Source organism: Manis javanica, chromosome 12 (assembly GCF_040802235.1).
Source record: "Manis javanica isolate MJ-LG chromosome 12, MJ_LKY, whole genome shotgun sequence".
Classification (NCBI taxonomy): Eukaryota; Metazoa; Chordata; class Mammalia; order Pholidota; family Manidae; genus Manis; species Manis javanica.
Window position 1 is genome coordinate 31,969 of NC_133167.1, and position 63,342 is coordinate 95,310.

General features: G+C 46.2%; 1 long non-coding RNA gene across 9 annotated transcripts; it reads right to left on the minus strand.

Moving 5' to 3' along the window:
• Positions 1-35,893: 35,893 nt before the first annotated feature.
• Positions 35,894-60,661, minus strand: LOC118970798 (uncharacterized). Of its 9 annotated transcripts, none has more exons than XR_012123339.1 (9): positions 60,176-60,659; positions 59,577-59,690; positions 58,695-58,790; positions 58,044-58,263; positions 56,668-57,454; positions 55,761-55,869; positions 48,297-48,370; positions 47,197-47,315; positions 35,894-36,432 (listed from the first exon to the last, which is right to left on the minus strand). It is a non-coding gene; the product is annotated as an uncharacterized lncRNA (long non-coding RNA). The 9 variants fall into 9 exon arrangements; XR_012123337.1 differs by having other exon boundaries at positions 56,668-56,762; positions 56,948-57,454; positions 58,044-58,790; XR_012123336.1 differs by having other exon boundaries at positions 56,668-56,849; positions 56,948-57,454; positions 58,044-58,790.
• Positions 60,662-63,342: the final 2,681 nt, after the last annotated feature.

Below are 63,342 nucleotides of genomic sequence, written 5' to 3' on the forward strand. Positions count from 1 at the left end.
CGGAGATTTAATGGAAAAGTGAGCTGAGATGCAAATGGCAGCATCAGACCCGGCAGCTATCAGACAAATGGAAAACCCAGCTTTCCTCCCCAGCCCTGAGCCCATCCTGATTTGGGTTGCAGATTTTTTATGCTCTTTTCTCTCTTTCTCTCTGCTGTTTTCTTTATCAACTTTCTCCATCCTAAAACTTTCACAACCCAATCTCCATGTTGCTGCCTCCTAACTCATTTCTAACATTTGGTAGGTGTACTTGCAGAAATAACTGTGCCTTTCCTTGAACTGATGTGCTGGGTGTGGAGCGGAGAAGTATCTGTTTATAGCACTTCAAGGGCAATAGGCAGACTCACGTCAATCAAGTGACTCAGTATGAACTGACATGTAAGATACCCCTTGGGAGTGATTTTTTGCTTTTTTGATCAGTTGAAGTGCTTGTCATTTCCTTAAATTTCATATTTCTTCAGATGCAATGGAGGTATTGTAGTGAATGTAAAATGCACAAGTAAAACATTTATTTGAAAAGCAACAGCCTTGAAACAGTATAGCATTCACAAGTCAGATACAGTTTCTTATTCCATGGTAAGCATTTGCTAATGTGAAGCTTTATTGTGTAAACCCACCTGCATATGCAATGGTACACAATTCCCTGACAACATTGGTTGAGTCATGAAATAGTCTTAAAGCTGAAAAATGAGTTACATTTTCTGGTAAAACCTAGGGTCTTCTGTGAGACCTCAGGGGTTTGATTTCCCGTGAACCTCTTTAGATTACCTTGTGGTTCCCAAGCCTGTTTTGGTTCTTTATCATTTTCTCTTTCTTTCTCCCAGAAAAATTCAGAAAGTCATCATTACTGAACATGTGTTCACTGTTTCCCACCATACTCTCCATGTGGCTTTGCATCCCAGAAGGGGGCAGCTAGGCAGTGGGAGTGGCAGTCTGGGGGGCTGACCAGCTGAGCAGGCTGATAGAACCAGTCTGTCACCCTCATCTCCCCTTCTCCTCACTTCCACACTCTGCCTTCCCACCTCCTCCCACTGTCCCCAGCACTTTAGACAAAGGCAATACAACATGAGCTTTGGGGTCAGGCACACCTGTCTTTGAATCCTCCCTCCTCCCAAGCTGTGTGACCTGATAAGCTGCCTGCTCCACCACGTCAGTGTTTCTTCACTTGACATGTGGCCAGGGTCACCATTTGCCCTGCTTTTTCTGGGCCAGTCTAGGTGTATGCTTTGTGTCCTGACATACTCATTAATATTGTCCCTGTTCAATGTCTCAAGTAGCCTGAATAGACTGTAAAAATGAGGCATTTTAGATGTCTACTATAGTGCCTAGTACATAGTTCCTTGAGATGGTAACTTCTACTGTTATTCATAATGATTTGAAGTGATCCTCCCACCAGATCTCAGTGGATTACTTGATGTGGTGAGCTGGATGTGAGCTTAGAAAAGTCCATTTTGTTTTTGAACTTTGTTTTAGAAACAATAAATGCCCACCTAATTTTTTTATGATCTCAACTGAATGTAGGGCTCACTGGAATAAAGTAACCAAAGCAAGAAGCGGTAATGACCAGTTCAGGCTGGAAAGGAGAAGGGAAGTTGGGCACAATTTCATTGTGAACAGGAAAAGTGACATTTAAAGCAAAAACAAAACAAATAAAGCATTTCAGAGCAGGGTAGAATAAATCTCAGGCATAGATGGCTTTTCCAAAAGTAGTTCTCCTCAGTGAGCTCTGTGGGTAGAGCCTGAGCGGAGCAGCCTGCCCACACAGGGCCCTGGGAAGACGGGTGAGGTGTCTCAGCAGAGAGGAGGGGGCCCCACTGATGCTCAAGGTAAAGCATCATCTATAGTGGAAATAGCAGACGAATCCACAGGAAAACCTCTGTTAGGGAGAAAACCAAGAATTGGCCTTGTCTTAGTTTTTCTGAGTCATAAACCCACTGCCGAACTGATTAACTGCTCAAAGTTATGTGCCAGACCCTGAACTACACCCTGGTCATGTGGGATGTGACACACAATCCATGCCCCAAGTAGCTCAGACTACAGACAAGGAGAGACACATGGCAGTGACAGCACTCTGTACTGTGGAAAGGCATGCTGTGTAAGTTGGGAAGGGTAACCTCAGTAACAAAGGGCCCCAAGCCCTGTCGCTAGCCACAATAGATGGCATTTCCCACTGGTATTGCAGAACAGTGGAGGAGTTTGCAAGATAGTCCTCATGTGGCTCTAACTATTCCCATGGCCTTAGAGTTCTCTTTTGGATACTTCACAGCCAGTCAACAGGTAGAAGAAAGAGGAAACTAGAGGGTGTCACAGGAATATTTTTTGGGCTAGGTTTGGAAGTGGTGCCCACAAGCCATTTGTCAGAGTTAGTCACATTGGCCCAACATAATGCAGTACCTTGGCAGCCACTCCCTGGTAACAATTCTACAGGACGAAGGGGGAGAATTAGTCTTTTCTGAACAGCCAGCTGTTCATGGGACTTATACATGGAGGAGTATGTGAGGGAAGCTCAGAAGAGGGAGAGAACCCAAATGTGTGTGCGTGCATGTGTGTGTGTGTGTGTGTGTGTGTGTGTGTGTGTGTGTGTGTGTGTATTTCTGGAGTGAGGGATAGATCCTAGGAATCGCTCCATGGAATAATTGATATTTTAACCAAGTTTTACAAGAGAAATAGTATTTAACTCATGAAGGGCATTAAGAGAAGACAGTTTAAATAGAAGGAACAGCATGTGTAAAGGTACTGGAGAATTCATTCCATCATTTATACAACAAATCCTATAAAAGTTTCTTTGAAGTGCCAGAAATCATTAAAAATGCTGGGAATGCTGCTGTACACAGAGCAGACAATGGGTCCGCTCTCCTAACCCAATATTCTAGTGGAAGGAGACAAACCACACAGAAGCAACTAAGTACACAACTCCAAACATCAAGGAGCATGTTGGGTGGAAGAACCACATAGCTGTAAGCAGGGCTGGAGCAAAGGGTTAATGTTGAAAGTGCAGAAAAAGGAAGTGAGAAATGATGAGACTGGAGAAGATGGAAAAGGCCAGCCAGGAAGTAGCCTTCGTGCATTAACAGGTACCAGCAAGAGGAGATGGCAGAGCTGTGAATTATGGAAGGTCCCTGGCTTGTGACGGAAAGACTCCAGGTGTGGCTGCAGGGAGACTGATTATAAGGCTGTCTGAATAGCCTCGGTGTAAAGTAGGAGCCATGGCTGGAGGGGTGGAAATGTGAGCGGGTGCAGTGCACACAGGGGGCTTGCCCCTCCTTCCAGGTTTCAGGCAGAAAATGGGCAGAATGTGTTTCCCTAACCCAGTCCAGTCCTTCTGGTTTGTGTAAATTTTTACTTTTCAAATTTTGTATATATACCCTCACAGAAAAATCTAAAACTTAAAATGTTACCCTGTGTCATTAGACAGTGCCGGGTACAGAGGAATACATGTACATGTCTGTGTGTACAAAGACACATATATATTTATGTCTATGTGCATAGATATATTTTGTAAACTCTGCTCCACCTGTGTGTACACAAGCTCCCCCACTGTCTCTGCCCCTTTCCCCACTGCAGATGCTCTCCTCTCCCCACCTGTACTCCGATACTTGCATCAGGTGGAATCACTGTGTGGAAGCCCGCACCTTGCTGGGGCTCTGAGGTAGCCCCCCCCTTGGAATTCCCTCCATGCCCTGCTCAGGCTCTGACTACCCATCCCATGCCATGCTACCATCTCCTGAGGCTGCCCTCTTTACCCTGCCTGGGCTCTGGGCCCTGCCTCAGTCACCACAGCATTCCTGCACTCTGCCACAGCCACCTACCTCACTCAGACCTCTTGAGGAGCTCTACAACAACACCATTCCAGATGAGAAGGAGGGAAAGAACAAGGGCAAGACAAAAAGTTGAAACTCACAAATTTTTTTTGAATCACAAAATGGAGTTGACAGACATGGAAGCAAAACTTGTGTGTTTTTATTTAATGTTGATTTTTTGACCAAGTAAATCCTTAAATATTTAAAACAAGAGTTCCTAAAATTGAAAGTAAGTATACTTACATCCCTAATTGGTAACAAATACATCAAGAAATTGATTGTTGCAATGCTTTAGGGCAAATATTTTTACATGCTTAGAGGGATGTGTTCTCAGGATGAAAGAGATCTAAAGTTTAACTCAGGAGTTAAAAGCAATAATACTGATACTGTTATTTTAGAATATATGTATTAAAAGATACAGAAATAAATATGTTAATATTAACAACTGTTTTCAGTGTAAGAGAAAAGCAATATAAATATAAAAACTTTTTAAGTTAAAGTAAAACTTCAGTATTGTTAAATTTGAATAGAAAATTTCATTATGAACAAAGAATTTAAAAATACATACATGCATGTTTTCCCCTACTTTTGCCCACTGAAGGACCTAGAAGCATTGATGACCCAGTGGCAGTGAGCACCCTCAACAGCCAGAGTTCTGTCTCTAACTAGCTCCCCCATGAAAGGAACCAGGGCTTTTTAGAGAAGTGGCTGGTTTTGGGTCTGGGAGAGGGGGTGCACTTGGTGAGCCAGGGACACCTTTTTGTGCCAGGAAAAGAGGCAGTTTGAAGGGGCTCTTACTGGCCAAAGATGGGAAATTGCAGCTTCAAAATGAATGAAATACACTGACTATATGCAAACCTGTAAATCAATAAAATGATATTCAAAAAAGAGAAAAACAAAGATAAAACAGGCAAAACACATTTGAGGTCTACTCCTTACTATTAAAGGGACAATTCAAATACATAACTATATACCTTGCCTTTCCAGAAGAAGCAGTTGATGAGCTAAATCTCTCCCACACTCCTTCTCTCCAACAAAGACTGCCAACTAATAAACATAAAAGGAATGATGAAAATAGAGAAATCAACATTTTACAACCCCTGGTGAAGTCACTTCTGGAGGCAAGAATCATCAATGGATGATTAAGCCATTAGGTGATACACTGACGGAGAGCTGGATCCCCTAGTACTGCTCAAGTCTGACTCCACAGATGATCTGATGGTTCAAAAAGAGAAATAGAACTTTATGAGGGAGAGATGAGGCTGTTTGCTACTGATAAAGAGTCAGTTCGATGTACCTCATGAGGTAATGTGAAATCATACAGCATCAATGATGTCTTGCCTGAAATGTTTGACCTGAATGTAATCCAGCCTCTGTATCCACACTCCAGGTTACAGAGAATTCATGGGTAAGTGAAATAATGTAAATGCCACCAATAATTCAGAAGCTGGACAAACTCAGAAACTAGGCCATTCTGTGGGACAGCTGGCCTAGTCACTTCACCAAGTTAATGTCATTCCAGAGAAAGGGGCAGGGGAGCACCATTATAGATCATAAGTGACTTAAGACATGTAACAACCAAACACAGAGAGGAGTGGATCCTGGTATGACTAAAATAGGGGTAACATACGTTTTTTTGGAGCGATTGGCAAATTTTGAGTATGGATCAGGTATTAGATGATGATAATAGAAAAGTATCATTAATTATGTTAGCTATAGAATGGTATTGATTTTAAGAAGAAAAAAGTTCTGATTTTCATGGTGTTCATTTAATTTAAAATATTTTGGCTAAAAAATTGATGATGTAAACATGGCAAAACTGTTGATAACTATTCATCTAGGTAATGAATATATAGGCAATCACTATACTCTATTTTCCTGTGTGTTTGAAAATATTTATGATAAAAAGTTAGAAGTAATTCTGATTCCTAGGCCCAAAACCAGACCTACCGAATGAACCTAAAGCCTTGCTGGCATCTGTATTTTATCAAATATCCCATCTTGATGAAGGAATGAGTGAATGAATGACTTTTTCATCCATTGTAATCTTTTTCAACAACTATTTATCAGGCCCCTACTACAGGCCAAGAACTTTTCTAGGTGCTGAAGATTCAACTCTGAACAAAACATACACAAAGGATCATAAACCTGTGGAGCTTGGCACCCGGCCTTGTCCACAGTAGGCCTCTTTTTAAGTTAAAGTAAAACTTCAGTATTGTTAAATTTGAATAGAAAATTTCAATATGAACTCACCCTCACCTGGACAGGAGGCACCTCTTTAAAGCAAACCAACTTTTTAAAACTGTTAAATATAACACAAACCCAGAAAACTGCCTAAAACAGATGGACAGATTAATGAATTGTTAGGCAGTAACACCCCCACCTCCCACAGAACCCAGAACCCTGCCAATCAGCGGGGAGTCTCTCAGGCCCACACTCACCACTTCACCCTCCCAAGAGCAGGGCCTCAGATGCCACTGTGAGGAGCAGAGGCAGAGTTCAGAACCCAGCCCCCAACATTCTTCTGAGCATTACCTTGCCCCACAAAAGGAAGATCCTACATTTTCTTTCCCTTTGGTTCAAAAGGACCTATTTACAAACTTTTACAGAACAGCACAACTCAGACATGTGTATTACACACGTGACTTTCACTTTATAATATCAAGTAAATGCAGCAGCTCCAGGCAAGCTTATACCTGATTCACAGCTAATTTCAAGAACATGAAGTCATAAAAGGTACAGACGCATAATTCTATCATGGTGAGGTGAAGAAACTAAAGTATTATTTAGAATAACCTCAGTGTCAGCCTCAAATGGTAACATCGGGGAGGCTGTCTGCAGTCATGTGGAGTGATGTTAAGAGGTGACCTGAGGTGTTGCTTGTTACCTAGGCTAGTTGAATCAAATGAGAAATAAGCTTTTCTCCATTTTTTCTTTTTTAAAAAAACAGAGAACTTTAATCTTCTCTGCATTTTTTTTTTGAGAGGGCATCTCTCATATTTATTGATCAAATGGTTGTTAACAACAATAAAATTCTGTATACGGGGGTCAATGTTCAATACACAATCATTAATCCATCTCAAGCCTAATTCTCATCAGTCTCCAATCTTCTGAAGTACAACGAACAAGTTTTTACATGGTGAACGAATTCTTACAGAGTGAATAAATTCTTACATGGTGAACAGTACAAGGGCATTCATCACAGAAACTTTCGGTTTTGATCACGCATTATGAACTATAAACAATCAGGTCAAATATGAATATTCATTTGATTTTTATACTTGATTTATATGTTGATCCCACATTTCTCCCTTTATTATTTTTTTTTTATTTTCAATAAAATGCTGAAGTGGTAGGTAGATGCAAGATAAAGGTAGAAAACATAGTTTAGTGCTGTAAGAGGGCAAATGTAGATGATCAGGTGTGTGCCTATGGACTAAGTATTAATCCAAGCTAGACAAGGGCAACAAAACATCCACAGATGCAGAAGATTTCTCTCAAAGCAAGGGGGGGGTGAGGTTCTGAGCCTCACCTCTGTTGATCCCCAAACTCTCACCTGATGGCCCCCCTGCGACTGTGCCTGTCTTAGGTTGTTCCTCCCTTGAGGAATCTTACCCGTCTCTGGCTAACCAGTCATCTTCCGGGGCCATACAGGGAAATGTAAAGTTGGTAAGTGAGAGAGAAGCCATATTGTTTGAAAAGGTTAGCTTTTTACTTCTTTGCAGATTTATGCCCTGTGGCTTCTATGCCCAGCACTTGTCTCGAGGTATCTTTACCACCTGGAGGAATTATGATACTTGGTAAATTCGATATGAGGCAAGAATTCTATTTAAGGGTTGTAATTAGGAAGGAAGAAGAAAAGCTATAGAGGTAGCATATGGAAGAAAACATGGGAGGATTGATTATTTCTTTGACATATCTTCTTGTAGAGTACCTTAAGTATGTATAGGTTTTAAACTACTAACTAATTTGCACACACATATTAACATAATAGGAATACGGTGACATAAACAAAGCAAATCTATAATTACCATCCATCTCCAGTGAAGCCAAGAAAACCATTTAGGCACCCTAGGCATTTGTGAAAATTTATCTATGATATGATGGATATTGTCCAACTGTACTTGAACAGTCTGAGAGAAATCAGACAAATTAAAGCGGCCCATTTCTGGGATCTGTTCACATCCCATATGTTCTTTTAACCATAGATAGTCTATAGTCATAAGATTTTGGAGTGCTACAACTTGCACCCCTCCCAACTCCTGGTTGAGTTCCAAATATTCTCTGCATTTTATATGACTTTTTTTTCCTCCTCTAATCTAGGTCTTTCAGACCCAGAGCTGAAATACTGTGAAAATGGACAATGTGTCCCCTGCCTGACTGTTCTCAAAATGCCCAAACCTTGGAAACGATGCAAGGATGGAAAAGTAAAGAGACTGCATTTCATGCGGCAGTCTCAAAGCTCTGACACTAGATGACTGTAAATGCACAGTGACACACCACGTAGGCAGGCTGCCATGAGCATTAAGTAAATAATAGGCACACAGTGCAGCTTGGGGCATATCCCAGGAGAGGGAGAGTTCAGGGGCAGCTGATGAGAGTGGGCAGGTCTCCCCTTCCAGCAACTCCATTTCCTGCCGATGCGGCCTAAGGCCCATGCGGAGCAGAAGCCTCAGCCCCTTGTGAGCGAATGGGGAAGATGCCGATGCCTCCCAGGGATGCCGTGAGGACTGATGGCAACTCCCATCCACCTGGCGCCCCCAGGGCCACTCTGCTTCCATCCACTACCTTGCACCTCCTCGAGGTTTCTACCCCCTTGCTACTCAGGAGCAACTAGAAAATGTAGGAAATGCATGTCTTTTTAAAGGGGGCGCTTTTGCCATTTCCACCGTCACCTGGACAGGAGGCACCGTGATTGCGTCCTGAGACATCTTTCAATGGTTGTAATCACTTTCAAGCTATGTAATCCCTCTAAATCTCAATGTCCTCACGTACAAAATGGGGATGGAGAGGTCCTTACAAGGGGTCTGAGTGAAGAGTAAATGAGATAGGGAATTTTTGTTTCTGTTAGTGGTGAGTCTGCGATGTTTCCCCAGGTCCCCTGCGCAGACAGGACCCACATCATCCCTCCTGGCATGAACGCGGCCGAGACCGCGGGCCTTGAGATGCAGCAGCGGGGGCTGCAGGGTGACAGACGTGGCCTCGGGGACATGATGCGAACTCCTGCCGCAGCCCGGGATCCCCACAGCCAGACCTGGAAAATGTCAGAGAGAGAGACGGTCAGGGGCGGTCGCTCTCCGCTTCTCTCCGCCTCTCCCTGCCTTTCCTGGGCAGTGAGTCTTCCGCTACGGCCTCAGCATCTTCCTTGGGGTTTAGACCTTGGCACTCTAAGTTTTAACGAAGAATAATAGCCACATTTGGCTCTTTTTTTTTTCTCTTGTTCAAAGCCTTATATTTGTTTGCTCTCCAGATGAAAAATAGAAAGGCATTATGTCAGTCTTGGGCTGGACATTAAATGAAAACTCAGACAGAATGGAGTGTCAGCAGTGGAGCAATGGGATTTATCCTTGGCTCTGGGCTTCAGGGTATAAGCTTCCTGGCCCCTGAGTCACTGGGGGGTGGGGTCTCTCCTGGCCCCTGAGTCACTGAGGGGTGGGGTCCCACCAGGAGCCAAAGGCAGAAGCCATTTCTTTCTGGAAGCTTCTTAAAGGGCCTGTTGTATCACAAGGCTGCTGGGCTGTGTTCTCAAGCAGCCCTATGTTTTCTCTCTCCTCATGTGCTCATGTAAACACAGGGTGCAGGCCAGGACCAGAGGGAGTCAGGCTGCTCCTGGAGCACCAGAAGACCCGTGCATGCCTGAAGACCTTCTTTGCCCCTGGCCTGAAGCTCTGTCCCTAGCCATTGCCTCCAATAGGCCATTGCTGAAATGCCACCATCAAGAAGCTCTCACAGGCCATGAGGCCTGAGGCCCGGGCCCCCTGCTGCAGGGCTTCTCCACAGGCAGCACAGAGGTGAGAGGTGGGTGTGTGCCGGCAGGCCAGCTCCACCGGTCAGCTTGTGCCACACATGGGCAACACATCCTGCTTTACTGTCCTGCCAGGAAATACAGAACCAAACAAGACTCGAGTGTAGCCATAGCCTCATCCTTCTGGCTTGTCCCTTACATAAGTCCCTAACCCTGGGTGTTCACCTCCTATCAGGCTTTTTGTCCTAGCCCTGATTCTTTGTTCTTACTACAGTATGTTAGCATTTTTGTGTATGCTTTCTTGTAGCAAGCTGTGTGGAACACGGCACAGAACGTAAATACCTCAAATATATCAAGTGACACTCCCTGCTTCCCGTGTCAGTACTGGCTTCCTCTCTAGGGAGGGTATGAGTCTGCATCTTATGAAGGACAGCACCAAGACAGGGCTCGGCGGCAGACCTCTTATTACATCGTCTATCTGCTTCAGGACATTTCATGAGCTGCTGTATGAATTCTACACAGAGACCACCTCATCTATTACTCAAGACACCCCATGAAAAGGGCAGGTGAGAAAGTGTGGTGGGTGAGCCAGAGGGTGCTCCAGCCTAGTCTTGAGAGACTGTGTCCTCTCTACCTGTCTCCCTCTCAGCCTCCCTCCTTTTTCTCCCTGCTCACTCATAGACTATGTTATAAACCAAATCGAACTAGCTCTATTTGGTTTTCCACCTTAATACATAGCCTTAAAATGAAACACCGCATTGTCATCTAGAGGTCATGAGACACTCAGAGCAATTTCCTGATGCTTTTTAACTCTGGGATGTCCTTAGGGAATGCTCTGAGGGGGGTCTCCCTCCCACCCCCTCGGCTGGATGCTTCACTTCTGACTGTTGTGGTTTAAAATGACAACCTACAGCTTGATTTCTTAGACTATGCTTATTCACATGCTCTGTAAAATCTCATAACAACATAGTAAGAAAGGTCACTTAACAATGAGACACTTAACATATCTCCTCCCCAAGAATGAATTTTGGTGTAAAAAGAAGCAAAAATAGTGCCAGAAACAAATTACTGGCTTATAAACATGTTTATGAAATGCATCATACTTGGAGAAGCAGATGTGAGAATGACAAAGGATAAATGCCAACAGCAGGCTGCGCGGTAGACTCCTTGGCTTGCTGCTGAGAATGAGAGGCTGCACGTGGTGGGAGCTGCCAGGGGGTTACAGGCTCCTGCGGTGCTGCTGCTCAGGGAGCCGTGATCAGCCCCAGGAATTGTTTGGAGAAGTTTCCCTTTGGTGTTAATAGAACAGATAACTCCCTTTAACAGAAAACTTTTATAAGTTCCAATACTTTTGTGAATTCACAATTTCCTTATGTCTTCAATTCCAGTTGTTTGTGACACTTCAATAAATAAGTAAAATTGATTAATAAATCTATCAAATGTAATTCAGGATTACCCCAATTCCTGCCTTTCCTCAATCCTTGCAAATAAAGGACTGTCGGTTTGAGATGGTTTAGAATAAGCAGAAAGGACACAATAAAACGATGATAACTGTTTTTGGCATTTTTAAGTCATATTTCTGCTGCAGAAATTGGCATATCTTGCAATAAAGCTGTTGATGTGATTAGGAAAACTACAAATTCCACACTAAAGAGACACAGACTCCTCCTCATGCACAATTTCCTATTCACAGATCTGGCGTTCTTCTCATTTCCTGTTTAGAACAGTATTCTCTGGCCCTGTTGACAAGAATAAGTCATTGGAAGCTCTGGCAAACAATGCTGTGTGGGGTGTCCACTGGAGTCAGCGGCTCCCCTTTGAAAACTGCCATTGCTGTTGGAAGCTCCCAATTTTGCAGTCAGGAGGTCATATAGAATCAATTAAGTCAGAAGATCTCTGGGGAATCTCCTCTGAGGGCTGTTGCCCAACTGTGATTATTTGCCAACATGACAGCTGACTCCCCAACTCCTGTGAAACTCGGGCTGAGAGTCGACCTCCACCTTCTGGCAGCCTCCACCTCCTGGCAGCCTCCACCTCCCAGCAGCCTTCACTTCACCTCCTGGCAGCTCAGCTTTTTCCCTTGGCCACCCATGCTGGTCCAGCTCAAGCTGCGTCTCCCTGAGTCTGACCCCAGCTACACTCTGAGATGCCAGGAGAATGCCCTGCTGTGTGAAGAGGTTGTGGCTCTCAGTTCCTCCTCACCAGCAGGAAAGAAGCTGGAAGAAGTACCACAAATGGCTGCTGTTGCTATGGCAACGAGCTGCTGCTCAGAAGAAAGTGGAGGAAAGTGCCTTTCATCTTTTGATTACCTTTCTGCACCTTCCCCTTCCTTTACCCATTATTAGGCCCCATAGCAATCATCTCTCCTAACATCCATACATCTCCCCTAAGGCTTAAACATCTGAAGAACCTTCATCCATTAATAAGCACCAATTCTTGAACCAAAAGAAGAAAATATCATATTATAATATCTACTATAATTGTATGCACCGTTCAGCTGGGTGGAGAAAGTATTTTTATGTACAGGGCAGGAAATCATTCATTCATTCAGGCAATTAATAAATACTCACCAGTAACTACAATGCAAAATGCTGAGCCCTGGGGATTCAGAGATGATAAAACACCGTTTCTACCTTACCGTCTGGTGGAGATGCAGATATGACAATAAATGCCCATGATAAGGAATTTCTGGTGTCTGATAAAAGTCCACCTGGGCCTGTGGGGCTGTGAGCTGCTGGGGGCTCGGAGGGGCTGGGAAACGCTCACCAAGGAGGTGAGCTGTGAGGCAGACACAGACAGGCATGAGCACACATCACCCTGGAGGCCTCTTCAAGGCTCCCCCCAAGCTCATTGCTTGGTCTAACTTATTGGGTGGTGGGTCAATACCCAGGAAGCTCCAAGAGCCTTTATGAGATACAGTGTACATGATTCAGAGGAAGCCAGTGGTGTTTCATGTGAGTTTTGGAAGGTGGGGATCAGTGTGAAGGAAAAAGGGGAGGTGGATGCTGCAGATGGGGAGACAACTAGAGACCAGAGTGTTACCAGAGACGGGTCCTTGGCCTCCTGTGAGGAAGAACTCAAGAACAGACACAAAAGGCAGCTGAGCACAAGGAGTTTAGAGAAAGGAGAACATACAGACCTGTGAGGTGGTGAGGGCGGATCAGAGGAAGTAGCACTGAGGAAACAATAAGGGCGTTTGTTATGTAAAGGGAGATGAACATTCACTAAGTGGGCTCAGGTTTCAGAGGGAACAGGTGAGGTCTTTTTTGGGTTTGGACTTGCTCTACCCTCACATCCAGGGGAGTTTTGGTTATATTTGGTTCATACTGGGACTGTCATGGTACAGGTAGGTGCAATTTTTACCGTTAATGAGGGCATGATTTTGGGGTGAGGTTTAGGTCAACTTCTCCATGTTGGAACCAGCCATTTTCAGCTGGTCTGTTATCTATACCCTCACTGCCCTCATCCCACAAGAACAGCTCGAACGGAAATGAGCAGAATGTAAGCACTGGACAGACATCCCCTCCCCCTGCCTGCTTACGTGTGCTGTCTACCTACTCTAACGGGAGGAGTAGTGGGTGTAAGGTAATAAACCCCCTGGGAATGTGAAAGCCTGAAATTGGGTGGGACAATGATAGGAAAAGACCCATCTGACTGTGATTATAGGCAACACATCTGATTAGTCTAGACTCTGCCCCCACTATCTGGAGGCAGAGGATGAGTCGCAATCTTTTGAGGCCTATTTTCTCAGGTGTAAAATGGGAAATACAGATCTTCCATTGGTTGACTTCCATGGTCCTCTCTCAAAATTCCCATGTTGAAGTCCTAACCCTCAAATCCATAGAGTTAGGATTTCCAGAATGTGACCATATTTGGAGATAGGATCTCTAAAGAGATGATTAACTTTATGTAAGCTCATTAGGATGGGCCTTAGGTAATGGGACTGGTGTCTCATACGAGGGAAATGTGGACACAGGCATGGACAGAGGAAGCTGGTACGAACACACAGGGGAAAGACGGCATCTACAAGCCAAGGAAAGGGGCCTGGCGTGGCGCCTCCCTCACAGTCCTCAGGAAGAGCCAACCATCACTGTCAACACCTTGATCTGGGCATTCGACCCCAGAACTGTGAAAGAATAAGCCTGCTGCTCGAGCTGCCCAGTCTGTGGTACTTGGTTATGGCAGCCCTAGGGAACTGGCCCACAGTGTCATTGTGAGGACTGAATAGTTTACACAATGACCAAAGCATGTGATAATATTTACTGTGTGGTGGCTCATGTGGTCAGTAACAATACAATTGGCTTTACTTTAAATAAAAACAAACCCCAACTTATTTGCATAATTTGATTTTAAGGCTATCAAGACTGATTTCTCTAGTTAACTCAATGCCAGAGGACCCTTTGTTTCCATTCTGATGCTGAAATCTTTTAAACATGACTTATCCATTCTTATACTATTAAAAATGAACATTTTTTGATTTACAGGCCCAAGTGCCTCTTTAATTCTAAGAGATTAAAACTGAATGTGTACTGCTTCAAAAAAGAAGTTTTGTTTGGGTTTTAATAAGTCAGTTGTCAATGTTTTCTAATGATTTCCTTTTTTTTCCACAATGAAGTGTTGACAACTCCAGCTAACTTCAGGGTTCTAGACAATTGAACAAATCTAATGTGTCAACATTCTTTACTTTCCATGAACACATTAAGCAAAATAGAGTGTTACATAACTGCCCTACATTGTAAGGACTCAAACTTGTTACTGTAACTTTAATTACAATAAAAAAATACAAATTACTATCATTTTCTCCATTTATTTTGGACCAACTGCCTCTGAACAATTAACAAACAGATCATGTAAAAGTAATTAGTTACAAGAAATACCAGGCTCCAAACAGAAAACAGAATAAATTGAATTCTGTTTACAATCATCCAGACTATGCTTCTCAGTTGTGTTTATGAGAGCTGGCACCAAACAGTAAACTGTGCTTTATCATTGCCCTGATATGACATTTCTAATTAACTTCTGAGTGAAATTTATTTAGCTTCTTTCTCTCCCTTGGGAAGAAGATTATAAAACACAGAACAAATGAACTATCTCCATTGGTAGAGGACCCTTACTGGTGTGTGGATTAAAATGCCATTCCTCCCGAAATAATAGAACAGATCATGGAAATACACAGAACTCCCCACAGAAAGGACACAAGGAGGACAATACCAAGACAGATAATAATTAAAATGGCAAAGATCAAAGACAAGGAAAGAGTTTTAAAGGCAGCTAGAGAGAAAAAGGTCACCTATAAAGGAAAACCCATCAGGCTATCATCAGACTTCTCGACAGAAACCTTACAGGCCAGAAGAGAATGGCATGATATATTTAATGCAATGAAACAGAAGGGCCTTGAACCAAGGATACTGTATCCAGCATGATTATCATTTAAATATGATGGAGGGATTAAACAATTCCCAGACAAGCAAAAGCTGAGGGAATTTGCCTCCCACAAACCACCTCTACAGGGCATCTTACAGGGACTGCTCTAGATGGGAGCACTCCTAAAAAGAATACAGAACAAAATACCCAACATATGAAGAATGGAGGAGGAGGAATAAGAAGGGAGAGAAGAAAAGAATCTCCAGACAGTGTATATAACAGCTCAATAAGCGAGCTAAGTTAGGCAGTAAGATACTAAACAGGCTAACCTTGAACCTTTGGTAACCACGAATCTAAAGCCTGCAATGGCAATAAGTACATATCTTTCGATAGTCACCCTAAATGTAAATGGACTTAATGCACCAATCAAAAGACACAGAGTAATAGAATGGATAAAAAAGCAAGACCCATCTATATTCTGCTTACAAGAAACTCACCTCAAAACCAAAGACATGCATAGACTAAAAGTCAAGAGATGGAAAAACATATTTCAGGCAAACAACAGAGAGAAGAAAGCAGGGATTGCAGTACTAATATCGGACAAAATAGACTTCAAAACAAAGAAAGTAACAAGAGATAAAGAAGGACACTATATAACGATAAAGGGCTCAGTCCAACAAGAGGATATGACCATTCTAAATATATATGCACCCAACACAGCAGCACCAGCATATGTGAAACAAATACTAACAGAACTAAAGGGGGAAATAGACTGCAATGCATTCATTTTAGGAGACTTCAACATGCCACTCACCCCAAAGGATAGATCCACCGGGCAGAAAATAAGTAAGGACACGGAAGCACTGAACAACACCCTAGAACAGATGGACCTAATAGACATCTATAGAACTCTACATCCAAAAGCAACAGAATATACATTCTTCTCAAGTGCACATGGAACCTTCTCCAGAATAGACCACATACTAGCCCACAAAAAGAGCCTCAGTAAATTCCAAAATATTGAAATTCTACCAACCAACTTTTCAGACCACAAAGGAATAAAACTAGAAATAAATTCTACAAAGAAAACAAAAGGGCTCATAAACACATATAGGCTTAACAACATGCTCCTAAATAATCAATGGATCAACGAACAAATTAAAATAGAGATCAAGGAATATATGGAAACAAATGACAACAACAACACAAAGCCCTAACTTCTGTGGGACGCAGCGAAAGCAGTCTTAAGAAAAAAGTATATAGCGATCCAGGCACACTTGAAGAAGCAAGAAAAATCCCAAATGAATAGTCTAACATCACAATTATCAAAACTGGAAAAAGAAGAACAAATGAGGCCTAAAGTCAGCAGAAGGAGGGACATAATAAAGATCAGAGAAGAAATAACCAAAATTGAGAAGAATAAAACAATAGCAAAAATCAATGAAACCAAGAGCTGGTTCTTTGAAAAAATAAACAAAATAGATAAGCCTCTAGCCAAACTTATTGAGAGAAAAAGAGAATCAACACAAATCAACAGAATCAGAAATGAGAACGGAAAAATCATGACAGACTCCACAGAAATACAAAGAATTATTAAAGACTACTATGAAAACCGATATGCCAACAAGCTGGAAAACCTTGAAGAAATGGACAACTTCCTAGAAAAATACAACCTTCCAAGACTGACCAAGGAAGAAACACAAAAGTTAAACAAACCAATTACGAACAAAGAAATTGAAATGGTAATCAAAAAACTACCCAAGAACAAAACCCCCGGGCCGGACAGATTTACCTCGGAATTTTATCAGACGCACAGAGAAGATATAATATCCATTCTCCTTAAAGTTTTCCAAAAAATAGAAAAGGAGGGAATAATCCCAAACTCATTCTATGAAGCCAACATCACCCTAATACCAAAACCAGGCAAAGAACCCACCAAAAAAGAAAATTACAGACCAATATCCCTGATGAATGTAGATGCAAAAATACTCACTAAAATATTACCAAATCAAATTCAAAAGTATATCAAAAGGATCATACACCATGAACAAGTGGGATTCATCCCAGGGATGCAAGGACGGTACAACATTCAAAAATCCATCAACATCATCCACCAGATCAACAAAAAGAAAGACAAAAACCACATGATCATCTCCATAGATGCTGAAAAAGCATTTGACAAAATTCAACATCCATTCATGATAAAAACTCTGCAAAATCGGAATAGAGGGCAAGTTCCTCAACATAATAAAGGCCATATATGATAAACCCACAGCCAACATTATACTGAACAGCGAGAAGCTGAAAGCTTTTCCTCTGAGATTGGGAACAAGACAGGGATGCCCACTCTCCCCACTGTTATTTAACATAGTACTGGAGGTCCTAGCCATGGCAATCAGACAAAACAAAGAGATATAAGGAATCCAGATTGGTAAAGAAGAAGTTAAACTGTCACTATTTGCAAATGACATGATATTAAACATAAAAAACCCTAAAGACTCCACTCCAAAACTACTAGAACTGACATCAGAATACAGCAAAGTTGCAGGATACAAAATTAACACACAGAAATCTGTAGCTTTCCTATACACTAACAATGAACCAATAGAAAGAGAAATCAGGAAAACAACTCCATTCACACTTGCATCAAAAAGAATAAAATACCTAGGAATAAACCTAACCAAAGAAGTGAAAGACCTATACCCTGAAAACTACAAGTCACTCTTAAGAGAAATTAAAGGGGACACTAACAAATGGAAACTCATCCCATGCTCGTGGCTAGGAAGAATTAATATCGTCAAAATGGCCATCCTGCCCAAAGCAATATACAGATTTGATGCAATCCCTATCAAATTACCCGCAACATTCTTCAACGAACTCAAACAAATAGTTCAAAAATTCATATGAAAACACCAAAGACCCCGAATAGCCAAAGCAATCCTGAGAAAGAAGAATAAAGTAGGGGGGATCTCACTCCCCAACTTCAAGCTCTACTACAAAGCCATAGTAATCAAGACAATTTGGTACTGGCACAAGAACACAGCCACAGACCAGTGGAACAGATTAGAGACTCCAGACATTAACCCAAACATATATGGTCAATTAATATTTGATAAAGGAGCCATGGACATACAATGGCGAAACAACACATGGTGCTGGCAAAACTGGACACCTACATGTAGGAGAATGAAACTGGACCATTGTCTAACCCCATACACTAAAGTAAATTCAAAATGGATCAAAGACCTGAATGTAAGTCATGAAACCATAGAACTCTTAGAAAAAAACATAGGCAAAAACCTCTTAGACATAAACATGAGTGACCTCTTCTTGAACATATCTCCCCGGGCAAAGAAAACAACAGCAAAAATGAACAAGTGGGACTATATAAAGTTGAAAAGCTTCTGTACATCAAAAGACACCATCAATAGAACAAAAAGGTACCCTACAGTATGGGAGAATATATTTGTAAATGACAGATCCAATAAAGGCTTGATGTCCAAAATATATAAAGAGCTTACCCACCTCAACAGACAAAAAACAAATAATCCAATTAATAAACGGGCAGAGGAACTGAACAGACAGTTCTCCAAATAAGAAATACAGATGGCCAACAGACACAATGAAAGATGCTCCACATCGGTACTTATCAGAGAAATGCAAATTAAAACCACAATGAGGTATCATCTCACACCAGTAAGGATGACTACCATCCAAAAGACAAACAACAACAAATGTTGGCGAGGTTGTGGAGAAAGGGGAACCCTCCTACACTGCTGGTGGGAATGTAAATTAGTTCAGCCATTGTGGAAAGCAGTATGGAGGTTCCTCAAAACGCTCAAAATAGACTTAGCATTCGACCCAGGAATTCCACTCCTAGGAATTACCCTAAGAATGCAGCACTCCAGTTTGAAAAAGACAGATGCACCTCTATGTTTATCACAGCACTATTTACAATAGCCAAGAATTGGAAACAACCTAAGTGTCCATCAGTAGATGAATGGATAAAGAAGATGTGGTACATATACACAATGGAATATTATTTGACCATAAAAAGAAAACAAATCCTACCATTTGCAACAACATGGATGGAGCTAGAGGGTATTATGCTCAGTGAAATAAGCCAAGCGGAGAAAAAGAAATACCAAATGATTTCACTCATCTGTGGAGTATAAGAACAAAAGGAAAACTGAAGGAACAAAACAGCAGCAGAATCACAGAACCCAAGAATGGACTAACAGGTACCAAAGACAAAGGGACTGGGGAGGATGGGTGGGTAAGGAGGGATAAGCGGGGGGAGAAGAAAGGGGATATTATGATTAGCATGCATAATGGGGGGGTGGGAGAAAGGGGAGGGCTGTACAACACAGAGAAGACAAGTAGTGATTCTACAACATTTTGCTATGCTGATGGACAGTGACTGTAAGGGGGTTTGTGGGGGGACCTGGTATAGGGGAGAGCCTAGTAAACATAATGTTCTTCATGTAATTGTAGATTAATGATAAAAAAAAGAAAGAAAAGGGGGATTACTCCCTGATAGGATAAAACTAACTGCAAATCACTGATTAATGCATGCTTTAAATATCCTTGATTATGATCACTTAAAGGGTGTCAGATGATCAGCTATGGAAGTACATTTTTCTGATAATATTCCTTTTTCTAAAAAAAAAGAAAAAAAGGCAGTTCCTGTGCGGTGATCTCCAATAGGTTCTTCACAATGGTATAAAGGGCATATCAAAGTGTGGGCAAAGGGTTTGTTTGTGTTTATACAAAGGATCAAAGCCTAAATGAATTAAGATACGATATGAAGAAGAATTTCCAACATCAACATCCTCTGGAAGAGTCATTCCAGAAGATGAACATCAAAAAACTTCAACAAAGATCCTGGCGCTGCTGCAGTTGTAGCTGCAGTCATCCCACCGGTTCCTGGACTTGCCATTGGAATGAAGAAGGAGATATCTAAGCTGGCCTGTGCATACAGTAAAACAACAAATTTGACTGGATCTATACTGTTGGAACTCAACCAAGAATTAGGAGAAGTGCAAGTTGCAGTGCTCCAAAATCTTGCGACTATAGACTATCTACTGTTAAAAGAACACATGGGACGTGAACAGTTCCCAGGAATGTGTTGTTTAAATTTGTCTGACTTTTCTCAAACTATTCAAATTCAGTTAGACAATATCCACCATATCATTGATAAGTTTTCACAAATGCTTAGGGTACCTAACTGGTTTTCTTGGTTTCACTGGATATGGCTGGTAATTGTAGGTCTGCTTTTGTTATGTAGCTGTATTCCTATTATGTTAATGTGTGTATGCAATTTAATTAGTAGTTTAATACCTATACATGCTTATGTTACTCTACAAGAAGATATGTCAAAGAAATAATCAATCTTCCCATGTTTTCTTCTGTCTGCTACTTCTATAGCTTTTCTTCTTCCTTTCTAATTACAACCCTTTAGTAGAATTCATGCCTCATATTGAAAATTACTGAGTATCATAATTCTTCCAAGTGGTAAAGATACCTCAACACAAATGCTGGGCATAGAAGCCACAGAGCATAAATCTGCAAAGAAATTAAAAGCTAACCTTTTCAAACAATATTGCTTCTCTCTCACTTACCAACTTTACATTTCCCTGTATGGCCCCAGAAGATGACAGGTTAGCCAGAGACGGGTAAGATTCCTCAAGGGAGGAACAACCTAAGACAGGCACAGTCGCAGGGGGGCCATCAGGTGAGAAATTGGGGATCAACAGAGGTGAGGCTTAGAACCTCACCCGCCCCATTTTGAGAGAAATCTTCTGCATCCGTGGATGTTTTGTTGTCCTTGTCTAGCTTGGATTAATACTTAGTCCATAGGCACACACCTGATCATCTACATTTGCCCTCTTACAGCACTAAATTATGTTTTCTACCTTTATCTTGCATCTACCTACCACTTCAGCATTTTATTAATAATATTAATAATAATAATAATAATAAGGGAGAAATGTGGGATTCACATTTAAATCAAGTATAAAAATCAAACGAATAATCATATTTGACCTGATTGTTTATAGTTCATGATGCGTGATCAAAAATGAAAGTTTCTGTGGTACGACTGCCCTTGTACTGTTCACCATGTAAGAACTTATTCACTATGTCAGAACTTGTTCACCATGTAAGAACTTGTCCATTATGCTTCAGAAGATTGGAGACTGTTGAGAATTAGGCTTGGGGTTGATTAATGATTGTGCATTGAGTCCCCTATACAGAATTTTATTGTTGTTAACAACCATTTGATCAATAAATATGAGAGATGCCCCCTCAAAAAATATATAAATAATAAATAAAATAAAATAAAATAATATTTTACGATTTAAAAAAAAGTCTCACCTTAACATCCAAGAATTACATCACCAGTATTTAGACAACTGCTTTGAAAACCTATGCCCCAAAAAAAGCCATCATGCAATTTTACACAATAGCTCTATTCATAAAGGCTAAAAACTTAAAGAAATCAGGATGTGTTTCAGCAGATGAATGCTTTGGCAAATTGAAGTACATCCATTACATTTCACTACAACTTGTACAGTGAAATGTACAGTGATTTGGCCAGTGAAGCTGGTGCCTTGATCGCTGGAGGTTACAGGTCTACCCCACATGAGAAATGGTTTCCAACAGCTTCTTTGGGATTATGAAGGCATCGGCCTTCAGCCAGCAGAAGGCTTCATTCTTCCCTGTGGTGTTGGAACGCATCGCCTTCCCAGTACACAACATGGATGGGTTCGCCACCCTGGAAGCTCTCCAAAATCCATATTTTGAGACACTGGTATGATGTATTACTAACTCCATTTTGATCCCCTCCCCTTTCTCTGGAGAATGGAGGGTTGAGGCTGACAATCTCAAGCTTCTAATCATGGCTTGGGCCTTCTGCCTATCAGACACCCAGCAGAACCCACACAGAACCACCTACTTAGAACAAAAGATACCTCTATTACTCAGGAAATCCCCAGAGCTTTAGGAGCCCAGTGTCAGGATTGAGGCACAGACCAACATACATGTGTTCTACTGTACTTCCATGTTCACGGTAGCACATCCCAGGGAGAGGGTTGGCAAGTCGTGCTTCCACTATCCCAGGAGAAGGAGGATTCAAAACAGAAACTAAATTGAGTTATACAAAAAATATAATGTATAATGTGTGACCCCAAGATGTACAGACTGAGATTCCAAATAAATGACCAATTTAGCTACAGTGACAAGTACCAGCTTCCACGGCTATTTGAGGGTCTGACAGGCTGTGTCTCTAACTGTCCATTTGCAGCTCTGGGTGGGGAGTGAAGGCCCCTCCCCCAGGGTGATGGAAAGAGCCTTGTGCTCAGAGGAGAAGCCTGTCTTTTTTAAAATTCCACATTAAATAATGTGAACATTAATAAAATACTAAGAATAGACTTGGGTGCAAATCTTGTGCATTGAAAATTATAAAACATTGATAATTTAAAAACTAAGAAAGATTGAATACATGTAAAGTCTACTCATGTTGATGGAAAGACTTAAACACTGTTAAGGTGACAATGACACAAATGCAACCTATAGAGTCAACGTGATTTCTTTGAAAATTCACAGGCTTTAATGTACCAGCTGATCCTGACACGTGGAATTTCAAGGGAACCCAAAGAGCCCTTGAAAACAATCTTGACAAAGAAAATCAAGCTGAAGGCGCATAGCCCCCAATTTCTAATCTTAGTACAAAGTAACAGTAAATAAAACACTGTGACACTGGCATAAACATACACAGTTGGCCCATGGACAGCAGGGGTGTGAACTGCCCAGGTCCACTTGAGGGGATTATTTTCCACAAATATATAGAAAAAATGTTTAAAGGCTTAAGATGATTTGAAACATTTGCTTTTTTCTAGCTTACCTTACTGTTAGAATACAGCACAAAACATGTATAATGTACAAAATATGCATTAATTGACTTTATATTATTGGTAAGTCTTTCAGTCAAAATAGGCAATCAGATTTAGGATAATACTTAAGTTTGGGGGAGTGAGATATTTTATGTGGATTCTGACTCTGTGGGATGTCAGCTACACAAACCCCCGTGTTGCTCAAAGGTCAACTGTATGTATACATCGACAAAACTGAGTGGAAAGCCCAGAAGTGACCCCAACCATCTAGAGTCAATTGCTTTCTAACAATAGTGGACAACATTAAATTAGGGAAAGAATGGTCTTTTCAGCAAATGGTGCTGGGCAAATGACTGTCCATGTATGGAGGAATGAAACTGAACCCTTAGCTCATATCACATACAAAAATTAACTCAAAACAGACAAAGGGCTTACATAATAGGTAAAATTATAGACTCTAGAAGAAAACATGAGGAGAAACATTCATGACCTTGGATTTAGCCATGGTTTCTCAGATCTGACACCAAAGGACAAGCAACAGAAGAAAGCATAAATCATGATTCCCCCAAATTAAAAACTTTTCTGCATCAAAAGTCACCAACCAGGAAGTGAAAAACAGCCACAGAATGGAAGAAAATATCTCCAGATTGTACATCTGACAAGAGCCTGTAACCCAGAAAACACCATAAACTTGTACAAGGCAACAAGACAACACCCAAATGTTTAAAGCGGATGAAAGATTCCAAGCAAGACATACAAATGTTCAACAAGCACATGAACACAGCATTACTTGCTATGGAAATGCAAATTAAACCACAGTGACCACCCCCTGCAAGCACACAGCAGTGGCCACACTCAGGAAAATTCAAAATCACGTGTTGCCAAGGATGTAGAGGAATTGGAGCCCCTAACCTTTGCTTGTGGAAATATAAAACATGCAGCTTGTGTACAACAGCTTGGCATTTCCTGATAATATATAATACAATTACCTAATTGTGGGTAAACACCCACTCCTAGATACATATACCAAAGAAATGAAAAAGCTGTTCAAACAGAAACTGGCCCATGAGTTCTTGGCAGCACTGCTCATCACAGCAAAAAGGTAGAAACAACTCAAATGCCCTTCAAGGGGTGAATGGATGAACAAAACAGGGTTGATCCATAAACTGCATTATTTCACCAAATATAGACATAAAGAAAAATGGTCCAAGGCTGTTTTGAAAAACAGTGTGTGGGTACCATTTGCAACAACATGGATGGAGCTGGAGGACATTATGCTCAGTGAAATAAGTCAGTCTGAGAAAGACAAATGCCAAATGATTTCCCTCATTTATGGAGTATAACAATGAAGCAAAACTGAAGGGACAAAATAGCAGCAGTCTCAGAGACTCCAAGAACAAACTACTGTTTACCAAAGGGGAGGGGTGTGGGAGGGTGGGTGGGGAGGGAGGGAGAACGGGGTTGAGGGGTATTATGTTTAGTACACATGGTGTGGGGATCACGGGGAGAACAATGTAGCACAGAGAAGGCACATAGTGGATCTGTGGCGTCTTACTACACTGATGGACAGTGACTGCATTGGGGTGTGGGTGGGGACTTGATAATATGGGTAAATGTAGTTAGTAACCACATTGGTTTTTCATGCCTTCATAAGAGTGTATATCAATCATGCCTTAATAAAAATTAATTAGTTAATTAAAACAGTGGTGGGGGGGCATCCCCAGAAACTAGAGCACAGAATTAGCATATGATTAGCAATTCCATTTCTGGGCATTTGCTCAAATAACATGAAAGCAGGGACTTAGATATTTGCACACCCATGTTCACAGCTGCATGATTCACAACAGCCAAAAGGTGGAGACGACCTGGGTGTCCAGAGACACATGAAAAAAATGTGGTCTCTACACAACAAAGTAAACAAGGAGTCCTAGGACATGCTACACAGATGGACCCTAAAACCATTATGCTCAGTGAAATGCACCCCTCAAAGAAGAACAAATATTATGTGATCCCACTTATGTGAGGTCCTGGAAAGCCCAACTGAGGTAAAGTCTCGGGAACAGTTCCAGAAAAAGGAAACTGCCTCAGGATAGAAAGACGTGTGCACACAGCTGGGGCGCGTGGTGACAGCTGAGGTGGGTCTGTGCACTGGATTATCATGTGGAGACCCTAAGACTTCCCTCACTTGGGGTCAGGTGGTGGTTCCCTGGGAATGTGTCCCTGTTTGGGGTAGGCGCTCCAGCATTTTGTGTGAAGTGGCAACTGTGGTAAAGTGAGGCGCTGGGGAATTCAGTATAAAGAGAATTTGTACTGACACTGCAAGTTTTCTGTATGCTTGAAATTGCTGGAAATTAATTTACTTTGCAAAACAACCATGAGAAAAGCATCACACCGCGTCACCAGGGGACAAGCCCTCCCCATTCAGTTCGCCCGAAGGGGGCGCTACTCACCTTACAGGGGTCCAGGAGTCATTAGAGGATCCCCTGTAGCCACTGGGCCTTAGGCATTGGGATGACCTGCTGTACAAACAGTGGGATTTTAGAATTCCAGTTTCCCACACCACTCCACCAAAGACCTTATTAGAACTAAAAATGAATTCAATAAACTTCTAAGATACGAAACCAACATAAAAAAAGTCAGTTGCTTGTATTCACTAATAACCAACCATCAGAGAGATTAAAACTGCATCATAAAGTATAAAGTGTTGTGGGTAAAATTGCAGTATTTCCAGAATCTCTTGCCTGGCCTCAGTGCATCTCCTTATCAGTAGGTGTTTCCAAGGGGTGGAGAGAACTAGTCCATCTCTATATCAACAGGTAATTACAAGGGTGAGGGAGGGCACATCTGCACTGGAGAAGTTGGGTGGGGCCCCTTCTTTTGCAGCCAGGTTGTGAGAGACACTGGCGAGCAGAAGTGTATGGCTGCTAGTAAGTAATGAACTGGTTTCTCCCACTTTATTTCTCCCTTTTACTGATTTCGGTACAAAGGTACTTTGTCCCCGAAATTTCCCCTGGAGTTACAAGTACCTAAGAAGAAACTTAACCAAGGACGCGGGAGGCCTGAGCTCTGGAAACTGTGGACGCTGCGGACGTGGACGGGAAGAGTTAGATTATGACAAGTCTCCTCTGCCCACAGCAACGTGCAGAATCCGTGCCACCCCCACCGAAATTCCATCACACTTCTCACAGAGGCAGACACCTTACAGGCTGGATGGAACCCCACAGGACCCCAATCCCAAAACCGTTCTTGGAAAGAAGAGCTGGGGTGTCGCGCCCAGACTTCCCAGTACACTGCGGTGCTGCAGCACCTGAGACCCCGCGTGGCGCCGAAGCAGACGTGGGTGTGGAAACAGGCACCGGGTGCCCTAACCTGCTCTTCCTGAGGAGCCGACCACGAAGCCCCGGTCCCAGGCCGTGGGTAGGGGCCGCCCTTGGGGAGCCGGGCTGGGTCAGCGCCTCAATGCGCCCCGGGGGACTCCCAGGCGCCCCCCTCCCCGGGGGCCCTTCCCAGGAAACCGCCTGGTGTGCTCGGCACACAGCAAGAGCTGCGCCCCCGGTAAGCGGGCCGCCTCAGCAGCCAAGTTCCCTGCCCCCACTCCCGTCTCAGAGCCTCGTTAGGAAGGACGCCTGGAGCCGGAGGGCGTCCCGCAGGTGCGGCCAATCCATCCGCCGCACGGGGCCCCCGGGGCGCGCGGCGCGGAGACACAGGCTCCCGGGGACGCGCTGGACGCTGCGCACCCGCCTCGGCCCCGCCGTGCCCCGGCCCGAACTAACCCACGCCCCGAACTCGCCCCGAGCACCGCCCACCACGCCTGCAGCCCGAAATCACCCGCGCCCGCCGCGCCCCCAAACTCCGCGAAGAACCCATTCCCCGCCGGGAGCCCTTCCACCCCCGGCCCTTGTAGGGGAGCCTCTCTTCAACTTTCTGTCCCTCGGCTCCCGAGGAAACCGAGCTGTCACTGCGGACGCGGCCGGCGGGGTCCCGGGGCTGCAGCGGAGCCCAAGGAATCCCGGCTCCCGTTAGGAGAGCGGCAAAGTCCCGGGGCCTGACCGCGCGTGCGCTGTGCGTTTCCAAAATAGGGGCAGAGGCGCCGCCTCGTGGTTAAACGGATGAACCACAAATCTTTGTTAATTCAAACTCCCAATGGGCAGGACTGTTCCGTGTCTTCTCCAATTCGTTGGAGACCATACGGAATGAAAGGAAGGTAGACGCAGGCTTTACAGCTTACACCAAAACTCACTCAGAACTGTCCAGAGACAAATTTTAGATGTAAAATTATAAAAATTTTAGTTAAAAGCTAGAAAACCTACACAATCTTGCTGATGACTTTTGACAGTCAACACCAAAAGTCTATCCACAAAAGAAAAATAACTAATCAAGTGGGTGATTAAAATTTTCTACTCTAAAAGACCTTGTTTGGAGAACCCAAAGACAAGACGGAAACTGGGAGAAAATATTTTCAAAATACGTATTTGATAAAGGATTCATACTCAAGATATACAGAAATCCATAAAACCAAAAAGAACCATTAAAAAACATTTTACCATTAGAAAAAGATTCTCACCTTAGGATCCAAGAAGTGCACCTCCCATATTTACACAACTGCTTTGAACCACTATCCCAACCATAACCATCATGCAATTTTATGCAGCAGCACAATGGCTAAAAACTTAGAGATGTCAGAATGTTCTCCAGTAGATGAATGGATACGCAAATTGTGGTACACCCACGGGAAGGGGAGCAGACTGTGCCTCTTTGGCACAGGATTATGTTCGGCTGATTAACTATTTTTAAAAACAGAGGATAATCTCTGGAAATTGAAAGGTTGCCGTTATAAGGAGCATTTGCTTTTATGCAGGAAATCCACATGTGTAAGGGTGCCTCCCTCTGTACTAGGAATGGAAGGATAACCAAATCTCTAGAAACTTTCATCAGTGGAGTTTGGCCTCGGCTCAAATTTGCATGACAACGATGCACTTGTGTTTATCCTGTTTTGCCTGATAACCTCCCAGTAACCTAGCTTCCCTCCTTCCCTAACACCTTTCTGGTTTTTAGCTGAAGATAGCTTTTTAGGTGGTAACTTGGGTCATTTTGGGGAGCTACTCAGTGTTCCTGGGTATCTCCCATGCACACGGGAAGTACACATGTCATTACATTTCTGTCTGCTTTTCTCCTGTTGAGCATTCTTTATTGTGGGCAGGAGGAGCAGCTGCTCAGGCAGGAACCGAGAAGGGCAGGGGGGATATTCTGCCTCCCTTACACCAGGAATGGAAACTATTCAGCAACAGAAAGGAAGGAACCGCCAACCCGTGCAGAGACTTGGATGAATCTGCATGCATGATGCTAAGTGACAGGAGCCAACCTAAAGAGGCTACACACTGTGAGACCCCGTGTACATGACTCTAGACAAGGCACAGCTACGGAGGTGGTAAACGGGCCATGGTGGGGAGTCTGGAGTGTCCCATGGGACCCTCCAGTGAGGGACACTGGCCACTATGTGTTTGTCTAAACCCATAGATCCTTAGAGTCCAACAATTAAATCATAATCTATTCAAATTAAGTCAGTTTGGATGTGAGAGCGTCCAAGGGTGGAATACAAAATTTAACAAAGAATCTAACTGTATTAGAAATGTCTGGGGGAAAGCTCACTGTTGGTGGTGAGACCTAAGGAAACTGGGAAATGAACAGAATCTGTAGACTAAAGGGAAAATGTACTGTACACAGATAGGAGACTGTGTTTTATCAGCTATTTCAATGCAGGTCCTTGCTGACAACCCTGAAAATACTACATCTGTAATCTGGGATGAGCAGTGGATTAAGTAAGTGACAGTCGGAGCCAGGTTTCTCCCTGTTGGAGGCGGAAGTTACAGGTAAGCGAGGGGAGAAGGTTACAAGATCTATGCGATCATGGATCAGGCTGGAGACCTGCAGCTTGGTGTGAATGTGGGAAGCTCCACACACAAATCTTTATAGCTAGGCGCGTGAACATTGTGAAAGACGGTCACTACTGGAGCCGTGTCAGAACAGAGGTGGAGCGGCAGCTGGCGAGAAGCCGCCTCACCCACCTTTGTCTGAAGTGGGCCAAAACGTTTGGAATGCGCAAAACAGCCATCGTTTGAGTGGCCAGCAAGAGGACAGGCATCTGATGGAAAAATGTGATGGACGTGGACTTCCACAAGATAGACTCAGTGGCCAATATGTAACCCAGAGTAGATCGGCTTGTTAAAACACCCATAGAAAGTTATTTTCTGTTTTTAGTTCATCTAACTGCCCGCCTTCCTTTTTCTCATAGAACCCCTTGTTTTCACCCTACAACTGGGAACACTATTTGGGTACCTACCTGAATCTGTGCTCTCCAAACTGAAATTATGTAATCCCGACTAAACTCTAGGTTGCCTCTCTGCAGGTGTTTCTTTCCAGATTGGCAACACAGACTGTGACACACACACACACACACACACACACTCCCCTACGTGGTCCACTGAGCACATGCAGCTCCCACAGATACCCTAACCCGTACCCTGACCAGTACCTGTTCCCTGACCCGCACCCTAACCCTACCACCCCTCCCAAACCCGCACCCTAACCCTGACCCCTAGAATTCCCTCCCCTCCACCCTGGTGACGGTAGCTCCGCCGGCGCCCGCAGTCCAGGAGCCCGGCGAAGAGCACGGGGCTGAGGGTGAGGGAGCCGCAGGAGGAAGGCAGGAGTTGTCCTGAGTCCAGGCGCTGTGGGCGGGGAGGCGGCACAGCGACAGGACGGGGAATGGCCCGCCGGCGACAGGCGGGCGACGGGGGCTGGGAGCAAGCCGAGCCCCTCCCGGGGGGCCGGCAGGTAACGGAGCCCCGTGCGGCGCGGGGACGAATCGGAAGGGAGCCCCCGGGTGGAGGATGCAGGGCACAAGGGACAGACACGCAGACAGCAACGGGCGGCTGACCCGGCTACGAGCTGCTGCGCCTCAGCACAGAGGCAGGACGCGCCAGGAGCAGAGCGAACCGTGCGCCTGTGAACACAGGAATCTACGGAGAGCCACGGCCACCGGCGGACCTGCGCGGGGAGAGACGGACAGAGGCGGGGAATCACGGACAGAGGCGGAAATTGACGGAGACGGAGATTGGCGAGGAGAGACGGGGAATGACGGACAGGGGCGGAAATTGACGGAGAGAGGCGGAGATTGACGGGAAGACGCGAGGGACGACGATGACTGACGGAAAGAGACGGAGAATGGCGGAGAGAGACGGAGAATGACGGACAGGGGCGAAAATTGACGGAGAGAGACGGAGATTGCCGGGGAGAGCCGAGGAGTGACGAAGACTGACGGAAAGAGACGGAGAACAGCGAAGAAAGACTGGGAATGACGGACAGGGACGGAAACTGACGGAAAAAGGCGGAGATTGACGGGGAGAGGCGAGGGACGACGAAGACTGACGGAAAGAGACGGAGAATGGCGGAGAGAAACGGGAAATAACGGAAAAAGATGGAGAAGGGCTGGCGGCTCACTAGAGACCTGACGTGCAGGTTCCCGCTCGTCCACTCACAGGCCCGCAAGCTCATCTCGACCCCACAGGCGTGGCTCCGGGGACCCGATGCCTCCCCAGCCTGGGTCGGGGTGCCATGTCCTCGCCCCTTAAACTTCGCGCCTGAGCCTGACATTAGGGTACCGTCATTCTCCAGAGCGACCAAGGAGCAATTTCTGCTTATGGTGCTGACATTTTAACCGTCTAACCTGCTGACCGTGTCTAGTGGCTCCATTCAGCGGCATAAGCACTTTCCGCGTTTTGCACCCACCGCCAGCCCCGCACTCTCCATCCCCCAAACCCGACTCGGCAAGATGAGGCCCCGCCCCGCCAAACCCTTCCTGTTCTGCAAGGCAGCCCCAGGTGCGCAGTCCCTGCAGCGGCTGCACGAACGGTGTGCACACGCTCTGCATTGAGGACCAAGCAGAAAAGGAGCAGGCGGAGGCGGCCCGGTGCCCCAGCCAGTGCCCCCAGCTCCAGGCCTAGATCGGCCCTTCTTTTCGGCTCTGCACGGTTCCCTGCTTCTCCAGGTGTCCGTGGCCCCTCCAGCACATTAGCGCCTTGCTTAAGCTACTCTGAGAGCCATGTCTTTGCAGCTACACCACACCAGAGTGTGCACCCCAGTGTGCTCTTCCCGGTCCTCCAGAGAATGGCAACAAAGTGCTCGGAGCCTGGGTGCTCTAGTCCCAGCCTTGCTGCAGTCTGGCCTCCACCCATCACACACGGGCAAATATAGGGGGAGGATAATGGGGGGACTCAATGAGATGACCCGCTATAGGCCCAGGAACACCCAGTGGTCCCACAGGGAGCACAGAGGCACGCACACTTCTCCCGGCAAGCCCTTAGAAAGCCCCATCCTGCCAATGCCTCCAGTTCACGCTTTAGTGAGGCACTGATTTCCTATGTTTGTGGTACTTTGTTACACCAACTCCTCGATGCTAATGCAAGCTATCTCTGTCACTCCTGTTGGGGAGGAATTTGGTTTGCGGATGAAGGGAAGTCAGAGTTCCAGGTGAGGAAGGAATTCATTAAAACCTGAGTATCAGGGAATGACAGCTGCCTTGTAGGCAGCAGAGAGTAAGGAAGAACGGAGACATAAAGGGGAGCTCATTGAACTGCTGCTCAGCATATGGGACATCCCCTGCTAACTCCTGAAGCCTGTGCCACCTGGCATCCAGTGTCTGCTTGGATCTGCACAGACCCAAAAAGTCATGACTTTATTTTCCAAGTGTCCTGGAAAACTGGACTTCCAGAGCAGTGAACATTGGAGTCCATAGCAGTGTGTAGCTCACAGGCCCCAAGACTGCATGTGTATCCAGGCGATCCCATTGTGGGGGAGCCTTGCAGCTGCTGGCCAGTGCCTGTTTCCATTTTTCTGCTGGTGTCTACACTGCACTTCCCAGCCCATCCCCACCAGCAGGGTGGGCACCATGTCTCTAGGTTTCCTATGAGGAAGTGGGTGGGCTTGATGAGGGCCTCTGCCAGCCCAGGTCTTAGGATGAAGGATGCGGTTCACAGATGGTCACCCTGGCAGCCCTATACCCCTTGCTGGAGAGAACCCTCCAGCCTGGAGGAAGAAGGAAAAACAAGATGGATGCAGCGGGACTCTGAGACCCACCTGCCCCAGGCGCTCGTGTGGAGGGAGTGGTCCTTGACCTCTCAGCCCCTCCTGTGCTGGCACGCTCTGTTGCAGTAGCAGCCTCTGGCCCTGAAAAGAAAGGTGCTTTGCAAGCCTGTCTCCAACTGTAACAGAAAATAAGGCTTGATTTAACCCGCAGTTCTGAAACCACAGCCCACACTGAAAAGATGACTCTCAGATCATCATTCAGATAATGTTGCTTAAAAGCAGTGGCACCTTTAGGAGGACCACAGGGAGTCCAGCTCCCCAATTCCTGCCTTCTGCTCTGAGAAGTTTCCTTGACAACCTTAACAGGCCTGGGCTCCCTTTCCTTGACAACCATCTTTCTCAATTGTCCAAGCTTTCCGGCTTCAAACACTCCTGCTTCAGCGTTGCTGAGCCTAAGGTGACAGTGCTGTCATTTTGTCCAGTGACTGATTCTTCTATACCTATAATTATTGGTACCATAATGCTATTAATGGCAAGATTCCATAAGATGCTTCCTGAGGTAACTACTCTGGACTCAGCACTAGGTCCCTTTTGCTGAGGGAAAGGGTGGCCTAAGTGCTTTCATGGGCCTCAAGGTAGAAAGTCACTTTCTGACTGAGCCCAGCCTTGATCCCTCCCATCAAAGGTGCTGCCAGGGTCCTCATTCTGCCCCCACCACCATCCCACACAGTTGCTGGCAGTGCCAGTCAATATAGGGCCCTGGTCATCTCCTAAAATAAAGCATCATTTTCTGGGCCCCAAAAAGATATTCCCCCAGAACATGTGAATGGGACCTTATTTGGGAAAAGGGTGTTTGCAGATGGGACTAAGTGCAAAATCTGAGATGAGGTCATCCTGGATGAGGGTGGCCAGTAATCTACGACTGGTGCCCTTATAGGAGTCAGAAGAGGAGAGACCCAGAGAGAAGTCATGTGGACACAGAGGCAGAGACTAGAGGGATGTGGCCACACTCACAGGGCTACCTGGAGTCCCCCAGGAGCTAGAAGCCAGGAGCCTCCCCTGGAGCCGGCAGAGGGAGCATGGCCCTGCCCACACCTTGAGTTTCGACGTGTGATCTCCAGAACCAAAAGAAGATAAATCCCTGCTGTTAGAAGCCATCTGGTTTATGTAATGTGTTATTGCAGACATGAAAACATAGCCAGGGAGACAGCATGCCCTCCTCTGTGCTCTGATGCAGCAAAAAGAGAACATAAAATGCTGAGACTTGGGGACTGTGAATGGACGATGCCTAAGATCTGTTGGTGACCTATTGTTGCCCGTCTAAAAGGCTATCATTATGTCAAAATAAAATTCAACAAAAATTCTCAGCAAACATTGTATGTTCATGCTTGATAAGGCATTCTTACCTAACTAATGGTGTCGATTCCTTTGAGATGAATGTGATGAAATTGGTGCAGTCACCCCTGCCTTTATCTCAGGTGATCAAAAGGACATTTAAGCACAAGTAACAACAGTAACACTAGACAAAGGAGGTCACAGCGAACTGAGAAGCTCTGCACAGTGGAATCAAGTTGCTCAGTGGGAAGGAGACCCACAGGAGACATGGGGAGCCCAGGCAGCCTACCTGTAATGTGCACAAAGGACCAGAGAGACATCTGTCCAATGAGAAGCACAGTTGGCCAACAGACGTATGAAAAGGTGCTAACACCTGTCATCATGACAGTAAAGCAAACCAAAACCACAGTGAGATGCTGTCTTCCACCCAGTAGGATAACCACTATCAAAAACCAAAAGACAAGTGTAGGTGGAGAAACCGGAGGCCGTGTGCACTGCTGGCAGGAATGTAAAATGGTGCAGCTGCTGTGGAAGACAGTACGGCGATTCCTCAAAACACTGAACATACAATTACCATCATCACCCAGCAATGAGACTTCTGGGTACATGTCCAAAAGAACTGGAAGCGGGATCTCAGAGACATCTGTACAGCCGTGTTCACTGCAGCACTATTCACAGTGGTGGCCAAGCCGTGGAAGCAACACAAGTGTCCACTGGCAAATGGGCAAAGGAAACACGGTCCAACCACAGTGGAACACTGTTCAGCCTTAAAGAAAGAAATCCCATCACATGTCACAACATGAGGACATGATGCTGAGTGTAACAAGCTGGACACAGAGAGACAAGTCCTGTATGATTTCATTCATAGGGGATACCTGCCATCATCAAAATCATGGAAACAAAAGCAGGGGCAGGTTGCCAGGGTCTGGGGAGGGGAGTGGGGAGCAGTTCCATGGGGCCAGAGTTCAGCTCTACTAGATGACAATGTTCTGGAGATCTGTTCCCCAACAGTAGGATAGTGTCAATGGTCCTAAAATGTGCTTAAATACTGCTGGGAGGGTACATTTTGTTTTATGCTTTTTACTACAATTAAAAATACTCTTTCTTTATGGCCAAGTTCACATTGTACTTTCTCTTCCTAGTAAATGTGGAAACAAACCTTACTGTAACGTGGCTTTACTGTCTGGGGCAGAAGCTCTAAGGCTTTCAGAGGAAAGGGCTGTGGATTTTGCTAAATGCCAGCACCTGGAGAGGGGAGAGCAGGACACATGGAAGGTGTACCTGGAGAGAGTATCTTTGCCAGGAGCCCACTGTCATGTGTGATCCAGCCCCAAATGAAGGCAAATGCAGGAGAGGGGCTTGACTGAGTCAGAGGGTACCCGACCTGCAAGAGATGCTAAAAACCATGAAATGAACCAGCTGCTTGACATGGGTGACCCCCACCAGGCTCTGATGAGTCTGCAATGGCCCCAACTCGCACAGAGGTGTAAAAAGGGCCCAGAGGTCTTCTCACTGTTCACACCAGAGCTGCTCCCCAAATCAAGGCCTCAGACCTGGGACAGAGGGACAACGCAGGGATGTGGGGCTGCAGATGGGGACTGGAGTGGGACACATGCCTCCTCAACCCCAGGTCCGGCAACCAGGGGGATTAAAGCCTGACCAAAAAACAAAAGCCATATTCCCCAAACGAGCTGCTGAGGCACATGAACCCCCCATGAAAATACAGCCCATGAGCACAGGGCCCCATGAGCAGAGGGTCCCCCATGAGAACAGAGGCCCATGGGCAGGACTCCCCATGAGCACAGGACCCCCATGGGCACAGGGGGAATGGAGGGTGAAGGGAGGGAAGGGGGAGGGGAGGGCAGAGAGGGGAGGGAAAGGGGACTGGGTGGGGTGAAGGTGGGAGTTGATGGGCCTAAGTGGAGGGGGCAGAGAAGCAGATGGCGGTGGGGCAGGAGTGGTTGACCTCGGCCAACCCCAGAACTCCTGCAGCCACAGTGAGACAAGGCCCCAGAGAGGTGTGGAGACCTCAACTCACTGGCAACCCCAAAGACCTGTCTGGTCTGGGGGGGCTCAGCAGGCATGGGGGGCACAGTGACAGGGCTAGTTGCCCCATGGACATCCCAGGAAGCAGACTGGGAGGAGGCGGGAAACAGGCAGCCTGGTTCCTGGTGCCCTGGGTCGGTGTGCTCCTGCCCTGAGAATCCACGCCCACCCACTGTGAGGCCACCACCAGGGCAGGCCCAGGGCCACTCAGCACTAGGAGGGCCGGGACACCTGAGGAAAGGCCTGGCCACGAGGGGTCCGTCCTGCTCAGACATTCCTCCTAAAACATTCCTTGTATTTTCAAGATTTAAAGCAATTTTCTAGTTTCTCCTTTTCACAGAAAACAAAGATTCTGAATGTGGTTTCATCATGAATAATTCATAAACTTAAATACATTCACTAAAAAATAAAAAAAGGAAAAGTAGATATTTATTGAGAGGGAAAGGAGAACCATCTCCCACATTAGAGCTCTGGTGTTGAATGTTCAGTGCGATTTGATATATTTTAATTGCTGTTACTCTAACACCCTTACCTTTGAAAATTCTTCGGGTGTGCTTCCCTGTTCTACCTCAATTAGCTGATAAATCACACAAACCAATAACCAAGGGCCTTGGTTATTGTAGGAGTGAAGCCTTTAAAATGGTATCATTCTTCTGATACTGCTTTTGTGTGTGACACTTTTACTAAGAAAAAAGTCATTATGCGTGTGCCTTGCACATTTATGTGAAATATAGTTGACATTGCTGGTCTTATTTATTCTTATTGAAAAGGAAAAAAGACATTATTGTAGCTTCGGCTCACTTTGAGAGTATCTGTCCACTTTTTCTCAAAATACTTCCTCATACTGTGGCCACCTCTGCCTGTATCAGAATCATCTTGATTAAATGCTTCACAGTTGTCAAAAACAAGCCTGACATCGACAGCAAAGGCTTCCAGGTTTGGATACCTGAAAGAAAACACATGATTTAGAGGTTCTTTTGTAGCGTGGCTTTGTTTTGTAAACACATGAAATGATAATAAAAGGTAAAATAAAAAGTAAAACTGAAAAGGTAAAAGAAAAAAAAGATAATTGCATTTAAGCAGAAATAAAACACCTTATATCCTCTTACAAATGGAACATTTTAAAACTTTCATGTGTTCTGGACTATAAAGGATATAGACAGGTTAAATGGAAAAAAATAGATTTCTCAGAAGATCAAGATATATTTCAACTAACTAGCATTTCTTCCCCCATCCAATTTCTGGTTTGACTTGAATCACAATTCCATCCCAGGACTCATCCCACTTGACTAGTTTAACTTTTCTGACCAATTGTAACACTTGTAGTACCCTATGACCCACATTCAAAACAACTGTTTCATTAGAAATAATGTCAATGCCTCCTATGCACGATATACATTACAGCTGCCCTGGAGCCTTCACATACATCCCAGGACATGCCACTCAATGTTAAATCTTCCCCATTTCCTCTTTCTCTTCTCTTTTCAACCGTGCTCTTTTCTCAAGCAATGGATTATGATGAACCCAACAAAACAGCACGTGTTATCCCTTCACAGAGAAACACTACAAGGATCTGCCCTTCCATTGGAAGCGCTGTGGTGTCTGTGCTTTTTTGGGGCGATAAACCTGATTCTCTTTCTCTGTAAGAGCAGAGAAGACAGAATGGTGAATGCCACCTGCCTAAGTTTTTGGTATAAAAGGACTGCCTTGTTTCAAGCCAACTCAGTACATTTTGAAGGAGGGCTTTTGGATATCCAAACTTAAATTAATTCTAATATATGATGTATAAGCTGAACACTAATTTACCTTTTAGAAATACCTATGAAGTACACACTGGAGCTCTGAGACCTGGTAAAAGTGGAACTATTTCTTTCATCAAATACCTTGTATACTCTTTTTCACTCTCTCATTATGACATATGCAATAATAAGAGAATTAAGTCACTACTTACGTAACCTCACCCATTTTCCTATTCTTCTGGGAATTATTATTTTTATTCAGATGACATTCACATAACAAAAGTGGCCATTTTAAGGTACATAATTCAGTGGCACTTTGCATATTCCACACATTCTACTACCACCACCTCTATGTAGTTTCAAAACATTGTCATTACCCTAAAGTGAAACCTCATACCCAACCCATTAAACAGTTACTCTCCATTCCTCCCTATCCCAGTCCCTGGAAACAACTAATCTGTTTTTCTGTCTCTGTGGATTAACTTATTCCAAGTATTTCATAAAAATAGAATCATACAACATATGAGAATAGTTTTTATAAAATATTTTAATGTTACTTTGAGAAATATTTCGCTCTTTAGACTCTTCCTTACTACAAGAAAAGGTTAATGATTAATGCCAGGGAGAGCGGAATCCAGGAAAAAATTCTCGGTGAGATTCTAGGTGCGGTGAGTGCAGTGCTCACATCTCTGCCGTCCCTTCACAGGACAGGGCAGCTGACAGAACCCAGACTCTTTAAACTAGGCACCTCCTCCCCTGTTCTATAAATTTCTGATATAAATATTTGAAATATTGTTGTGAGTTTTGTTTCCAGCTCATTAGTTTGGGCTTAATCGAACAACTTGAAGGTAGAGGAGCTTGAATCCACTGAATTTTGCCTCCGACACAGCTGGCGTCATGAACAGGATCATACAGAACTGCTCCCCTCCACCTGCCTCCCTCTGCTATGTTCCTCCTCCATTCATCAGGACTCATTCTCAAAAGGGAGCTCCAATTTTTGTTAATGTCTAAGCTCTGTTTTAATGTTTGAACCTGTGTGTTTTGGGGATTTTGAGGCTGAAGTTCATCCAGGAACTGGAGAATCGCAGAAGATAAAGTCAAGAGTTGCAAACACTATTTTTTGGAAAACTTTAAGGAGAACGGGTATTATGTCTTCTCTGTGTGTCTGATAAAATTCCGAGGTAAATCCGTCCGGCCCGGGGGTTTTGTTCTTGGGTAGTTTTTTGATTACCATTTCAATTTCTTTGCTCGTAATTGGTTTGTTTAACTTTTGTGTTTCTTCCTTGGTCAGTCTTGGAAGGTTGTGTTTTTCTAGAAGTTGTCCATTTCTTCTAGGTTTTCCAGCTTGTTGTGTTTTTCTAGAAGTTGTCCATTTCTTCTAGGTTTTCCAGCTTGTTGGCATATAGGTTTTCATAGTAGTCTTTAATAATTCTTTGTATTTCAGTGGAGTCTGTCGTGATTTTTCCATTCTCATATCTGATTCTGCTGATTTGTGTTGATTCTGAAGGGCCCCCACCCATAAGATGGTGAACTTCCGGCTTCTCTTCGGGGAGGGGGGGAGGGTCCTCAGTTCCCGCCGGCACCACCTGAAGCCCAATCACCTCTCGCCCCCCTCCCAATCCCAGCACCTAGCCAATAGCCACCAGCCCCGTAGAAGTAACACCACAATCACCTCATGCCCCTTCCTATATAACCCAGCACCTTTCCCTAATAAAGTGGAATTCTCTGGTGAGTTGCTGCTGTGTCGCTCCTTCCTTTCACTGGTGCCAAAACCCGGGAGATGGGACAGGACACCCCAACTGGGCCCTGTCTTCCCCCCCGACACCAGCAGCAGCTTGCCCTTGCCCTCTTTTTCCGGTGCTGGCTCCTCACACTCACCACTCCTCTCTGGCCTTTGGGTAAGTTTTCCCCCGAAGCTGGCCGCTCTTCCCCGAGCTATCGCAGCGCCATTGACCATGATCGTCCGGAAAGGCCCTGAAGCTCGGGGACGAGGAGGGAACTCTCCCCGCCTCAGGCCTTTACGGCTGCGGTGGACCCTCAGGCCCCTCTCCTCCAACCGCCATAAACGAGGTGACTCCTTTGCGGATGAGAACGCTCACTTTTCCGCCTCCTCCTTCCATTCCTTCTGCCGAAAATTCCTAGTACTAGGTCCCCGTTGACTCCGGCACTCTGCCTTCTTAGGAAGTCTGGGTGACGACCCACACTTCCTAAGAAACTCCAACTCGTATACGAGTTTCCGCAGACCACCAAGGATCATCGGGGACGCCCTTTGTCTCCCTGCAGTCTGCCCCCAGTCCGAGGATCTCCAATCGTCTTCCCATGTCTCCTTCTCTGTCCTTTAGCCTTGGAAGCCTCCTCATCCCTCCCTGAAACTTCACCTCTTGAATGCCTGCTCAAGCATCTGGCTACCCTCTCCCTGACGCCTGATATAAAACCAAAACTTCTCCGTAAATACTGCTCCCAAGACTGGCCGACATACCCCCTAGACAATCACAACCAATGGCCCGCAGGGGGAACTCTTGATCCTAACATCACTCGTGATCTCTTTAACTACTGCCAGCGCCTGAAAAAATGGAAGGAGATTCCCTATATTGAAGCTTTCTGCCTCCTCCCCCCGCCCCCTCGCCGCTGCCGCCTCCTCCTCCCCACCCCGCCTCCCACCAAGTTCTCATAGCCTGCAAGCCGTCTCTCCTGGCAGAAGCCTCCCGCCCACCCCTCCCCCTTCCTCCACCACCACCACCAAGCCTCCCGGTCACTCCCTTCCCCTTCTCCTACAACAGCCCTTCTCCCTTCCTCCCCTCCTCCGCCTTCGTCCCCCTCACCTGCCCCTCCCCCATGGATTGAGCCTAAGCCTTTCAGCCCCCCTTTAACTAGGTCCCCGGGGGCCTCCTCCATCTTTGCCCTCATCACCTGTTTCTCCCCCACAGACTGAGCCAGAACCCTTCAGTACCCCCCCTCAGACTTGGTCCTGAGGGCCTCCCAAAATTATCGCCCCCCCCTCCAGGAGGTAGCAGTATCCAAAGGCATCGTGCACGTTCACGTCCCTTTCTCCTTAAGAGATTTAGCCCAACTTGAGAAACGCCTAGGCTCCTTTTCCACTGATCCCACGACATGTATCAGGGAGTTTCAATGGACCCTCCAGTCATACAGCCTCACACATCATCACATTTTCATGCTCCTGGCCAATACCCTCCTCCCTGAAGAGCTTAGACGAGTTTGGGACTTTGGCCAAATGCACGCTACCGAAACCCACAGGACTGACCCCACCTATCCCCCTGGCCCCACTGCTGTCCATGAACAAGACCCACACTGGGATTATATCACCGCCGTGGGTCTCCGCTCTCGAGATATTTTCGCCTCCTGCCTAATAGCAGGTCTGAAAAAGGCAGCTCGTAAAGTAGTCAATTTTCAAAAGCTCCAAGACATAATTCAAAGGAGGGAGGAAACTCCATCTGAGTTTAGACTCACTCAAGCCCTATTACAGTATACCAGCCTGGACCCAGAAATGCCTGTCGGAAGACATGTCCTTATGACATACTTCCTAGCTTAAAGCTACCCCAACATTAAAGCTGAACTCAAAAAGTTAGAACAGGGCCCCACTACCCCACAGACTGAGATCCTAACAGTGGCCTTTAAAGTCTTCCATAACCGGGAGGAGGAGAAAGAACGCCGTAAACAAAAGGCTGATCAGGCCAATTTCCAAATGTTGGCCCAGCTGATAAAACCACAACCTGGGCACCCCTCTACAAACAAGCGCCCCCCAGGAGCTTGTTTCAAGTGCGGACAAGAACAACATTGGTCAAGGGCATGCCCCTCCCCGAGATCTCCTACCACCCTATGCCCCAGATGCCACAAAAAGGGCCACTGGGGGTCTGATTGCCCAGTCACCCAAAGGGGAGGCTGGACAAACAACCCCCATCCTAAGCCCGCCATAGTGGGGATGGCAGAAGAAGATTGACGGAGCCCAGGGGCTTCTCACCCGACCATTTCCATCACCAAACAGGAGTCCAGGGTTACTTTAATAGTAGACGGTCACCCCATCTCCTTCCTCCTAGATACAGGAGCCACCTTCTAGTCTTGCGAGAATACCGGGGCCCTACCACACCTGCCATTACTCCTATAGTCGGGGTAGGAGGTAAACAGATTTTCCCATTAAACCCCCCCCCCACCTTTTATGCACAATCCAAGACAATCCCATACCTTTCTCCCACTCCTTCCTGGTTATGCCCCAGTGTCCCATCCCTTCACTAGGACGGGACATCCTTTCCCTCCTCCACGTTTCCATAACTATATCCACTCCCACAGCCCCCAGTACTCCCTTTCTGATGGCCCTCATAGCCGATGACCGCCCTCTACCCAATGAAAGCTCTGGTTCCACCCTCATACACCCTGTAAATCCCAAAGTTTGGGACATTACCAGCCCCTCCGTGGCTCTATGTCCTCCTGCCTCTATCAAATGACGTGACCCCTCTCAGTATATCTGTCAGGCCCAATACCCCCTAACCACTTCAGCCCTCATAGGCCTCCAACCCATCATTCAAGATCTCAAACAAAAATTACCTCAGACCCACTCACTCCTCATCTAACACCCCCATATTAGCTTTAAAAAAACCAACGGATATTCCCGCCTTGTCCAAGACCTTCGCCTCATCAACATGGCCGTCATCCCTATCCATCCCTTAGTTCCAAATCCATACACCCTTTTATCGCAGATCCCTGCCTAGGCCTCCCACTTCTCAGTACTAGATCTCAAGGATGCATTTTTTTCTATCCCTCTGGACCCCTCCTCCCAAGATTTTTTCACCTTCACCTGGACGGACCCATACACAAGACATTCTGAACAACTCACTTAGACAGTTTTGCCACAAGGCTTCCGAGATAGTCCCCATATTTTTGGACAGGTTCTGTCTCAGGACCTCAAACAGTTTCATCATGATCACTCCGAGTCCACCTTATTACAATACATGGACGATCTTCTACTCTGCAGTCCCTCGTGGGAACAGTCTCAACTTGACACTGCCTCCCTATTTAACCTTCTAGTTTCCATAGTTTACCAGGTATCCCCCATCAAAGCTCAAATCTCTTCCCCTTCTGTCACTTACCTCGGATTCCTTCTATCTCAACAAAGAAAGTCCATTACCTTAGAGAGAAAACGGCTCCTCTCTGACCTGCCCGTTCCCAAAAACCAAGACAGAAATCCTTTCCTTTCTAGGCCTGGCTAGGTATTTTAGAGCGTGGATCCCTAACTTCTCCCTGTTGGCAAGACCCCTATACGACCTCAGCAATGGCCCCCCTGAAGAACCATTATCATCCTCACCCCGACACCCCTTCATTAAGCTCCGTCAAGCCCTTGTGGAAGCCCCAGCTCTCCATCTTCCTGATTTGTCGAAGCCCTTCTCATTATACATTCATGAGAGGTCCAGTCAAGCTCTAGGAGTCCTAGGTCAATATTATGGCCCATCCTTTGCCCCAGTAGCTTATCTCTCCAAGCAATTAGACCCCACAGTTTGGGGATGGGCCCCCTGCTACGGGCATTAGCCGCTGGGCAGCTCTTGCAGAAAGAAGCTCATAAACTAACATTCAGGGCGCCCCTTACCATTCTGTCCCCACCTCACCTAAAGGACCTCTTAACCTACAAGTTTACAGACTCTCCATACCTCCAGACTCCTGACCTTACTGTCCTCTTACCTCCAAAATCCCGTTCACCCCCTTTGCCATCAATACCCGAATCATGACTTTTTCCTCCTTTACTGCTCCCCCGCTCTTTTTTTCCTCATTTCTATTGTCTTCCCCGCCACCCCAGCCTCCTTTGTATGGCGATTCAGTCAGACAGACTTACACACAGCATCAAACAAAAATTACTGCCCTCATTGCCACATCAGACTGCCCTCTGAAAGGCTGCTCCGAGCCTTTATACCTCCACTTTCCTCCCTCCACCGAAGTGTTCACTAGCAGCTACCTTTATTCTCCCTTCCTCTGCTTCCTCTATGACCAAAAACAAGCCTATTGCAGGCGATGGCCAGACACCTACGGGGGATGTCCCTACTGGTCTTGCCTCATTCACTACATGAGTAACTCCCAGTACCCACAGTATTACTCCTCCAACCGTTTCATAAAATATCCCAACAGCTTATTGTCCTAATCAATCCCAGATCCCTGAGACTCTCGATGGGCCGCCGGAGTCACAGCCTCAGTTTACTACGGGCGGTCCTTGACCCCCCACGGTACCCTTCATATCTCTTAAGAGTACGTTCCCTCTCATTCCCAGATCTCTCAAGTTGCATCAGATATCGGACATTCTGAAATAGTCATTATCCAAACTCTTGACAGCGCCTCTTCATCATCTTATTCCTCCTACTCTTGGTTACAGCTCATTCAAGACACCACCATCTTTCTCAACCACACCCTCAACACCGCCAATTGTTTCTTGTGCGTATCACTACAGCGCCCACTGTTGGCCGTTGTGCCCCTTAATATTTCCAACTACTCCTTCCAAGCAGAAGGACAACCCCTCCGCCCCCTGGCAGACATACCCCTATGGGAACCAGAATACGCAGATAATCCCACCATCTACCACTGTGTAAGCCCAACTCCACCCCCCCCTCCAGCGCACTTCACTGCCTCTCTATCTACACCCCTACCTCCGGCTCTAAGACTTTTACACAACCGGGACACTTCTTTTGGTGTAATGGCAGTCTTTTCAACTCACTGCCTCCCAACTCCAGCACACCCTGCATTCTCGCCACCCTAATCCCACAGCTTACACTTTACAGCATGGCAGAATTCCTTGAGCTCCAACCTCCCTTGCCCTTGCGCACAAGAAGGGCTGCTTTCCTTCCCATTATGGTCAGTATTTCCCTAGCCACCTCAGCCATTGGAGCAGGATTTTCAGCGGGAGCCTTGAGTCACTCTCTATGGGCAATTAGAGATCTCAACGCCAAACTTGAGGGGGCCCTGACATCCACCGCCGATTCCCTAGCCTCTCTCCAAAGACAGGTCACTTTGCTAGCCAAGGTCACCCTTCAAAACCGGCGGGCCTTAGATCTGCGTAAAGCCGAAAAGGGCAGGCGGCACCTGCGTCTTCCTTCGAGAAGAGTGCTGCTATTACATCAACGAATCCGGCATTGTAGAAACTGACATTACCAAACTCACCAACCTTAACTCCAGCCTCCACTCTGCTTCCAATTCCAACCCATTCTCTTCAATACTAACAAACCCCCTCCTTACCTGGCTCTGGCCCATTGCAGGCCCCATAATAATCATTCTTCTCGCCTGTCTCTTCTTACCCTGTATAATAAAGTTCATCAAATCCCAAGTTGGAAAAATCTCTAATCAAACTTTCAACCAGCTTTTACTCAGAAACTACCAGCTTTTAGCCACAGAAGATCCCTCACCCTCATGTAACCTCCTCACCACACACTGAGATGGACCCCTCTCTCCACTGGAAATTGTTCCTGGAAACAATGGCTGCAGAAGCCTGGCTTCTGGCACCTTTATCCTCTTGGCACCATTAGAGTCAACAAGTCCTCGACCTATGGTTACAGGGAACCTTCATTGATTTCCAACCTGAAGAAGTCCACATCTACTCGTCCTTAGTGTGTGGAGTCCTATCAACCCTTTCCTCCCAGTCCTCAAGCCCTCACTCCCTTCTCCGCTCCCATTCAGCAGGAAGCAGTCAGGGAGAAAGCAACGTCCACAACCCCATAGAGGAGAAAGGGGGGAATGAAGGGCCCCCACCCATAAGATAACAAACTCACCCCTCGCCTCCCCTAATCCCAGCACCTAGCCAATAGCCACCAGCCCCGTAGAAGTGACACCTCAATCAGCTCATGCCCCTTCCTATATAACCCAGCACCTTTCCCTAATAAAGCGGAATTCTCCGGTGAATTGCTGCTGTGTGTTGCTCCTTTCCTTTTACCCTCCTCCTATCAGCAGTGACGCCGATGTCCCTCAAACATGGTGGTGAGCAAAGCACCAAGTTTACTTTTCTGTCTACAACAGGCCCAGAGGAAGGATACTTGTGGTCTTCAGGGACACTTAGTCAGCGAATGCGGCTAAATACAGACAGCAAGTGAGGAGGAGGTAAAAGAGGACAGAGGACAGAGATATGGGTTGAAGTCGTGCACCACCATTTACTGGTTTTGATGGCTGACACGACCTGCAAGTGCCTCAGTGAACCCAGTGCTCTCTCTACGGCCTAGTTACCTTGCAAGATTTTTGGAAGCATAATGTAGGGAAGTGACATATAAGCTATGTTGTTAACTGTTCTGTACATAAGGATAGATGGGCAGACAAAAAGATGATGACAGATAGATGCATAGATGGATGGATGGATGGATAGATGATAGACAGATAGATGATAGACAGATAGATAGAAGGATAGATGATATAAAGATGACAGATGATTAAATAGATAATAGATGATAGATAGATAGACAGATATAGATACATATCGATTAAAACAAAGCTATTGCTCATAACCAGGAGAGCAATGATAAAAGCACAGAGTGAAACTACAAACAAAAAGGAAGAATGAAATCCAGTTTAAAAAGTACAATAAGCAGCCATAAGAAAACAAATCCTACCATTTGCAACAACATGGATAGAGCTACAGAGTATTATGCTCAGTGAAATAAGCCAGGTGGAGAAAGACAAGTACCAAATGATTTCACTTATATGTGGAGCATAAGAACAAAAGAAAACTGAAGGAACAAAACAGCAGCAGACTCACAGAACCCAAGAATGGACTAACAGTTACCAAAGGGAAAAGGACTGGGGAGGGTGGGTGGCAAGGGAGGGATAAGGGCGGGGAAAAAGAAAGGGGGCATTACGATTACCATGTGTAATGTGTGTGGTGGGGGGCATGGGGAGGCCTGTACAACACAAAGACAAGTAGTGAATCTACAGCATCTTACTACGCTGATGGACAGCGACTGTAACGGGGTTTGTGGGGGGGACTTGGTGAAGGGGGAAGCCCAGTACATGTAATTGTAGATTAATGATAACAAAAAAAAATTTTTTAAGTGCAATAAGGACACAGCTCTCAATTATCAGAATAAAAGGACAGGCTTTAAATGCTCCAATCAAAAGACACAGGGTTAAAAGAAGGGATGAAAACTCAAGACCACCTACGTGTTCCCTTACAGGAGAGTCACTTGAGATCCAAGGACACAGACAAACTACAAGCCGAAGGGGTGGGCGCAGGTACCCTACACAAGTGAAACTAAAAAAAAAAAAAAAAAAGATGGGTTGATGGGATTAAAGACAGCAGCTCACGTGACAGGCGAGGCAGAAACCTCCTCCCAAGACCACATACATACGTACAATATGGAAATGTAACAACTACACCAAATCCTGGAAGAGCAGCAGGGAAGAAGGCTGCTGCGGCGGGCTATCTGTCACCTCAAGGAGAAGGGTGACATACCAAAGCCATGATCCAGAGGTGTAGGGGCCCGGCCTATGGCCGAGGCTGAGCCCCACTCTAGCTGGACAACGCCCTAAAGATGGCGCCTGCTTCCTAGACACCACCCTTCCTGGCCCTACAGCTCAGCGCATAAGGAAGTCTCCATGATTGGCTTGTCCCCATTTCCATGCTTGTGCTCATAGCATGCTTTTCACATGTTTCCAATAAGACTGAACCTGGCACGTGATCAGTCAGCTGATTGGTTGGGATATGCTATATAAGCTGCTGCCCTGGAGGAAGTGGGTGTGGTTGTTGTTTTTTTGCTTTTGCCTTTCCCTAGATGGATCCTCGGAGGCCCATAATAAAGATTCCTAACGAACCAGGCCTTCGGTGATCGTTATCCTGCCGTCGCCCTAGGTGGCGGGACGCGATACAGAGGGACCCCAAAGCCCTTCCCACACCCAAGCTCATGGGGGGGAGGACAAGAAATGGAACCGAGGAGGGGGGTGGAGGCCTAGGACTGCCGAACACCCAGCCCTGGAGATGTGCTCTGGGAGCACAAACCTACCGTACACATGGTGCGCTCTGGAGGATCGGTGGGGTCGGAAAGTGAAGGCAGGCAGAAGACTTCGAGAGACTTGAGATTCCAGCCACTTGTGGGACAACACAGGGATCCACATCCGGCCACTGTTGGACAAAAGGAAGGGGGGCATTCTGAGAGACTTCCTAACAGCGAGAGAGCTGCTAAAGGGACAAGGCTTCCACAGAGCTTGCCACTCAGGAGAAAGGACAGGTGCGCCAAACTGCCTGGATGCACTCTGCCCAGCAGGCAGGGGAACTTTTAGGAGCTCCGGGTGCTCCAACCCCCCATCTGGCCTTGCAGCTCTGAAGCCCCCTGCCATGCTGTGACTGATACACAGCCTGCCTCCCCGCCAGCACCGGCTTACAAACCAGCAGCTCCCACCATCACGCCAGGCCAGCAAGAGGACGGCCCCACCTACGGCAGCTTCTCCCTGTGTGCTCCGCAAACTGGCCCTGGCAGTGGAGACGGGCACTGCGGCCAGGAAGCAGGAAAGACCTCAATCCTCCAGGCGGGGGAGGGCACCAGCGCTGATCCCCCTGTGACCCCTGCCATCCCAAGGGCAGAGCAGCTCCAGAGAGTAAAGCTGCTGGGAGCTAGAGGGCACCACCTACAAATATGAAATGTCAAAGGAACCTAGTAACTGGACTCAAATCAATCTTCCTGAAAGAGATCTCAAAATAAATATCAGGAACATGCTCATGGAGCTACAGAAAAAACTTGCCCATCTCTTGAGCACAATTCTCTCTCTCTCTACCAGGAGCACTGCTGAGGCTCTGTTCTGAGAGAGATACTGGGACAGCCCAGCAGGAATGGCAGAGCTCTCAGGTCCACCCTGGCTGGTGCCAGGACAGTCCCACACGGGCTCTGAATGAACTGCAAAAGGGGGACGCCGCACGTCTAACTCCACAGGAAAGACAATAGTGCCGCATGCTAGCCTTCCCATTAATGGCTAGTGGCTACGTAGCTCCACCAATACCAGGTGACGTCAACACCCCGGGCTTTATCTCCTTGGCAACCTTTTTCCCTATGACCCTTGAAAGCAGCACATGGAAAGATACCACCCACCAGTCTCCACACCATCTCACTTCTCAGCTTAGGCTCGATGTTCCCGTATCACATCTTCTCCTCTTCATTCCAGTTTCCTCCGTTGGTTGGTGTTCTGGAAAAAAAAAATTAGTCAGAATTGGAATGAAATGGCCTGGGGTGTAAGATTCTGTTTGAACACCATTAGTAGAAGAAAACCACATCCTATGGATGGGAGAATATATTCATAGATGACATATCCGATAAGGGGTTGCCATCCAAAATATGTATTAAGAGCTCACGCACTTCAACACACAAAAAGCAAATAATCCAATTACAAAATGGGCAGAGGATCTGAACAGACACTTCTCCAAAGAAGCCTGTGGCCGACAGGCAAATGGAAAGATCCTCCACATCGCTAATCATCTGAGAACTGCATATTAAAACCACAATGAGTTATCACCTCACACCAGTTAGGATGGCCAACATTCAAAAGACCAGCAACAACAGATGTTGGCAAGGGTGTGGAGAAAAGGGAACCCTCCTACACTGCTGATGGGAATGCCAAATAGTTCAACCATTGTGGAAAGCAGTATGGAGGTTCCCCAGAAAACCAAAAAACAGAAATACCATTTGACCCAGGAATTCCTCTCCTAGGAATTTACTCTTAAGAATGCAGGAGCCCAGTTTGAAAGAGACATATGTACCCCTATGTTTATCAAGAAATGGAAGCAACTTAAGTGTCCATCAGTAGATGAATGGATAAAAAGGTGGTACATATACACAATCTAGTATCATTCAGCCATAAGAAGAAAACAAATCCTACCATTTGCAACAACATGGATGGAGCTAGAGGGTGTTATGCTCAGTGAAATAAGCCAGGTGGAGAAAGACAAGTATTGAATGATTTTACTCCTCTGTGGAGTATAAGAACAAAGCAAAAACGGAAGGAACAAAACAGCAGCAGACTCACAGAACCCAAGAATGGACTAACAGTTACCAAAGGGAAAGGACTGGGGAAGATGGGTGGGAAGGGAGGGAGAAGGGGGAAAAGGGGGCATTATGATTAGCACATATAATGTGTGTGTGTGTTGGGTGTGTGGTGGCAGCACAGGGAAGGCAGTACAACACAGAGAAGACAAGTGGTGATTCTACAGCATCTTACTACACTGATGGACAGTGACTGTAATGGGATATGGGGTGGGGACTTGATAATGGGGGGGGGAGTCTAGTGGTTACCACAGGGTTGCTCAGGTAATTGTACACTAATGGTAACAACAAAAAAAACTCAGAAGCTATCACCTCACACCAATCAGAATGCCTAGTACCCAAAAAACAAGAAATAACAAGCGTTTATGAGGATGTGGACAAAAGGGAACAGTCATGCACTGTTGGTGACCATGTAAATTGGTGCAGCTACTATGGAAAACAGTGTGGAGGTTCCTAAAAATATTAATAGCGGTATGATATGACCCAGCGTTGTTTTTCATACACAGCAGTGTAACTCCTTTCAGGATACCGGACCTGTTTCCAATGCATACAACACCAAGCAATTCTTAAACACCAGCAGGGTGTCTGAGAACTCAATTCTGAGGCTATCTGCCTGGAGACAACACCAGATTCCACAGGGTAAGGTTTCTATCCTCAAGACTGCCCTCCACCCCAGCTCCAGAGCCTGGTTGCAAGCCCCATGCAATTACCCAGTGCTTCCCACCTGCAGGCTAAGATTGGGGGTTCCAACAACCTCCCCCTTATGTCTGCCCAAGTTTCTAGGGTGCCTCAGAAGCTCAGGAGAACACTCACGTTTACTAATTTAACAAAGAGTACCATAAAGGACACAACATCCGGATGAACACACACATATGGCAAGGTCCCAAATAAAAGAGCTTCTATCCTCCTGGGGTGCTTGAGGCCTGGCATGGTGGCATGTGCAGGCGACCTGGTTCCCCTAGCATGGAAGCTCTGACAGAGAAACAGGAGATGAGAGAAAGAGATGTGCTCTTCTCATAGGGTTTTGTGAGGGCTTCACTCAAGAGCCATGACTGACTAAATCACTGGCCATTATTGATTCAACCTCCAGCCCTCATCCCTTTCCTCTTCCCTGGGGGCTGAGGACTGAGAGCTCCCATCCTCTAATCACAAGCGTGGTGCCAGCCTCTACCCTGGGATAGGGCCCCAAAGCCTCTGCATTAACCTAACAAGACACCCATTGGACAGTTATGGCCCAGAAGGATTTTCAGGAACTGTGGATGAGGAGCAAAAATACCTAGGAAATGTATTTTGGTTGTCTGAATTACCAAATATTTCCTTCATCAACCATTATATCACAACAGGTGTCCCCACATACCCAAAATGCCTGCAGGAGGAGGCACAGAGCTCCCCACTTCCACCATAATTTCCTTCCTACTCGTGACATTGATCTGCACCAAAGACGATCCCTTTCAGGAGGATACAGTCAAGGCTTCCGGCATAATGCCAAGGCTGAGGAGGCCCTCCTCCCCAGGGACATGGGGCAGAGAGATGGGAGAAATGGCTTCAGGAGTCTGTTTTCCTGTAAGCCGCTCTCCACTCCCCCAGCCTCAGCTGTCACTTCACCACCCAGCCTGACACACAGGGGCCTGCGAAGAACAAAATCCTGGAGTCCGAGCAGCTGAACAGCTGTCGTGTGCGCTCAGCTTTGCAATGCGAGGGGTTCCACTCCTCTCAGGGTTCAGATTGGAAAAACCCGACAGGGAAGAGGAAGTGGCCCAGCAACTCCCCATTGCCATGTCGAACAGGGCAGTACAAGCTCCACTTCCGCCGGAGATGCTTCCTGGCTGTCTGAGCACTTGCAAGGCAGCACGATAGGGTGTAGTTAAGGGGGAAATTTTCCAAATCTATAATTTTAATTTCCTGAGTATGAGTAGACTTTCTGCTGCTATGACTACACTGGAGCACAAAGAATGTCTAAGCAGCAGGTTCCACTTCTGAGTGACAGCACCCACGTTAACCATTCACTGCTGCCTCTGGTGACCAAGATGAGAACTAGCTGGATGTTACTAGGAAGTTTTGACTGTCAAACAAAAGTCCAAGTTTTTGAGACACCTTCTCAATCCACTCTCTGCATTCGCAGTGAGACAGAGCAGAGAAATGGGACGAGGGTCATGCCACTGTGAAATATACCCAGCCTAGAAAAATCCCACTTTATACTTTAACTTCATCTACATGCTGTTCTGCTTCTTCCAGCCCCCCTATCAATTAAGGAACCTTGTAACCAGGATGGGAGATAGACCCCCAAAGTGTAAGTGAACCTAGGGGGATAAAAAAATGCTGAGATCTGGATCAAGACAGTCCCCTGAATAACCCTACTCTGAAGACAAAACTTCAAAGGAATTAGGAATCACCTGTATGCAGCATGCCTTACACCCACAGCTACCCAAAAGGCCCTTAACTGCGCCTCCTCTCTCAGGTCACCTGCACTCCCGTCTGGGTGTGTACTGTCTGACAGTAAATGAACCTTCTTGTTGCACAAGCCAACTGGACTTGTCTTATCAACTCTTTACCCTAATCAAGACAAAAGCCCTGTGACCTCAACCTCCAGAGGTAAACATCTCTGTCACTTTGCTACTTTATTCAGCTTTCTAGTTTTACAAGCCTTTTCTCTCTCCCTGTTTTACTTAAGGCCAGTGGGGAAGGAGTAGTTCTTAGAACATAATCTCACTCCATTCAGGGCTCCATGGCTCCCCAAATTCTGGAATTGTAGGGATATAATTCTCACGCTGTGCAGATCAAGTGGACATCAGATGCAAGGTGATGGCATCTATCATCATTACCACAGCCATAGCCATAAAACTGGGAATAGCCCCATTCCACTTCTGAGTTCCAGAAGTAGCACAAGGAACCCTGCTGTCATAGGGCATACTACTATTAACTGGACAAAAAAATCACACCCATCTCAGTTCTATGTCAAATTTCACCCACAGTTAACATAAACTTGATGATACCTAGAGCAACACTCTCAATTTTAATTGGAGCAGGTCTAAACCAAACACAATTACAAAAAATTATAGCTTACTCCCCAATTGCCCACATAGGTTGAAAGACAGCATATAATCCAACTATTATTATTCTAAATCTCCTAATTTATATTATAATGACCCTATCAATATTCATAATGCTAGTATACAACTCAACAACAACAACCTTATCTTTGTCTCACCTATCAAACAAGACACTGCTAATTACAACCATTATGCTCACAATCCTAACTATACTTGGAGGCCTTCCACCATTAGCCAGATTTTTACCTAAATGACATTCAAGAACTTAGCAGAAACAAAATAATATTACCAATAATAGCAGTGATAGCTCTACTAAACTTATTTTTATATGCACTGACTTATTCCACAACACTAACAATATTCCCAATAACCAACAACATAAAAATGACAATTTGAAACTACAAAACACATAAAATTTGCCCCACCCATAATTATTCTATCCACAATAATACTTCCACTAATTCCAACCATATCAATTCTAAACTAGAAATTTAGGTTACACAGACCAAGACCCTTCAAAGCTCTAGGCAAGTATAAAACACTTAATTTCTGATCCTAAGGACTGTAAGACTCTATCCTACATCACGTGACTACAAATCAAACACTTTTATTAAGCTGAATCCTCACTAGATTGACAGGATACAAACCCGTGAAACTTTAGTTAACAGCTAAAAACCCTAATCAGCTGGCTTCAATCTACTTCTCCTGCCATAAAAGAAAAAAAAAGGTGGCAGGAGAAGTCCCAGAAGAACTGAAGCTGCTTCTCTGAATTTGCAGTTCAGTATTAAAACACCTCAGGACTTGGCAAGAAGAGGACTTTACCTCTATCATTAGATTTACAGCCTAGTACTTATTCAGCCGTCTTACCCATGTTCATCAGTCATTGATGATTTTCAACTAATCACAAAGACATCAGCACATTATACCTTTTTTGGCGCTTGAGCTGTAATGGTGGGACCTGCTCTAAGCCTCCTTATGGTGCTGAACTAGGCCAGCCTGGGACCCTCTTAGGTGGTGATCACATCTATCATGTAAGTGTAACAGCACACTTTTTAATAATTTTCTTTATGGTGACAGCATTATAATTGGGGGGCTTTGGAAACTGACTAGTGCCTTTAATAATTAGTGCCCCAGACATAGCATTTCCCCATATAAATAACACAAGCTTTTGAATCCTTCCTCCCTCCTTTCTTCTTCTCCTAGCATCCTCTACAGTCAAAACAGGAGCTGGAATGGGTTTAACCATATAAATTACTTAGCAGGTAATTTAGCACATGGAAGGGCCTCAGTGGATTTAACTATTTTTTCTCCTCACTTGGCAGGTGTCTTATCAATTATAGGGGCTATTAACTTCATCACAACTATTAACAACATAAAACTTCCCACTATAAGCCAATATCAAACTTCACTATTTTTGTGATCAGTTCTAGGAGTTGCAGCCATACTCCTACTACTGTCTCTACCCTGTTCTAGCTAATGGCATTACTATGCTTTTAACAGATCACAACCTAAATACATTTTTTGATTGTGCTGGGGGAGGGGATCCAATTTTATATTAAAACTTATTCTGATTTCTGGTCACCCCGAAGTATTTATTTTAATCCTTCCTGGCTTTGGAATCATCTCTCATATTGTAACCTACTATTCTGGGAAAAAAGAACCTTTTGGGTACATGGGCATAGTCTAGGCAATAATGTCAATTAGCTTTCTAGGCTTCCTTATATGAACATATGTATTTACAGTAGGCATAGACATTGATACACAAGCCTGTTTTACATCCGCCACTATAATTACTTCAATTCCAACAGGTGTGAAAGCATTCAGTTGATTAGCAACTCTGCACAGCAGAAATGTAAAATGATCCCCGGCCATAGAATGGGCCCTGAGCTTTATTTTCTTGTTTACAGTAGGGGGCTTAACTGGTATTGTACTACTTAATTCATCATTAGATATTGTTCTTCATGATACTATGTAGTAGAGCCCATTTTATTATGTGGTCTCCACAGGTGCAGTTTTTGCTATTATGGGGGGGATTTGTACATTGATTTCCTCTATTTTCAGGATATACCCTCAACCCTACATGAGCAAAGATTCACTTTACAATTATATTTGTGGGTGTTAATATAATTTTTCCCTCAACAATTTCTCAGATTTTCAGGAATACCACAACCCAATGTAATCTGGGTAACATTATTCAGATTACCCAGATGCTTACGTAACATGAAATACTGTGTCGTCCATAGGATCCTTTATTTCACTAAGTGCCATTATAATTTTTATAATCTGAGCTTTTGCTTTGCTTCTAAATGAGGTGCACATAGAACTAATACTGACCTTGAATGATTACACAGCTGCTCCCCACCTAAATATACTTTTGAGGAGCCTGCCTTTGTAAACTTAAGCAAACAAGGAAGGAATCAAACACCCAAAAGATGGTTTCAAACCAGTATCATAACCTCTTTCTCAATTATTGAAGTATTAGTAAAATTTGCATAACTTTATCAAAGTTAAATTATAGGTCTTAAGTCCTTTATACTTCCATGGCATGCCCCTTTCAACTCAGGCTAAGGCCTTGGGAGCCACAAGCCTAGAGGGAGAATGAACTCGATGCTACCTGACATTTACCCCAGGAAACTGACCCTCTGGCTGGGCTTCACGGGTATCAGGGTCTGTAAGTAACACCAAGGAGAGGAGGGCCAGGGGTTTATGTGTGCTGCAGGCCTTCTCATCTTCTCTGTCCCAACGCTACCCTCTGTTTTGATGGCACCATGGAACAAAATGTTAAATCCTATACTGTACTTCATTATTTATTAATTTTCTAATAGCATGTACCAGATTGAGTTGCATCAGCAAGCAGGAATGACCGCTTCACTAAGTAGCCTGCCTAGATGGCTGCAAGACAGAAACTACCCATTCCTACACCCACAGATGCATGTATATTAGAGCAGCCCGAGTTCACCTCCACAGAGTGCCAGAATACACGGTGTGTTTCTCCAACACCGACCCTTGTCAAAGGACAATTTTTGCTCTTAAGAAACTTTGCACCAAAATACATACAGTAAAATGCACAAATCAAAAAGTTCAATGAATTCTGACATAGGTACACATATCAATATCGCCTAGATCAAGATATCAAATAATCTCATTTTCTCACCCCTCACCTACTTCAAAGACATTTTTGCCAAGGAGGCATACAGATGCTCAGTATCACTCACCATCAGGGAAATGCAAGACTAAGCCCTATGAGATGTCACATCCCATCAGTCAGAATGTCCAAAATACAAGAGACAAAAAAAAATAACAGGTGTTGGCAAGGATGTGGAGACAACGGAATGCTGGTGGGACAATGGCTCCAAGTTGATGCAGCCACTGAGGAAAGCAGGAGGGAGGTTTCTCAGAGAACAGCTGTGCTCTCTCTGTCATGCTTTGGGATGAGGAAGGGCACTGAATGGTGGCTTTCTAAAGATGCTAAAAGGAATTACCTACCTGCCTCATGTGACCCTGGTGGTAGGGAACAGCAGATGTTTGCAGAAACGGATCAAGTAGAACTTTCATGAATTGACTTCAGAGAGATGAAGTTGTTCCCTGTGGAGACCTTATAGGAAAAACAAAAATGTCAGTAAGAGGGTGAACCTGACCCACTGGGCTTCCCCACTAAGAAGGGACAGTCCATTAGCAGATGGCTGTTTGGAAGCAGAGAGAGTGGGTCACAGGGAAAGCCCTAATTTGCAGGCAACCTGCCAGGTGGAAGGGGGTGGGGAAGGATGCTCTCACCTATGACTATGCATGCTCCAGGGGCCTCCATGCTGAGACCAATCTCCCCAGCAGCCGGCCCCAGTCTCCCCACCTGACTTCTCTACTAGGGAGTTATGGAAAGCCATCTGCCTTCCTTAAGCTCTCCTAGTGCACAGGCACCCAGACACAAACACTGTCCCAGGCCGCACAGTGCTCTAACACACACATACCACCACATGTGCAAGAGCTACCACACGCACACACACATGAAGGAGGGCAGCTGACACCACAGCGACACACTCACCAGTGGGCCAAGCCGCCACCACGCAGCCGCAGGGACCTTAACACACTCCTTGGACTCCCACGCTGACCCGTTTGGAAGCACAGGAGGCCCCCCCACCCCCACCCCCAAGGATGCACCCTTGCAGCAGCCATGCCCGCGTGCCCACCGACCGGACATCCGAACCATTAACCGCAGTCAGAGAAGCTCACGGGCCTGGGGAGCTCCCGGCTGAACAGTCACCTTCCTGGCTGGGTAGGTGCGTGCGCTGCCCATGGCTTTCCATTGCCCACCCATAGCTTTCCACTTTTCTCCCGAGGCCCATGCAACACCCCCAAACTCCCTGATAAAAAAGCCAACATGGGGGCGGCTACTTACTATTCCCTGAGCCTGCTGCAAGGCGGCGAGGCCTGTGTGGGAACCAGGGAACAGGGTCCCTGGCAAGGGGGTCCCTGTTGGTGGTGGTATAGGACCTAACATTCAGTGAAGACAGCAGGTTAGCCTGAGCACAGCCATCTTAAGAAACCCAGAGGCCATTTTCTGAATATGTTCAGAAAGCCCTTGAAAAACAAGGGGAAAAACAAGTTAATCATGAACACCAGGTGGTGGGCAGCTACGGCCTTCAGACAGCTAACCTTGGTCAGTTAGTCATACATACCAAGTTTATCTTGCTGAAACACTGTATGGCTGAGGGTGTTCTTATCTCGTGAAACCCCCGGGATGTGGCGCCAACCGAAGATTTATGCGTCCTTGGAAAAAAAACCCTGTTACGTGCTTGTAGAACAATACTGTCTTTTTAGAAAATGCTATAAAAACCTCCGGCTTTGACTGCTTGGGGTCCTTGTTGAGACCCGCTGCGTCGGGCTAACACTTGGACCCCAGCTAGCTGGTTCCTGAATAAATTCCTCTTGCTTGTTGCATCAAGAGACGCCTTTCGTGAGTGATTTGGGGCGGTGTCCTCCTCTGGGAGAATCCAACAGTGGTACGAGTCTGAGGGCATCTGGCAGCGGAGGGCCATGAGTGTCGTCGGCGAAGGCAGCGACTTCGGCGTTGGCGGAAGAAGGCATTGGAGGGCAGTGGTGGCGGCAGGCATCGGGCAGGTGTCAGCAGGAGGCATCAGCGGGCAGGGACGGGAGAGAGGTGGGCTCAAGAACGAGTGGCTGCGCTTTGGAGGAGGAAAGCAGCGTCAGAGGCCTTTGGCTTTGCTTGGTGGGGTGAACATGCTGGGCGTCGGCTGTGGGCAGACTCCGTCCCTTGACGCTGCTGCCCCTCCACTCCTGGAACTGACACCAACCTACATAGCTAGCCGCTGCCAACTGTTGCTCACCACATCCAGTTGCCGCCCCCAACCGACGCCATCGCCAGCCATGGACGCTGCCCTCCCACTAACAATGCCGCCACCGCCTTTCCCTAGCCTCTGGCTGCACACCTGCCGACAGCAGCTTCAGAGGTCCGCCTTGGGCACAGACACCCGCGCCTCATGCCGCTGCGGACACCACGGCCCATCATGGAGCGCAGCCTGGCCACGCTGCTGCCCACTTCAGACCCCGCTCCCCACAGACCCCGCTCCCCGCCGCCCTCCACTGCCTCTGCCGCCTCTCACGGTGCACCTGCAGACGGTGGGTTGGACTCCGCCCCCGGCCACAGACCCCGCCGCCGAGGCGCCCCAGCCGCAGCTCCCCGCAGTAGACTCCTTCCCTGCCCGATCCCTCCCCGAGCCAACGCCACCTGCCCCCTGGGGGGTGCCTGCTTACGGTGAGCTGCTCCTGAGAGGACAGGCCTGTGAGAGGAAGAGGGCGCAGGGCCCCTGGCGAGGTGAGCCCCTGGAGCCGGCCGCTGTTGGAGAGCTCGGGCAAGCAGCACAGGGCTTTGGCGGGCAACGGCGACATCAGCACGAGGAGGCTTTGGCGGCGGCGGGGCAGCAGCCAGCGGGGACGGTGTGAGCGGGAGGCACAGGCACCGAAGTACGCGGCGCTGGCCCGCGGGACAAGCGTGCGCAGCATTGGTTGCGGGCGAACCCCGCCCCCCTCCCGCGCTGCCCCCAACCCCCCAACGACGGAGCACGCGCACATCAATACCACACTCCCTTTTCTGTGCAGCATCCATGTAAAATAAAAGACGGTAATCACAGAACCCAAGAATGAAATAACACTTGCCAAAGGGAAAGGGACTGGGGAGGATGGGTGGGAAGCGAGGGATAAAGGGTATTACTGTTAGCAGACAAAATGTAGGTGGGGCGCGGGGAGGGTTGTGCAACACAGAGAAGACAAGTGGTGATTTTACAGCATCTTACTATGCTGATGGGACAGTGACCAATGAGGTATGTGGTTGGGGGGAGGCTTGGTGAAGGGGTGAGTCTAGTAAACATAATGTTCCTCATGTAACTATAGATTAATGATACATACATACATAAAGACTGTAGTATGAAAACTGGTTTTGCACACAGGAGGTGGCTCAGTCCTGGGACTGACACACACGCGGGTTGCCCTAGCAGGAGGCACCTGTAAAGACAGCACCCGGCCTTCCAAACCCTGATGCGCGACCCCTCTGAGCGCTGCTCAGCCCCCACCCCACTTACCCACCTCCCCCACCTCCTCCACCCCTCCGGACGGTTCTCCCAAGGTGGGCTGAGGTATTGTCTGTTTGCTAAAGAGTAAGTTAAGAATCTTACTTCCTAACGTCCTGGGTGTTAAAATGCAATCTTATCTTTAAGATGGGATCCTTCCTTCCTTTTACTATATTGTTCGTGGCTGGGCTCACTTGCCATATTAATTGCCCAGGTTATACATTACTTGATTAGGGGCTGGAGGAGGAAAAGCAGCATCTGGTCAAACTTAAAGATAAACTGGGCCTTTTAAGCAGGCTAAATTTTACAATAGCCTCATTTAATTGACACAACGAAGACACGGGCTCTGCTGAGGTATTTTCTTATCTGGGGGATGTTTAAACATTCCAGGCCAGGTTACTCCTGGCTTTTCTAACTAATCTTTACTGAAGAATGCTTATACTCCCACTTTGATATTCTACTTCAGAGAATTAACGGGACTATGACTTTGCTTGTTTAATACGGAGTTTTGGCAGGGGTCTTTTTCCAGAGGCCCTCACCCTACTCTGACTACAGCCACGGTCCCTGTCTCAGAATCTCTGTGGCTAGTCATAAATTACTCAGCTGAGGATTACAAACCGAAAAGACAGAAAGATGAATTTCTAAATACAAGAAAATGCACTGTCAGTTCCCAGATCAAAGTAAAGAAACTTCATTCCCAAGTAAAAAATACGAGAAGTACCTCATGAAAAAAATATTTGATTTCAAAGGCGCTGCCTCCTGGCGGCCTCGGGGTACCCCCTCCGCCTCGCCGCGGGTCACACTTGAACTGAATTCAGCTCGGCCGGCCCTCGCCCTCGAGGCCACCGCAGAAAAAAAATACACGTACGGCACAACGCCCACCGGCCCCTCCGCCTGCGGCCCCGGCCAGAGCGGCGGCGGTAGCAGGTCGGCGGCGCGGCCCCGGGCCAGCAGGACGCACGCCGCGGGGCGGAGAGCAACCGCCCTCACCACCCGGGCCCGGACGGAGGAGCCGTGGCTCCGGCGGGCCCCTCCCCCCTGCCCCGGGGAACTTCGCCGGCCGTTCGGACACCTGCCCCGGGCGCACCTGCTCGGCTCCCTCCCTTTCCGGGCGGCCCCTCAGGCTCCGCCGACTCCCGGCCCCGGGCCGGGCCCCGCGAACCCACCACCCGCGTCGGCCGCTTCCCGACCCCACGAGCCACGCGCTGCCCGCCGAGCCACTGGCACGGCCGCCCCCTCGTCCGGCCGCCCCGCGCCCTCAGGCAGGGGCAGGGGTCCCCGCGCCCGGTCCGGGTCCCGCCGCGCCCCGCGGCCACGTACCTTCCAGCCCGCAGAGCCGTCGCTGTCGCCTTCAGCCCTGAAGCGGGGCCCGCTCTGGACCCTCCACCGCAGATCTGCGGGAGCGGGAGCCGCTTCTCGGCCGAGGTCTCGTAAGTCCGGCCGGGCCAGCGGCTCCAAGTCCGCGCCTATCGCCGCCCGCCGCCCTCCGCGGGAGAGCCGAAAATGGGCGAGTGCGGCGCCGGGAGCCCAGCGGGCGCCAAGAGGCAATCCGAGGCCGGGGGACGAGGTCGGTGCCGCCCCCACATACGCGCCGGGAGGACGGCGCAGCTAAGCAAGCGCGGGCCCAGAACTTCACGGTTCATCAACATTTGGTCTCCGCGGGGTCCCCTGAGCGGATAGGACTGCGGGCCAGACGCGCCCGGACAACCGAAGCACGAAGGGGGCCGCTAGCGTTGTCTTCCCAGGAGGCGCTCGCGATGCTACTGACTTGAATATGGCGGGCGGCGGCGCCTGCTGCTAATACGCAGCCGCCCAACTTACGTAAACTGCGCGCGCGCCCAATGGCTGTCCGCCCCCGACTGAGAGCCCTCGTGGCCAATGAGCGTGCGGCGACGCGGCGCAGAACAGGTAAGTCCGGCGGGTGCGTAGTAGCTGCAGGCGCCACCACCGCCTTATTCAACAGCCAATAGGAACGCGAGCGCCGCCGGGAGAGCCAGTACCCGTGGCGCCCTCCGTGCTTTGGTCCGTCGACCCTGTCCGAGCTCTTTCGCCCTGCCGTCCCATCCGCGCTGCGGCTCCGGCGGAAACCAGCTGTTGATAGACCCGCTAAGTTCTGGGCCCGCGCTGTGCTTGGCTACTCCGAACTCCAGGGCATGTTTTTGTTGTTTGCCTGTTTATTTACTGAGTGTCTTGGTTGGACACTTAGTGAAGTCTACTTTCTCTGCAGTGTTAAGCCTCTAATGTAGAGCGCACAGCACTGCGCATGTACATGGTCACCCTGGGATGATAGTTTTATCTGGGCTCTGTCTGACTGCCGTTCTCCCTGATCGCGCAGTTCAGTTATGTGCCCCTGTTGGCATCATATCCAGCTGTTAAATGCTTGGGAAGAGGATTATCCAATTGTCTTTTTACCATAAAACTTGAATATTAAAAAAAAACAACAGTTACACTGGCTTCTGTGGATTAATTCTATCATTAAATAAAATTTTAGATTGACTCAGTATTTCATAGCATAATTTTGCATTGATGTAGGTCAAATCATATTGCTTAAAGAATTTGTACACAAAGAATTAAATCACGTATGAGATACATGTAAATCCCATGCTTACAGGTTTATAGATTCCATCACGGCATTAACAATTGTAGATATTTTCACACATTTCCTACTTTCTATTAAAATAAACAATTTAAAGAAAAATGCTAATTTTTCCTGAGAATTATTAAAGTGCCTGCTTTTCTATTATGATTTATTTCTTGTTCACTTCTAAAATGATTTATGAAATTATTTTAAATGGTGAATGCTAAGATATTTAAATTTTCTTAAATAACCACACAAGCAATTAAGAGCTGGCTTCTGGTTGTTAGTCTGAGTTGAAGCTAACAAAGTTATAAAATATTAACATATCTGGAAGAAGAGTTGCTTGATTTAATCTTTATATGAAAATGTCTGTGATCCTAGAGGTTGTCATGTGAAAATTAAGGTGCATAGAATTTAGAACCTTATGAACACTCTAATCTAGCCCAGGCCCCAGATGATGCACATTAACATCTGTGACAGCTAACCCTCAGGAGCCCTTTTGCATTCTAACAAACTCCGACCAACCCTCAGACCCATTTCATGTGCGGAAAGTTGTTTCTCCTATTGAGCAAAATGCTCTCTTCTGATATCTTTCATTGACTAGCACGAGGCCTGTCTTCTCATAAAATCCAGATCAACTATTTTCTCATATTCTAAAGAAGAACATTGACGTAGGACTGAAAAATGTAATTGTATGAGATTCACAAATAAGCCCACTTATGAGGAAACATACCAGTTAGTAGGCTCTTGGCCACAATAAATAGCATATGGGACATAATGTGGCTTAAACAGTGGGGTTTATTAATAAATCTCATTTTTTGAGAACTCTGGAGGTAGGTAATTGCAGAGACAGTTAAAACAGCAGCTTTGGAGCAGCTTCTGTCCTTGTGAATATGTATGCACAAGTATTACATCCTTACTAAATGTAAGCTAAAAGGCAGGGAATGGAGGGAACTTCCTTTGTATCCAGAACCTTTTATCCCGTTAAGACACAGAAGAAGATTCCTCTTTTGTGTCAATGGCCAGGACTGGGTCACCTGCCACCTCTAAACTCACTGATAAAGGTAAATGAGGTTATCATGATGGAGTAGGAGTTAAGCCAATCAATACTCATGGGGAATCAGGCACAATGTCTCTTACCTAGACAAAATTGGGATTCTACCCCCAAGAACAAGAGCAGAATGGCTGTTGGGTAGTTAGCTCACAGACTCTACCAAAATATCTTAATCCAAATTTGAAAATCAAGTACTATAATAAGTTGATCTTTTTTTCCTAATATATCCTATGACAAAGTATGCTTTTACAAGATTTGAGATATACTTCATACACATAAAATTCACCCACTTAAAGTGTACAGTGGTTTTTAGTGTATTCACAGCCATGCAAACATCACAGCTTAATGTAAAACATTTCCATCACCCTAAAAACAAACCCCATACATATTAGCAGTAATTCCCCACTCTATCCCTGCCTCAGCACTGGGCAACCCCTACCTACTTTCTGTTTCTATAAATTTGTCAATTCTGGACATTTCACATAAATGAAATCATATAATTTGTCATCGTGTGTGACAGACTTCTTTCACTTAGCATAATGACTTGGAGGTTCGTTCATATAGGAGCAAGTATCAGTACTTCATTCTTTTTTTATTGCCAAACAATATTCCATTTTAAACAAACCCACTTTTTAAAATCCATTCATCAGTAGATGGCCATTTGCTTTGCTACCACTTTTTGGCCATTATGAACAATCCTGGTATAAGCATTTGTATGCAAGTTTTGGCATGAACATATGTTTTCAATTACCTTGGGTAAATACTTAGGAGTGGAATTGCTGAGTCACATGGGAAGTCTATGTTTAGTATTTTAAGGGATTGCCAAACTATTTTCCAAAGCAGATGCACCATTTT